A 72,089-nucleotide genomic window follows, 5' to 3' on the forward strand; every position below is an offset into this window, starting at 1 on the left:
GCAGCCAAATCCAATTTGCTTCCCCTTTCTCCTCAGTCACCTGAGAGTCACTTTCTTACCCCTAAATGGAGAGACCTTCTCCCACCTTCCTGCCCCACTGGCCCATGGAGTGAAGTGAAGCTGGCTCCTTCAATACATCTGATTAGGCCTCATATATTACGGGGAAACTGGGGCCAAGTAGCATTTTGTCACTGCTGTCTGGCTGGAAGGTCTGCAAGGGAAAGAGGAGACAGGAGGACCCTGCTTAGCAGAGGGGAAAGGGGAAGGCTTGAGCACCATCTGTCCCTGGTGAACTTCACTTTGACCTAAACTCAGCTCTGTATCTTTGACTCTCTCACTAAACATGTTTTCCCTGTGATAGGACATCTCCTTACCATCAGCTTTAAAGCACTCAATCACCTTGTCCCCTCCTACCTCACCTTGCTACTTTCTCCTACAATTCAGCCCGCACACTTTGCTTCTGCAATGCCAACTTTCTCACTGTACCCTTATCTTGTCTCTCTCCCTGCCAACCTCTTGCCCACATTCTGCCTCTGGTTTGGAATGCCCTCCCGGTTCATATCTGACAGAAAAAGACTCTCTCCACCTTCAATGTCATCGCAGGCATTTCTCCTCCAAGAGGCCTTCCCTGATGAAGCCTTCCTTACCTCTTCCCATTCATTTCTGTGCTGCCTTGACTTGCTCCCTTTATTTATCCCCCATCCAAGCCCCACTGCACTTATGTACATATCTGTAATTTTATTTTTTATATTAAAGTCTATTTCCCCCTCTAGACTTTAAGCTCCTTGTGGGCAGGGAATGTATCTGTTATATTGTTGTGTTGTACTCTATCAAGCACATAGTACAGTGCTCTGCACACACTAAGCACTCAAATAGGATTGACTGGCTGAATGACTAACTCTAAGTTGGCCATGGAGCAGAGACAGAAGAGAAAGAATTAGTGGGAGAGTGAGTCTGAAAGAGAGAGGGTGAGGGAGAGGAAGAGAGAGAGAAAGAGAGAAAGAGAGAGAGAAAGCCAATGAGCATGTGAATATAAGAATGAAATAAGGAAACTCTGGAGGTGATCTGCAGGAGCACAAGTCAATGCCTGCTCCTGCTTACCACCAATACAATCTGAAGACAAACATGTGCTCCCTGAAACTCTCCATGATGCCCTCCAGCAGATTTCACCCGGACCAGTTTAGGAGGGGAAGTAGAGTGGTTCACAACAACCATATCTGACCTGTTGGCTCTGGAAGGCATCCAGGCTCCTCTCACAGCATGCCCATCCTAACAGGTGGGCTGGCAGTGGCAGGAGAGTCAGAATCATTCCAGAACAAGATCGGATTGCCACATAGTACCTAGGCTCCAGGTATGGCCTCTCCCTACGCCCCCTCATCAGCCAACCTAGTCTTTCCAGACCAGAGAATTGCAGAAGAAACTAAAGATGTGGAAAGTAAAGATGGCTGCAGCAGGTAATGTTTGAGGGGATGTAGGTGTCCAAGGTGGGGAGGTGATGTCGGGCAATGAAGACTCCTGGTTAGCTTCATCTCCGCCTCATCCCCTCTAATGTCATGTATGTGTCAAAGTCATCTTGAGAAGGTCCTGTTTGGATGCCAACTTAGTAGTATCCTAAGTAGTAGCCATGTTGGTATGATTAAGATTACTACCGAAAGTGGGAATGGCTCAGGTTGCATATTTCTGGAAGATGATTTTGAGCTGTCTCCCTCTCCCTCCTTTATGCCACTTATTCCAGGACTGCAGCTCCTAAAGTACCTCCATTAATCTGCCCAGCTAGGGACCCTTGAGTTGGTAACTTTTGGCAGAAGGTGTAGGGAAGGGAGGGAGAATTCCTTTAATTTTCAGTATCTGGCTCGCTCTACCTTGATTGCTGCCACATCTCAGAAATTGTGCCTATGTTCAGAGGGATCAGGAAGATAAATGTGACAGCTCTGAAGAAAAGCAGAATGATCAGGGTCTCCCTAGAGAAACACTAGTTCCTAGCTAATTCCAGCCAAATACTCCGTACAATGTCATTGTATTACACTGGGTGAAAAGCCTAACACATTCAAAGCATTGCATCTGATTGTCCTGTCCTACTCCCAGTCTTTATGACTACATAAGTGTTTCTGTGCAGCTTCTGATGAGAGATGCAATCACCATCTCAAACTGGATACAGGCAACGGGACATCAGGATTTCTTTGTGCTCTTCCATTGTTCTGACCAGAAAAGGGGAAGGAAGATTCTCATTATGACTCCCCACAGACGGATCCCCTTTCACCATCAGAAGCATCATCTTTAAACCAAAGAACAACTGCATGGGAAAGAGACCCTTTTGGAAGGGTATGAGGTTTGTCCAGGCCCTAGGAGTGGCTAGGAGTGGCTGGCGCCATCTAGGGCTAGGGCCAGGTACAGCCTCCACGGCAGCCCTAAGTGTTTAACTCTGTCCTCGTCGACCTACCCTTTCCCTGGTCACCTTGATTACTGTATTAGCCTCCCTGTTGACGTCCCTACCTTCAGTCTCTCCCCACTTCAGTCCGTAATAGTTCACTCTGCTGCCTGGATGACTTTTCTACAACAGCGGTCAGTCCATGTGTCCTGATTCCTCCAGAACCTTCAGTGGATGCGACCCATCTTCGCATCAAACAGAAACGCCTCCCCATTGGCGTTTCCCCAAGCACTCAGTCACCTTGCCCCCTCTTACCTCAGCTTGCTACTCTCCTACTACAATTCAGCATGTACTCTTTGCTCCTCAACCTACTCACTGTACCTCGATTTCCTCTATGTTGTTGCAAACCTCTCGCCCACATCCTGCCTCTGGCCTGGAATGCCCTCCCTCTTCATATCCAAAGTTCATATTGAACTCTCTCCACATTCAAAGCCTTAATGAAGATACATCTCCTACAAGAGGCCTTCCTTGACCTTCTTTTTTTCTTCTCCTACTCTCTTCTGCATCACAACATCAGAACAGTGGCCACATTAATTTTCTTTCCACACTTGGTCCAAGCCTGGGAAGATTTATGCTGAAAGCCTGCTGTCCCCTTATCACAGGAGATAGATGCAAAATCAATAGCTGCCCACTCTCTGCAGCAGTACCTACGTCTGCTCAGAATTTCCCTCAGAAGCAGGTCATAGCCTCCCCAACTCTCCCGTCACCAGCCAGAGGCATCCTCTGAATGATTATTTGTAATTCAGTCATGCAAAGCAGCTCAATTCTGATGGTTGGGCTACAGCAGCAGCCAGGTTCAGGTTTAAAGAATATTTTCAGAGCCAGATTAATGGCTCATGGTTGCTTTATGAGGACCTAACTAGCCTTCAGCTGGTTTAGAGTACACAATTGACTAGCTGTGGCAGCAAATCAGGAGCCCAGAGCCCAGGAGTATACTGTAGTCTGGAAGGAACCATACTCTGCAAGCCCAAGGGAAAAGAACATTATTTTCTAGGTGAGGGGGGCGGAGGGGGAGTGTGCTAGCATGCAATGCAGGGAGGAAAACAGGACAAGGAGGACTTGCCTGAGGGCTGGCCAAGATTTGAAGAAAAAAAATGATCACAGGATATTTTTTCAAAGAGTTTACTGAAGCAGTAACAGTTTGGTCAGACACTGGCTTGAAAGAGGCAGTTTCATGATGCTGAAAAACACTTTACAAAAGTACTGCAGCACAAGATTCCCTCTGTAAACTAGGCTTTGCCGTAAACTTCCCTAGAGTTACGTGTTCATAAGATTTCAAACCTATTCTTTCTACCAATCCAGGATGGTCTTGCGCTCTTGAAAAACTGCAGAAGGCACTTGAAAGCTGTTTTAGGACTTGGTCAAATTCTTTTGCTTGCTGGTAAGATGTTGCTGCACTGGGCATCGGTGCAGGTTTTCACTATAAATCATGGTGTTGGGATGTTTGGTTGATGACCTGTGAACAACAAGTTGAGGAGAAGGACTACGTAATGTGTGAACAACTGTCTGATGGCAGAGGTACGAGATTTAGAAACCTAATCAGATAACTCATGCATGTTAAGCTGGTGCTACCTGCAGAACCTCATGTTCCTTTGGAGAAGCTTGGTTTCTCCATTCTGTCAGCTTTATTTCCCAGAACGATGGGTGCAGGGTTGAGGGACAGTCAGAGTCTTACATGCAGGCATGAGCTGCTGCCCCCAAGACATTGAAAATGACAGTGGTTCCAAGAAGCCCTTCAGGCAGTAGGATCTGACAAACGCTAATTCACATTTCAGAAGCATATTCAGTGCAGGAGAGGCCAAAAGGCATCTGGAATCCAGCCCGAAGCTAGAGGCTAACCAGGGGAGCCAACTCACTAACACCCAACAATGCTGTGGTCTTCCTACCTCCTAGGGTAGGTGTTTGGATGACTCCCAATTGCCTTTAGCTGTCTGGGCATAGATTAATTGGGACTTCATGCTCCAGGGACACTGAGGTGCAAAGGCTGGCTGCCCATATAGGGCACTGGCCCTGTAGAGTGGGGCTCAGTAGGGTATATCCTGGGGGCCCAGCAGTGAGGTGAAGGGAACTGTCTTTAGGGTCAGGCCAGGGTCAACTGGCTGAACTTACACAGTCAAAATGTTTGTATGTGTGTGGATACTGGGGACAGGGAGAAGAGATGGGCCAGGGTAAGGAAGATGCCCCTCTGAGCGCATATGCTCTTCCCAGCTAGCCCTGGGAACGGATCTCATGAGAGTCCTTTCCCATCACCCCTGGCTGGGTGTGGGGCATACTGACAGTGGCACATAGGTCTCTCATTTTTTTCTACAGACCCCTCCTCTTCCCCCCTACTCCAGCCCCTTGATTTAAGAAATTCACACACCTACCTGTCCATCCCTAGTTTCAACAGTCTTGAGAAGGAGTGTTCTCTTGGGCTGGGTGTCCACCAGAGGGTGGGAGTCAATGTTGGTTTCTGAAAGATGAGAATAACAATTTGTCAAAATGAGAGTTTAATGGTCCCTGCATATCACCCAAGAGTTCTCTACAAAGGATTAAGATTCTTGTGTTTATTCCTGTTGAGAATTTCTCTCTTTCACCAGGCACCAGGCAGTGCCTTCGGAGGTTTAAAGAGTTGCCAATATTGGTTTCGTGATCAGCAATCCATGTACACAGGCTGTGTGAACTATTGATTACAAAAGTGAATAGCTATTCATAAAATGGGGGTTTTGGGGCAGTAATAAAAAAGTTTAAAAAAAGTTTAATCAACTTTGTTGCCCATGAAAATGAACAGTTACGAGCCTAGGGGTAGTCAATGATCACGATCAAGTCAACGAGAACATTGGTATTAAGCAGTATAAACGATTCAGGAGTTGTGGGGTAGATTTAGTCAGGGTACATCTTGATTCTGACTAGTTCCTTTTGTCCTAATCAATCATGTGACCAGCTACTTAGGTGAAAAAAGTCTAAATTTCAGGGGGGCCACATTCAATTATTATCATGTTATTTGTTAAGTGCTTACTATGTGTCAGGCAATGTATTAAGAACTGGGAGGATAGAAGCAAGTCGAGTTGTCCCTTGTGAGGCCCACAGTCTCTATACCCATGTTACAGATGAGGTAATAAAGGCACAGGGAAGAGAAGTGACTTGTCCAAGGTCACACAGCCGATAAGTGGCAGAGCTGGGATTAGAACCCATGGCCTTCTGACTCTCAGGCCCATGGCCTATGCACTACACCATGTGGGCCACAGTCACCCTATGCATGGTGTGACCGCCACCCCTGCTTTAGTAGCAACTGTGTGAGTGATGAGATTTCTCTAGTTTGACCCAGTAGAGGCAAAATCACCTTGCCTGCCAGATTTGAGGGAGGGTTGGTTGCTTCAGCTTGGATGAAAGAGACGAACTCACCCTCTCTCTGCCACCCCTCCCCCCACTGCTGGGGCTTCCCCTAAATCCACTGCAGCTTCAACTAGAGACAACCCCCCATTATTACAAAGGAGTTCCAGCTTCCCCAAACACAGGTCTCGGCACTTAGGAGTGTCTAGGGCTTTTTCTGATCAGAAGGAAACTTCTGTGCTTCCCATAAGGAAGCTACCAAGCCCTGGAAATGAAATGGCAGTGCTCACCTCTCAGGTCCAAGGAAGAAAAGCTTGGAACCGGCAGGGTAATCCTGTAAAAAGACAGATCACATTAAGTGGTTACCAGGCAACCCTAAGGATAGATGGTCACCTCCCAGGTTCCCACTCCTCTCCCCTACTTACCTGCTCTCCTCCCCCTCCAGTAATTTGCGGTAGGTGGCTATCTCAATATCCAGTACCATCTTGACATTCAGCAGGTCCTGGTATTCACGCAGGTGGCGAGCCATCTCTTCCTCCATGTTCTGGATTTCATCCTGAAGGCGGCCAAAAGTGTCTTGGTAGTTAGCAGCTTCAACCGAAACGTTCTCCTCCATCTCATGCATCTGGAGCTCCAGAGAGTCATTCTGCAAGAGAAGAGTAGGAGCTTGGCTATGACCTCATCAAAGACCTGGTGCCCCGAGTGATGCAGCCCAACCCAGTTTGACCCCATTCTGTGGTCCATGGAGAGGCAGAGGTGTCTCAGCATGAACATGGTGCCAGATAATAAGAATAATGCCATTTATTAAGCACCTACTATGTGCAAAGCACTGTTCTAAGCACTGTGGAGGTTACAAGGTGATCAGGTTGTCCCATGGGGAGTTCATAGTCTTAATCCCCATTTTACAGATGAGGTAACTGAGGCACCAGAAGTTAAGTGACTTGGCCAAAGTTACACAGCTGACAGTTGGTGAAGCTGGGATTTGAACCCATGACCTTTGACTCCAAAGCCCACGCTCTTTCCACTGAGACAAGCTGCTTCTCTAAAGTGTATGTCCAAACACTTGCAGAAGCATTCTTAAGCCACCTGCCAATTGACTATTCCAAGTAATCGTGGACAGAAGAATGAATCATTGTGTTCCAAGCTGACAGTCAGTCAAGCAGAAATAATCAAAGACACGGGGCCCAGAGGTGTGGTTCAGGAATTACCTGGTCTTTCATGCTATCCTAACACTTGGTTAAAAACCTAAACTTCTTTTGTTTCAAACTTGGCTTTAATCACTAGCTTTGATTGCCAATTCCTTCTACATTGGTTAGGAACACATTTGGGATTATGGGAATATATGTTCATGGGTCAAATGGTTTAAACAGTCCTGTTTAAAATGTATGTTGGGTGTCCTCATATAGGAGGCGGAATGCCAATTTAGGAGGCTAGGATATTAGATCAAAGCCCATTGTTGGTGTTAAGTTAGCCATCACCAAGCAAAGGGGAGAATTTCCTGCAATGCCAACTTCAGCCAACACAGTGGACCTGTGGTATTTCATCCCCGATACCCACACCCTCCAGCGTGTACTCACGGTCCCTTTCAGTGCATCCACTTCACAAGTGAGAGACTGGACCTACCAGCGATACTCATTTGATTCCTGCTTGGCCTGGCGCAGGGCATCATTGTTCCTATTAGCAGCTTCAGAGAGGTCAGCAAACTGTTGAGAAAAAATTGACAGTGGACATCTCAACCCCAGGGTGGATTGCAGCCCCTTGGTCCCAAGAGGACAGAGGACCAGTCAGCTGTCAACTGGAAAGCTGGATCACCAATGAATTCCCTATTCCACTCTCCTCCGGTCACTAGTGTCACCTCCCGTAGCATACAGCGTGGTCCTGAGAAACCCATCTAGGGAAATAGGTGAGTCCTATGCATGCCACAGATACTTCCAGAGGGAGCCCCTACCCCCTGACTGCCAGTTTGATGAAGTGAGTGTATGCATGCATGCACCGTACCCCCAATCCCTGCACCCCCTCTCCAGATGGGTGACCTGTGCCAACTGCTTGGTTTAATCCCCAGAGAGCTGGTTTAGGGACTAGGTTTAGGGTACTGCCCTCAGGGAACACCTTCCCCTAGAGTCACACCTCAGATTTGTACCATTCTTCAGGTTCATGGATGTTCTGGCAGCCACATTTTGGTACCACTGGCGAACATTACGCAGGGCAGCAGTGTGATCTGGCTTAGCCACATCCACATCGATTTGGATGTGCTGTTCCTGAATCTGGGACTGCAGCTCCTGTATTTCCTGGTGAAGAATAAGTAGAAAAGATCAAGTTCCTGCGGGCTTCCCTGAGAAGATCGGCTTAATTTACATTCCCCGATTAAGAGGAAGCCCATTACCTCGTCGTGAAGTTTCTTCAAGAAGACTATCTCTTCTTTTAAGGATTTGACTTTCCGCTTGAGATCAAGGTGTGCCAGTGAAGCACTGTCAACATCCTAATTGAGATGAGAGCCAAATTACTTATTCTAACCAAATCAACCATTCATTGACTCACATTTGCTTTTTAGAAAACATTTGTTGAAAATAAGCAGAGTCAAATAAGCAGAGTCTACCATGCCAAAGCATCCAGAAAGAGTTGAACTGAGCTTTCCAGTTGGAGGTTTGGAATTTGGCCAAATCAATCTGGTTCTCAACTTGGAAATGCCGAGGTGAGAGGTGTTCATTCTTTGGTAATTAGTCATAAGGGTAGGCCCGGTATCATGAGAGTCCAATTGGGGACTTCTTTACTGAGACAGGTCCTGGGTGGATCTCGTAGGCCCTGGTCACCAACAAGCAGGCAGGTTAGAAAAGCAGCTCTGGCTCTGATTCTGGCTTCAGAAAGTGAAAAACAGATGTGTCAATCTATCAGTTCAACTTGCTTTTCCCCTTCTTCCAGAGGACGTCACAGCTTGGAGACAAGGGAGACAGTGTGGCCTATTGGAACAAGCACAGGGCTGGGAGACAGGAAACTTGGGTTCAGATCCTGGTTCTGCTACTTGTCTGCTGGGTGACCTTGACCAAGCCCCTTAACTTCTCTGGACCTGTTTCCTGTAAAAGGGGAATTCTTGTCCTGCCTCCTTCATTGACTATGAGTTCTGTGGGGAAAAGGTACTCTTTCCATTCTGATTATTTTGTCTCTGCCCCAGTGGCTAGCACATAGTGAGAACAACCAAAGTAACTGCATATAGTATAGTGCTCTGAATATAGCAGGCATTCAATGTATACTACTGGATGAATTAATTGCAATATAGTCCCTTCTTCCCGTAGATGTACTTTCTCTGACTCCTGCCCAAGCCTTCTCTCTGACTTCCCTGCCTTCAACCTTCAATCTTCTACCCAGATCATTTTCTTAAAAAAATTATTCTGGGCACATCTCCCCACTCCTTAAAAAACCCCCGTCTCAGTACAATACTCTGCACACAGTAAGCTCTCAATAAATACTATTGAATGAATGAATGAGTGCCCCCTGCTTTCTACCCCTCTGTTTTCTGCTCCTTTGCGTCTCAGACCCTCTGCCCCTCAGCTCTCTTCCCCCTACCCTTCGTCTCTCCTTTCTCTTCCCCTCTGCTTTCTGCTGTCTCCATCCTTCTTGACTGTGAGACTATTGTTGGGTACGGATTGTTGATGATGCTGTACTTTCCAAGCTCTTAGTACAGTGCTCTGCACACAGTAAGCGCTCAATAAATACTATTGAATGAATGAATGAATGCCCCCTGCTTTCTACCCAGCTGCTTTCCGCTCCTTTGCTTCTCAACCCTCTGCTCCTCTGCCCCTCTGCCCTGCTGACCCTCAGCTCTCTTCCACCTACCCTTCAGCTCTACTTTCTCTTCCCCTTTGTTTTCCACTGTCTATCTCCCACCTTCTAGACTGTGAGCCTGTTGTTGGGTATGGATTTTCTCTGTAGATGAATTGTACTTTCCGAGTGCTTAGTACAGTGCTCTGCACACGGTAAGCACTCAATAAATACGCTTGAATGAATGAATGAATGCTCCATTCACCTCAGCTCTCTACCTTCCTTCCACCCCGCGATCAGCTCTCTTCCCCATTCTGCTCTCAGCTCCCTGCCCCTATGCCCATCTGCACTCTTCCATTCTGCATTCTGCCCCACTCCTCTCTACCCGCTGGTATTTTCCCTCCTGGTCTCTTCCCCCCTCGTCTCTGTCCCCAGAGTTTCTGCCCCCCTAGACTCTAAAACCCAGCTCTCTGCCCCCCGGTTCTATGCTTTCTGCCCCGAGCTCTCTGGATCCCCAGATTTGCACCTCTCAGCTTTCTGCCACCGGCTATCAGCTCCCCTTGGTCCTTGCCCCTCAGTTCCCTGACCCCATTCTCTCTGTCCCCTGCTTTCCTGCCCTGCCTCTCAGTTCTCTGCTCCATGCCCCTTTAGTCTCTGCTTCCTATCCCGCCGCCCCCGCCCTTTCCCCCACCCCGCCCCACACACAGCTCTTGACTCTCAGCCCCTCAGCTCTCAGATCTCTGCCCTTAAGGTCTGTATCTTTCTGTTCTCTACCCCTCAAATTTTTCCCCTTGAATCTCTTCCCCTCTGATCTCTGGCCCTTGTTCTCTGACTCCCTGCTCTCTATCCACCTGCTCTCTGAATCTCTGTCCCTCTGCTTTCTGCCCCACAGCTCACCTCCCTGTGCTCCACCCCTCAGTTTTCTGTCCCTCAACTCTATTCCCTCTGACCCTCAGCTCTGTGTCTTCGCTTCAGCTCCCTGCCACTCAATTCTCTTCCCTCTGACCCTCTGACCCTCAACTATCATCTCCAATCGCTTCATTTCACTGGTCCTCAGTTCTCTGCCCTTTTGTTCTCTGCTTTTTGTTCTCTTCCCTTTTCTTCTCTGGCCTTCTGCTCACTGCCCTATGCCCCTCTGCCCCTAGACTTCCTGCCCTGTTTCTCTGCCTCCCTGCTCTCTTTGCCTTCCCTGATCTTTGCACCCGGGCTCTCTACCCATCAGATGCCTGCTCTCTTTCCACCCACTCTCTGCCACCCACTCTCTAACCCCAACTCTCTGCCACCAGCTCTCTGCCCCCAGCAATGTGTGCAATCTCCCAGCTCTTTGCCCTATCCCCAATTCTCTGCTTTTCGTCCCCCAGCTCTCTGCCCCCCAGCTCTCTCATCTCTTGCCCCCCAGCTCTTTGCTTTCTGACCCCAGCTCTCTGCTCTCTGACACACAGCTCTCTGCTCTCTGACACACAGCTTTCTGTTTGCCCAGCTTTCTATCCCTCCAACTTTCTATCTCCCTGGCTGTCTATCCACTAAGCTTTCTGCCTCTCGGCCCCTTTGCCCTCTACTCCTCGACTCTCTGTCCCTCTGCTATCTGCTACGCCACTGTCTGCCCCTCAGCTGTCTTCCCTCCTGACCTCTGTTCCCCTAATCACTGCCCCCCTTTCTGTTCCCCCTGTTGTCTGCCTCCTCCTCTCGGCCCCCCACTCTCTGCCCCGCTGATCTTTGGATCCCTAGCACTCTACTACTCATCTCCCTGCCCCTCAGCGCCCAGTCCCCAGTTTTAGGCACCCCCAACTTTCTGGCCCACCAGTTTCTGCCCTCCCACTTTCTGCTCCCCCTGCTTAAGACCGCCCCCCCCCCCCAGTTCTCTGTCCCACAACTCTTTGCTTCCTGCCACTATCTCTCTGTCCCTCAGCTCTAGGCTCTCTGCCCTTCAGCTCTCTGTCCCTCAATCCTCTGTCTCTCAGCTCTCTGCCCCTCAATTCTCAGCCCCCGAACTCTCGGCTTTCTTCCAATCTGCTCTCTTCTTGCCTGCTCTTTGCCCGTCTGCTCTCTGCTCCCTTGCCCTGCCTCACAGACTCCTGCCTCGTAGGTCTTTCTACCACAGGCTCTCTGCCCCCAGGCTTCTGCTATCTTCCATAAGCTCTCTGCCCTGACCCCCAGTTCTCAGCTCTCCATCCCCAAGCTCTCTGCTCTGCGTCCCCCAGTTCTCTGCAGTCTGTTCTTCAGCTATCTGCTGTCTTACCCCTATCTCTCTGCTCTTTGTCCCTCACTCCCTGCTCCCCCAAGCTCTCAACAAATCAGCTCAATTTCCTCCCCCAGCTCCCTGTCCAACTGGCTCTCTGCCCCCGTGCTTACTGCTCTTGGCCCCAGTGTTCTGCTTTTTCCCCCTCCCCCAGCTCTGTGCTTTCACCCCACTCCCTGCTCCCTATTCCCAGACTCTTTGTCCCCCATCTCTCTTTCCCCTGAGCTTTCTATTCCCCACCCCCCCCAGCTCTCTGTCCCACACAGCTCTCTCTCCCCGCAGTTCTCTGCCTGTCAGCTCTTTCCCCCCGTGATCTCTGACTTTTAGCTCTCTGCCCCCGCCTTACCCAGCTCTTGGCTTTCTGCCCCTTGCCACAGCTCTCTGCTCCCCCAAATTTCTGCTCTGCCGCCCCCGCACCCAGCTCTCTGATCTCTGCCCCCAACCTCTCTGACACTCAGCTCTCTGGATCCCTAGCACTCTACTCCTCAGATCTCTGTCACTAAGATCTCTAACCCCCCCGCCACTCCCAGCCCTCAAGCTCACTGCCCCACCAGCTCTCTATCCCCCAGCTCCCTGCCTTATTCCCCTCCAGCTCTCTGGCCCCATACCTCAGGTCTCTGCCCCCCAGCACTCTGATCTCTGCCCCCCCACCTTTCTACTCTCTGCCCCCGCTGCACTCTTTGCCCCCCCAGCACTCTGCCCCATGCCCCCAAGCAGTCTGCCCCCTGCCCTCTGCCCTCGGGCTCTTTCCTCGCTTCCTCAAGCTCCCTGCCCACTCTAGGTTCTCTGATCTCTGCCCACACCCAGCTCTTTTCTATCTTACCCCAAATTTCTGCTTTTTGTCCACCAGTTCTCTGCTCTTTACACCCCAGATTTCTGCTCTCTGCCTCTCGGCTCCCTGTCTCTCAGATCTCTAAATCACTGTTAGGATCTCTAGGATCCACTGGACTCTGGGGTTCTGACACTTGGTCCATGGCAGGGAGGTAAAAGAGAGGGTGGGGTTTTAAGGAGGGATGGAGGTTAGAATTTTGGGCCCAAATGGCAACAGGAGAGGAAGGAAAGGGTTCTTTCCCTCCCTTCTCTATGTGGGGAGACATGGGGAGCAGGGGCTGCCGAGAATAGAATAGAATAGATTCTATTTATCTAATTTGATGGTACTGGTGCCTGTCTACTTGTTTTGTTTTCTTGTCTGTCTCCCATTCTAGACTGTGATCCCGCTGTTGTGTAGGGATTGTCTCTATCTGTTGCAGAATTGCATCTTTCAAGTGCTTAGTACAGTGCTCTGCACACAGTAAGTGCTCAATAAATATGATTGAATGAATGAATGAGGGAACTGGGCAGCGTTTTTTTGGGAGAGGAGGAATCACCCTTCTAGATAATGGCAAGGGACCCCACCCTTGAGTGGTTTGGCATGGTGCTTTCTCCCACATTAGAGAGGCTTATCCCTTGCCTCCATCTCTCCCTTGGGAAGCATCATGGCCTCATGTTTAAAGCATGGGCCTGGGAGACAGAGGATGTGGGTTCTGATGCCAGCTCTCCCATTTGTCTACTGAGTGACCTTGGCCAAATGATTTCACTTCTCTGGACCCCAGTTCCCACATCTGTAAAATTGAAATTAACATTGTGAGCCCCAGGTGGGACATGGGCTATGTCCAATCTAATTAACTTGTATCTCTCCCACCGCTTAGTACAGTGCCTGACACCTAGTAATTGTTTTACAAATAATCAATAAATAAAGCCCGCCTTGTCAGACTGAGTTCTCTGCTACTCTCCCATCCTTCCCAGCGGTATCCTCAGAGGAACTCTCCTCCCTCCTCTCAAGTGCTACTCCGGCCACCTGTGCTTCTGACCCCATTCCCTCTCATCTTATGAAATCTCTCGCTCCATCCCTTCTCCCCTCCTTAACTTCCATCTTCAACCGCTCACTCTCCACTGGTTCCTTCCCCTCTGCCTTCAAACATGCCCATGTCTCTCCCATCCTAAAAAAACCCTCTCTTGACCCCACCTCACCTTCTAGTTATCGTCCCATATCCCTCCTACCATTCCTTTCCAAACTCCTTGAACGAGTTGTCTACACGCGCTGCCTAGAATTCCTCAACAACAACTCTCTCCTCGACCCCCTCCAGTCTGGCTTCCGTCCCCTTCATTCCACGGAAACTGCGCTCTCAAAGGTCACCAATGACCTCCTGCTTGCCAAATCCAACGGCTCATACTCTGTCCTAATCCTCCTCGACCTCTCAGCTGCCTTTGACACTGTGGACCACCCCCTTCTCCTCCACACGTTATCTGACCTTGGCTTCACAGACTCCGTCCTCTCCTGGTTCTCCTCTTATCTCTCCGATCGTTCTTTCTCAGTCTCTTTTGCAGGCTCCTCCTCCCCCTCCCATCCTCTTACGGTGGGGGTTCCCCAAGGTTCAGTGCTTGGTCCCCTTCTGTTCTCAATATACACTCACTCCCTTGGTGACCTCATTCGCTCCCATGGCTTCAACTATCATCTCTACGCTGATGACACCCAGATCTACATCTCTGCCCCTGCTCTCTCCCCCTCCCTCCAGGCTCGCATCTCCTCCTGCCTTCAGGACATCTCCATTTGGATGTCCGCCCGCCACCTAAAGCTCAACATGTCGAAGACTGAGCTCCTTGTCTTCCCTCCCAAACCTTGTCCTCTCCCTGACTTTCCCATCTGTGTTGACGGCACTACCATCCTTCCCGTCTCACAAGCCCGCAACCTTGGTGTCATCCTCGACTCCGCTCTCTCATTCACCCCTCACATCCAAGCCGTCACCAAAACCTGCCGGTCTCAGCTCCGCCACATTGCCAAGATCCGCCCTTTCCTCTCCATCCAAACTGCTACCCTGCTCATTCAAGCTCTCATCCTATCCCGTCTGGACTACTGCACTAGCCTTCTCTCTGATCTCCCATCCTCGTGTCTCTCTCCACTTCAATCCATACTTCATGCTGCTGCCCGGATTATCTTTGTCCAGAAACGCTCTGGACATATTACTCCCCTCCTCAAAAACCTCCAATGGCTACCGATCAATCTGCGCATCAGGCAGAAACTCCTCACCCTGGGCTTCAAGGCTCTCCATCACCTCGCCCCCTCCTACCTCACCTCCCTTCTCTCCTTCTACTGCCCAGCCCGCACCCTCCGCTCCTCCACCACTAATCTCCTCACTGTACCTCGCTCTCGCCTGTCCCGCCATCGACCCCCGGCCCACGTCATCCCCCGGGCCTGGAATGCCCTCCCTCTGCCCATCCGCCAAGCTAGCTCTCTTCCTCCCTTCAAGGCCCTGCTGAGAGCTCACCTCCTCCAGGAGGCCTTCCCAGACTGAGCCCCTTCTTTCCTCTCCCCCTCGTCCCCCTCTCCATCCCCCCGTCTTACCTCCTTCCCTTCCCCACAGCACCTGTATATATGTATATATGGTTGTACATATTTATTACTCTATTTATTTATTTATTTATTTATTTATTTTACTTGTACATTTCTATCCTACTTATTTTATTTTGTTGGTATGTTTGGTTCTGTTCTCTGTCTCCCCCTTTTAGACTGTGAGCCCACTGTTGGGTAGGGACTGTCTCTATGTGATGCCAATTTGTACTTCCCAAGCGCTTAGTACAGTGCTCTGCACATAGTAAGCGCTCAATAAATACGATTGACTGATTAGAAGGGATCAGTGAGGAGGTGGCAGGAGCCAAGCCCCTGGGATCTTGAGGAGTGAGGGAGGATGGAACAGACCACAGAATACTAGCTAAGAATCCTTTGAGGAAGACAGCGTGCCCCCTTTCCAGTCCCTTACCACTGCCCAAGGATTAGGCCAGAAAGTAGGGTGGCCCTGGGCCCCAGCCAAACTCGAAGCAACGTGGAGAATCGGAAGGGCCCCAAGGCCCTCGGTTCCACCTGAAAAGGTGGACAGTGGGACATCCGGGCCCCTGCCTCTTCAGGTGTGACAACACATTGACAGGCGGGACAGTGGGTGGGTGGCTGGATGTTGGATACCGTTCCTCTAGGGCGAATGCTGATTTGTTTCTCTTTGTGCAGGTCTTTTGGAGGGGCAGTCTTGTTCAGAAGCAGATCTGATAGATCAGATGACAGATGAGCAGTGTGGCTCAATGGAAAGAGCACGGGCTATGGAGTCAGAGGTCATGGGTTCAAATCCTGACTCTGCCATTTGTCAGCTGTGTGACTTTGTGCAAGTCACTTAACTTCTCTGTGCTTCAGTTCCTTCTTCTGTAAAATCGGAATTAAGACTGTGAGCCCCACGTGGGACAACCTGATCACCTTGTAACCTGCACATAGTAAGCGCTTAATCAATGCCATTATTATTAATATTACTATTATTATTAATACTATTTTTATTACTAATATTATATTTGTACCCTTTCTAGACTGTGAGCCCACTGTTGGGTAGGGACCGTCTCTATATGTTGCCAGCTTGTACTTCCCAAGCGCTTAGTACAGTGCTCTGCACACAGTAAGCGCTCAGTAAATACAACTGAATGAGTGAATGAATGAATGAATGAATTTGTGGGGTTCCTTGTCCATTCTAGAATGACATGGTTGCTGAATTTAGCATCCTTTCCTGCCTGCTCCCGAGGACCCCATGCCTGCTTCTGATTGGCTTTAGGGTGTCCAGCTCAGGAGATTGAGTGAGGGTGATGAACCAGTTTCCATGCTCATCTTGGCGGTTCCTGGAGCTGAAGTGGTGCAATTGGTTATCACACGGTTCTTACAGTGTACTACGGATGTAGGTCGTTCTATCTCCTCGAAGAGGCCTTCCCTGACTAAGCCCTCCTTTCCTCTTCTCCCACTCCCTTCTGCTTCACCCTGACTTGCTCCCTTTATTCATTCCCCCCCAGCCCCTCAGCACTTATGTCTGTATCTGTAATTTATTTATTTCTACTAATGTCTGTCTCCCCTTCTAGACTGTAAGCTTGTTGTGGACAGGGAATGTGTCTTTTTATTGTTACATTGTACTATCCCAAGCACTTAGTACAGTGCTCTGCACACCGGAAGCAATCAATCAATCAATCAATAAATGAATGAATGAATAAATGTGCCCCTCAGGTCTATGCTCTCTGCAGCACTACCCCTCAGCTCTCTGCTCTCCACCACTCAGCTCTCTTTCCCCCCACTCAGTTAGTCAGTAGTAGTTATTGAGCACTTACCCTGTGTAAAGCACCGTACTAGGTGCATGGGGAATTGATTTTCTTAATGATGTGCATCTAGCTTTATTTCTATTTCTTCTGATGACTTGACACCTGTCCACATGTTTTGTTTTGTCGTCCGCCCCCCCACCCCTTCTAGACTGTGAGCCCGCTGTCGGGTAGGGACCGTCTCTCTATGTTGTCAAGTTGGACTTCCCAAGCGCTTAGTACAGTGCTCTGCACACAGGTAGCGCTCAATAACTAATAATAATAATCATGATAGCATTTGTTAAGCGCTTACTATGTGCCAAGCACTGCTCTAAGCGCTGGGGAGGTTACAAGGTGATCAGGTCGTCCCACGGTGGGGCTCCCGGTCTTCATTCCCATTTGACAGATGAGGGAACTGAGGCACAGAGAAGTGAAGTGACTTGCCCAAAGTCACACAGCCGGCAATTAACAACGGCATTTGTTGAGCGCTTCCTATGTGCAAAGCACTGTTATAAGCACCGCGGGGCTGGGATTTGAACCCATGACCTCTGACTCCAAAGCCCGAGCTCTTTCCACTGAGCCACGGAATACGATTGTATGACTGACTGAATGAATGAATTAAACACACAGTAAGCGCTCAATCAATACGATCGAATGAATGAATGAATGAAACACAGTAAGCGCTCAATAAATGCGATCGAATGAATGAATGGATTGCTATTACGACTACGATTGGTATTTTGACTACGATTAGTTCGTCTATTCTCAACCCCACCTCTGGCCTTGGTCACCTACGCGACATCTGGATGCTTGCCCATGTACAGCGTTCAGTCGACACGGGGAGATACGTATAAATAAATTACAGATAAGGGAAATAGTAGATTATAAAAATAAAAATAATAATAATAATAATAGTAGCATTTATTAAGCGCTTACTACATGCAAAGCACTGTTCTAAGCGCCGGGGAGGTTACAAGGTGAAGGTTGGACAGAGTCCCTGTCCCACATGGGGCTCCCAGTCTAATTAGGTTCCCTCATTTGACAGTTGAGGGAACCGAAGCACAGATAAGTAAAGCGGCCTGCCCAAGGTCACACAGCAAGCAATTAAAAACAATAATAATAAACAATAATGGCATTTGTTAAGCGCTTACTATGTGCCAAGCACTGTTCTAAGCGCCAGGGAGGATACAAGGTGATCAGGTCGTCCCACGGGGGGCTCACAGTCTTCATCCCCATTTTACAGATGAGGTAATAATAATAATAATAATGATGGCATTTGTTAAGCGCTTACTATGGGCCAAGCACTGTTCTAAGCATTGGGCAGGTTACAAGGCGATCAGGTTGTCCCCCGGGGGGCTGACAGTCTTCATCCCCATTTTACAGATGAGGTAATAATAATAAAAATGATGGCATTTGATAAGCGCTTACTATGTGCCAAGCACTGTTCAAAGCGCTGGGGAGGTTCCAGGGTGATCAGGATGTCCCCTGGGGGGCTCACAGTCTTCATCCCCAGATTTACAGATGAGGTAATAATAATAATAATAATAATTATTATTATTATTATTATGGCATTAGTTAAGCGCTTACTACACGCCAAGCACTGTTCTAAACGCTGGGGAGATTACAGGGTGATCGATCAGGTGGTCCCACTTACTATGTGTTAAGCGCTAATCAGGTTGTCCCACATGGGTAAGCACTTACTACATGTTAAGCACTGAACTAAGAGCAAGGATGGATACAAGCTTACCAGGTTGGACGCAATCCTTGTCCCACGGTCTAAACCGGAGGGAGGAGAACTGAATCCCCAATTTACAGATGAGATAACCGAGGCACGGAGAATCCTCGTCCCACGGTCTAAACCGGAGGGGGGAGAACTGAATCCCCAATTTACAGATGACAAAACTGAGAAATGGAGAATCCTCGTCCCACGGTCTAAACCAGAGGGGGGAGAACTGAATCCCCAATTTACAGATGAGATAACCGAGGCACGGACAATCCTCATCCCATGGTCTAAACCAGAGGGAGGAGAACTGAATCCCCAATTTACAGATGAGATAACCGAGGCACGGAGAATCCTCGTCCCATGGTCTAAACTGGAGGGGGGAGAACTGAATCCCCAATTTACAGATGAGAGAACTGAGGCACGGAGAATCCTCGTCCTACGGTCTAAACCGGGGGGAGGAGAACTGAATCCCCAATTTACAGATGAGATAACTGAGGCACGGAGAAAGAAGTAACCTGCCCAAGGTCTCCCCCTCCTAGACTGTGAGCCCGCTGTTGGGTAGGGACAGTCTCTGTATGTTGCCAACTTGGACTTGCCAACCGCTTAGTACAGTGCTCTGCACACAGGAAGCGCTCAATAAATACGATTGAATCAATGAATGAACACAGCGGACTAGAGAAGCAGTGAGCGTGGCTCAGTGGAAAAAGCCCGGGCTTGGGAGTCGGAGGTCGTGGGTTCAAATCCCGGCTCTGCCAATTGTCAGCTGGGTGACTTTGGGCAAGTCACTTCACTCCTCTGGGCCTCAGTTCCCTCATCTGGAAAATGGCGATGAAGACTGGGAGCCCCCCGTGGGACAACCGGATCACCTTGTAACCTCCCGATCGCTTAGAGCAGTGCTTTGCACATAGTAAGCGCTTAATAAATGCCATTATTATTATTATTATTATTATTCTCTGGGCCTCAGTTCCCTCATCTGTCAAATGGGATGAAGACTGTGAGCCCCACGTGGGACAACCGGATCACCTTGTAACCTCCCCAGCGCTTAGAGCAGTGCTTTGCACATAGTAAGCGCTTAATAAATGCCATTATTATTATTATTATTATTATTATTATTATTATTATTTTGGGGGCCTCAGTGCCCTCATCTGTCAAATGGGATGAAGACTGTGAGCCCCACCTGGGACAACCGGATCACCCTGTAACCTCCCCAGCACTTAGCGCAGTGCTTTGCACATAGTAAGCGCTTAATAAATGCCATTATTATTATTCTTATTCTCTGGGCCTCAGTTACCTCATCTGGAAAATGGGGATGAAGACTATGAGTGCCCCCGTGGGCCGATCGGATCACCTAGTAACCTCCAGATCGCTGCTTTGCACACAGTAAGCGCTTAATAAATGCCATCATCATTATCATTATTATTATTATTAGAAGGGGGAGACAGACAACAAAACATATATTAACAAAATAAAATAAAATGCAAATATGTACGAGAGAGAACTTGTACTTTTCAAGCGCTCAGTACAGTGCTCTGCACCCAGGGAGCGCTCAATAAATACGGCTGAATGAGAAACAGGACCTCAAGAAGGGCAGAGGTAACCGCATCTCACCCGAGCACTGGTTTTCCGAGGCGCGGGGGCCGTTGCTTGATTTCCCGGGCTCCTCTCTGGGAGATGAGGACCTGTGGAAAAAGGAAAACCACTGTCCGTGAATCCAGTGCCACTTCTCAATTTCCCAGATAACCCAACCAGAGATTGCCCCGAGGAGCAGGGAGACCTGAGGGAGAAAGAAGGAAAACCACTGTCCGTGAATCCAGTGCCACTTCCCAATTTCCCAGATAATATCACCAGAGATTGCCCTGAGGAGCTGGGAGGCCTGAGGGAGAAAGAAGGAAAACCACTGTCCGTGAATCCAGTTCCAATTCCCGATTTCCCAGATAACCCAACCAGAGATTGCCCCAAGGAGCAGGGAGACCTGGGGGAGAAAGAAGGAAAACCACTGTCCGTGAATCCAGTGCCACTTCCCGATTTCCCAGATAACCCAACAAGAGATTCCCCACCCATTCAAAAAGTTATAGATCCAGAAAAGAAGAGGGAGCAGGAAAAATGAGGTCTTTGGGACGGCTTCTTGGAGGAGACAGGATTTTAATAAAACTCTGAAGGTGGGGAGTGTAGTGGCCTCCTAGATGTGAAGAGCGACGTTGTCCCGGGCCATGGGGAATGAGAGGAAGGAGAAGGGAAGGATATTGACATGTTTTTCAAAAGCCACAGCATGGCTCAGTGGAAGGAGCCCGGGCTTTGGAGTCCGAGGTCACGGGTTCAAATCCCAGCTCCGCCAATTGTCAGCTGGGTGACTTTGGGCAAGTCACTCAACTTCTCTGGGCCTCAGTTCCCTCACCTGTAAAATGGGGGTGAAGACTGTGAGCCCCCTGTGGGACAACCTGATCACCTTGTTACTTCCCTAGCTTTGCACATAGTAAGCGCTTAGTAAATGCCATTATTATTATTATTATTGTTAATAATAATTCTACACGGATGAAGGAAAAGCAGGTGAAGATAACTTAGAGAAGGACCGACAGACGTTTCTAGGAATAATCAGCTGTCTAGACTGCGAGCCCGTCGTTGGTTCGGGACCGTCTCTGTATGTTGCCAATTTGGAATTCCCAAGCGCTTAGTACAGTGCTCTGCACACAGAAAGTGCTCAATAAATACGATTGAACGAATGAATGAATCTGTACAGATTTATTGCTCTATTTTACTTGTACATGTTTACTATTCCATTTATTTTGACTAATGATGTGCTTATAGCTATAATTCAATTTATTCTGATGGTATTGACACCTGTCTATTTGTTTGGTTTTGGTGTCCGTCTCCCCCTTCTAGACCGTGAGCCAGTCGTCGGGTTGGGACCGTCTCTATTTGTTGCCAATTTGGACTTCCCAAGCGCTTAGTACAGTGCTCTGCACTCAGGAAGCACTCAATAAATACGACTGAATAAATGAATGAATCTGTACAGATTTATTGCTCTATTTATTTTACTTGTACACATTTACTATTCCATTTATTTTGACTAATGATGTGTTTATAGCTATAATTCGATTTATTCTGATGGTATTGACACCTGTCTACTTGTTTGGTTTGGGTGTCCGTCTCCCCCTTCTAGACCGCGAGCCTGTTGTCAGCGAGGGACCGTCTCTATATTTTACTTGCGCTTTTAGTAAGCGCTCAATAAATATGATTGAATGAATGAATGAATATATGTTGCCAACTTGTACGTCCCAGCGCTTAGTACAGTGCTCTTCACACGGGAAGCACTCAATAAATATGATTGAATGGATGAATGAATATGTGTTGCCAACTTGTACGTCCCAAGCGCTTCATCCAGTGCTCTGCACACGGGAAGCGCTCAATAAATACAATTGATGATGATGATGATGAATAAATATGATTGAATGAATGAATGAATATATGTTGCCAACTTGTATGTCCCAAGCGCTTCGTCCAGTGCTCTGCACACGGGAAGCGCTCAATAAATATGATTGAATGAATGAATGAATATATGTTGCCGACTTGTACGTCCCAAGTGCTTCGTCCAGTGCTCTGCACATGGGAAGCGCTCAATAAATACAATGGAAGGAATGAATAAAGAGGGAGGACTGGGTTGTAGTAAGAAAGTCGGGAGGAGAGCTAGGAGGGGGAGAAATACCTCCGCCACTAACCTTCTCGCCAGGCCGCGTCCTCGCCTGTCCCGCAGTCGATCCCCGGCCCACATCCTCCCCCTGGCCCGGAATTCCCTCCCGCCACACAACCCGCCAAACTAGCTCTCTTCCTCCCTTCAAAGCCCTACTGAGCGCTCACTCCCTCCGGGAGGTCTTCCCGAATGGAGCCCCCTTTTCCCTCTGCACCTCCTCCCCTCTCCATCACCTCGACTCCCTGTGCTCTGCTCAAGCGCTTAGTACAGTGCTCTGCACACGGTAAGCGCTCAATAAATACAATTGATTGATTACCCCGGCCTCCCAGCACTTGTGTGCATATGCATGTATTTATTATTCGATTTATTTGATTAATGATGTGCATCTATCTATAATTAATAATAATAATAATAATGGCATAATGTTAAATCCCCATTTGACAGATGAGGGAACTGAGGCCCACAAAATAACAATAACAATGATGGCATTTATTAAGCGCTTACTATGTGCAAAGCCCTGTTTTAAGCGCTGGGGAGGTTACAAGGTGATCAGGTTGGCCCACAGGGGACTCACAGTCTTAATCCTCATTTGATAGATGAGGGAACTGAGAGCCAGAGAATAACAATAATAATGATGGCATTTATTAAGCTCTTATTATGTGCAAAGCACTGTTCTAAGCATTGGGGAGGTTACAAGGTGATCAGGTGGTCCCACAGGGGGCTCACAGTCTTAATCCTCATTTGACAGGTGAGGGAACTGAGGCCCAGAGAATAATAATAATAATAATAATTTTATGGCATTTATTAAGCGCTTACTATGTGCAAAGCACTGTTCTAAGCGCTGGGGAGGTTACAAGGTGACCAGGTGGTCCCACAGGGGGTTCACAGTCTTAATCCTCATTTGACAGATGAGGGAACTGAGGCCCAGAGAATAATAAAAATAATAATGATGGCATTTATTAAGCGCTTACTATGTACAAAGCACTGTTCTAAGCGCTGGGGAGGTTACAAGGTGATCAGGTTGTCCCACAGGGGGCTCACAGTCTTCATCCCCATTTGTGAGATGAGGGAACTGAGGCACAGAGAAGTGAAGTGACTTGCCCACAGTCACAAAGCCGACAATTGGCGGAGCGGGGATGTTAGCTGAAGTCACGGGAGCAAATGAGTTCTCCAAAGGACCACTCAGAACTGAGCCATGAGGGATGTCAGAGGGTGGAAGGGAGAGGAGGAGCCAGAAAAAGAAACTGAGAAGGGGCAGGAGAGACAGGAGTGTCAGTGACACCGGAGCTGGAGGAAGTTTCAAGGAAAAGAAGGTGGTATACCTTGTCAAAAGCAGTCGCAAGGTCTAGGAAGATTAGGACGGAGTACAGACCATCAGATTTGGCAAGAAGAGAGTCATCAGTTACCTTTGAAAGGGCCGTTTCTGTGGAAAACAGATTGGAGGGGATCGAGGACAGAACTGGCGGAGACAGAGGCAAAAGAAACTGAGGAGCAGAGAGACAGGAGTGTCACGGAAGCCAGGGTTGGAGGAAGTTTCAAAGAAAAGGAGGTGTACATTGCTAAAAGCAGTTGAGAGGTCTAGGAAGATTAGGATGGAGTGCAGACCATCAGATGTGGCAAGAAGAGAGTCGTCGGTTACCTTCGAGAGGGCCGATTCTGTGGCATAAAAGTGGTGGAAAACAGACTGGAGGGGATCGAGGAGAGAACTGGAGGAGAGGAGACAGTGGAAAAAGAAACCGAGAAGGAGCAGAGAGACAGGAGTGTCAGTGAAGCCAGGGCTGGAGGACATTTCAAGGAAAAGGAGGTGGTATACATTGTTAAAAGTAGTGGAGAGGTCTAGGAAGATTAGGATGGAGTACAAACCATCAGATGTGGCAGGAAGAAAGTCATCGGTTACCTTCGAGGGGGCTGTTTCTGTGGAAAACAGATTGGAGGGGATCGAGGAGAGAACTGGAGGAGACAGAGGAAAAGAAACTGAGAAGGAGCAGAGAGACAGGAGTGTCGGTGAAGCCAGGGCTGGAGGACGTTTCAAGGAAAAGGAGGTGGTATACGTTGTTAAAAGCAGCTGAGAGGTCTAGGAAGACTAGGATAGAGTACAGACCATCAGATTTGGCAAGAAGAGAGTCATCGGTTACCTTCGAGAGGGCCGATTCTGTGGCGTAAAAGCAGCGGAAAGCAGATTGGAGGGGATCGAGGAGAGAACTGGAGATGGTGGGTGTCACCAACTCACGCTTGGAGTAAGGGAGAAACACAGTAGGAGGGAGATGGAATGATAACTGGAGGGATCCTTGGGGGTCTAGGATAAGATAGTAACGATCCTAGTGATTGAATATTAATAAATTGAATGTTTACATTCTTGCGCTGGTAATCACATTTTTCTCTCCAGTATCTGAAAACTCCAGTGGTTGTATTTCAAAACTACGCCGTGGGGCTGGAGAAACCCCAGGGCAGAATAATAGATCTTCCTCATTGCTAAGGTGTGGCATTTTCAGGAAATGACAAGGAAAGGAAATCCTATCTAAACAGGACTACAACCGGGAAGTACTGCCTTGAGTCCTGGCAGGAAAACTTCAGGGAGTGCAATTTTGGTCATCTAAGCCTCCTTCTGGAGTGAATCCTAACCCTCGTCAACCTCTCCGCTGCCTTCCACACTGTGGATCATCCTCTTCTCCTCAACAGTCTGCTAGACTGTGAGCCCACTGTCGGGTAGGGACCGTCTCTCTATGTTGCCGACTTGGACTTCCCAAGCGCTTAGTACAGAGCTCTGCACACAGTAAGTGCTCAAGAAATACAACTGAATGAAAGATAGGGAGACACAAGCAAGCGCTTAGTACAGTGCTCTGCACACAATAAGTGCTCAATAAATACGATTGAATGAAAGATAGGGAGACACAAGCAAGTACTTAGTACAGTGCTCTGCACACAGTAAGTGCTCAATAAATACAATTGAATGAATGAATGAATGAATACAAGGATCCCCCTCCTCCCCCTCCCCATCCCCCACCTTACCTCCTTCCTTCATTCATTCAATCTTATTTATTGAGCGCTTACTGTGTACAGAGCACTGTACTTCCCCTCCCCACAGCTCCTGTATATATTTATATGTTTGTACATATTTATTACTCTATTCATTTATTTATTTTACTTGTACACATTTATTCTATTTATTTTATTTTGTTAATATGTTTTGTTTTGTTCTCTGTCTCCCCCTTCTAGCCTGTGAGCCCGCTGTCTGGTAGGGACCGTCTTTATATGTTGCCAACCTCTTCTTCCCAAGCGCTTAGTACAGTGCTCTGCACACAGTAAGCGTTCAATACAATTGAATGAATGAATGAATTCATTACTCTACTTATTTTACTTGTACATATTTATTCTATCTCTGCCCCTGCTCTCTCCCCCTCTCTCCAGGCTCGCATCTCCTTCTGCCTTCAGGACATCCCCATCTGGATGTCTGCCCGCCACCTAAAACTCAGCATGTCCGCGACTGAACTCCTTGTCTTCCCTCCCAAACCCTGCCCTCTCCCTGACTTTCCCATCTCTGTTGACGGCACTACCATCCTTCCCGTCTCACAAGCCCGCAACCTTGGTGTCATCCTCGACTCCGCTCTCTTGTTCACCCCTCACATCCAAGCCGTCACCAAAACCTGCTGGTCTCAGCTCCGCAACATTGCCAAGATCCGCCCTTTCCTCTCCATCCACACCGCTATTCTTGTCGTTCAAGCTCTCATCCTACCCCGTCTGGACTACTGCATCAGACTTCTCTCATCTCCCATCCTCGTGTCTCTCCCCATTTCAATCCCTACTTCATGCTGCTGCCCGGATTGTCTTTGTCCAGAAACGCTCTGGGCATGTTACTCCCCTCCTCAAAAATCTCCAGTGGCTAACAATCAATCTGCGCATCGGGCAGAAACTCCTCACCCTGGGCTTCAAGGCTGTCCATCACCTCGCCCTCTCCTACCTCACCTCCCTTCTCTCCTTCTCCAGCCCAGCCCGCCCCCTCCGCTCCTCTGCCGCTAATCTCCTCACCGTGCCTCGTTCTCGCCTGTCCCGCCATCGACCCCCGGCCCCCGTCCTCCCCCAGGACTGGAATGCCCTCCCTCTGCCCATCCACCAAGCTAGCTCTCTTCCTCCCTTCAAGGCCCTACTGAGAGCTCACCTCCTCCAGCAGGCCTTCCCAGACTGAGCCCCTTCCTTCCTCTCCCCCTCGTCGCCCTCTCCACCCCCCATCTTACCTCCTTCCCTTCCCCACAGCACCTGTATATAGGTATATGTTTGTACATATTTGTTACTCTATTTATTTTACTTGTACATATCTATTCTATTTATTTTATTTTATTAGTCTGTTTGGTTTTGTTCTCTGTCTCCCCCTTTTAGACTGTGAGCCCACTGTTGGGTAGGGACTGTCTCTATATGTTGCCAACTTGTACTTCCCAAGCGCTTAGTACAGTGCTCTGCACACAGTAAGCGCTCAATACAATTGATGATGATGATTTTATTTTGTTAATATGTTTTGTTGTCTGTCTCCCCCTACTAGCCTGTGAGCCTGCTGTTGGGTAGGGACCGTCTTTATATGTTGCCAACTTGTTCTTCCCAAGCGCTTAGACCAGTGCTCTGCACACGGTAAGTGCTCAATGAATATGACTGAATGAATGAATGAATTCATTACTCTATTTATTTTACTTGCACATATTTATTCTATTGATTTTATTTTGTTAATATGTTTTGTTTTGTTGTCTGTCTCCCCCTTCTAGACTGTGAGCCCATTGTCGGGTAGGGACCGTCTCTATATGTTGCCAACTTGGACTTCCCAAGCACTTAGTACAGTGTTCTGCACACAGTAAGCGCACAATAAACACGATTGAATGAATGAATGAATTTATTACTCTATTTATTTTACTTGTTCTATTTAAATATAAATATAAACATTTATTCTATTGATTTTATTTTGTTAATATGTTTTGTTTTGTTGTCTGTCTCCCTCTTCTAGCCTGTGAGCCCGCTGTTGGGTACAGACCGTCTCTATATGTTGCCGACTTGTACTTCTCAAGAGCTTAGTCCAGTTCTCTGCACACAGTAAGCGCTCAATAAATACGATTGAATGAATTTATTACTCTATTTTACTTGTACATATTTATTCTATTTATTTTATTTTGTTAATATGTTTTGTTTTGTTGTCTTTCTCCCCCTTCTAGCCTGTGAGCACGCTGGTTGGGTAGGGGCCGTCTCTCTATGTTGCCAACTTGTACTTCCCAAGCGCTTGGTACAGTGCTCTGCACACAGTAAGCGCTCAATAAAGATGATTGAATGAATGAATGAACAAGCAAGTTGGAAAGCAGTGGGGAAGAAGCTGTTGGAAAGGGAACGGTTGAGGGAACTGAGAAGGAACGTCACGGAGCAGGTAACTGGGGGAGCTGGGATCGGAATCCGGGGACGGCGATGGGGTGATAACAATAATAATAATAATAATAACGGCATTTATTAAGCGCTTCCTATGTGCAAAGCGCTGGCTGGACAGCGGGCTCTGAGGGGAGAGGCGGAGGTCACGTTCCAGCCGCGGCAGGGGAGGGGAGGGAGTTGAGCTCTTTACCTTTCTGTGAGAAGCCGACGCCGGGCGACGGGAACGACTCCTCCGCGGCTCCCGGGAACGCCGCGTCCTCGGCCAGCAGTTCGTGCCCCTGGGCCTCCGCCTGGGGAAATTCAAAACATTCGCAAAGACAGGGCCGGGACGGGGAGAGAAGTTTTCGGGGGGTTCAAATTTAAGGCTTCTGAGTTGCCACCGAGCCTGATTCGCGAACGTCAGATATTCATCCATTCAATCGTATTTATTGAATTATAAGTTTATTAATTCACTCAATAAGTTCATTCATTCATTCATTCAATAATATATTTATTGTCACAGGCAGTTGAGAGGTCTAGGAAGATTAGGATGAATGAATGGATGAAAATTCATTCATTCATTCATTCATTCAATAAATAATATATTTATTGTCAAAGGCAGTTGAGAGGTCTAGGAAGATTAGGATGAATGAATGAATGAAAATTCACTCATTCATTCAATTCATTCAATAAATAATATATTTATTGTCAAAAGCAATTGAGAGGTCTAGGAAGATTAGGATGAACGATTGAATGAAAATTCATTCATTCATTCATTCAATTCATTCAATAAATAATATATTTATCGTCAAAAGCAGTTGAGAGGTCTATGTATATAATGTTTGCACATATTTATTACTCTACTTATTTATTTATTTATTTTACTTGTACATATCTATTCTATTTATTCTATTTTGTTAGGATGTTTGGTTTTGTTCTCTGTCTCCCCCTTCTAGACTGTGAGCCCACTGTTGGGTAGGGACTGTCTCTATATGTTGCCAACTTGTACTTCCCAAGCGCTTAGTACATTGCTCTGCACACAGTAAGCGCTCAATAAATACAATTGACTGATTGACTGATTGATAGGAAGATTAAGATGAATGAATGAATGAATTTTCATTCATTCATTCATCCAATTCATTCAATAAATAATATCTTTACTGTCAAAGGCAGTTGAGAGGTCTAGGAAGATTAGTATGGATAAATGAATGAAAGTTCATTCATTCAATTAATTCAACAAATAATATATTTATTGTCAAAGGCAGTTCAGAGGTCTAAGGAGATTAGGATGAATGAATAAATGAAAGTTCATTCACTCATTCAATTCATTCAACAAATAATATATTTATTGTCAAAGGCAGTTGAGAGGTCTAGGAAGATTAGGATGAATGAATGAATGAATTGATTGAATTCAATGAAAGAATGAATTCATTCAATGATGAATGAATGAACTGAATGAATAAATACGATTGAATGAATGAATGCATGAATTGAGCACTTCTGGTGTGCAGAGCAACGTACTAAGCACTTGGGAAGTCCAAGTCGGCAACATCTAGAGACTGTCCCTACCCGACGGCGGGCTCACAGTCGAGAAGGGGGAGACGGCAACAAAACAAAACGTATTAACCAAATAAAATAAATAGAATAAATATGTGCAAATAAAATGAATAAATAGAGTAATAAATACATACCAAGATCAGCACTTAGAACAGTGCTTTGCATATAGTAAGCGCTTAACAAATACCATCATTATTATTATTCATATATATATATATACTCAAATACCATCATTATTATTATTATATATACATATATATACTTAACCACCGTTAAAATCCGCTTTCGTGATCCGGAGTCGGCCCCACGGAGGTGGAGAGAGTTGAATTTTCTACCCCGCACACCTGAGGGGAGCCAGCAAACCGGGTTTTCACTGCGGGTAGGGACCGTCCCTCTATGTTGCCAACTTGGACTTCCCAAGCGCTTAGTACAGTGCTCTGCGCACAGTAAGCGCTCAAAAAATATGACATTGATTTTAGTACATTGTTTTCATCTTTATTGTACAGATTATTGCTTCTGTATGGATTTATTACTCTGTACATATTTACTATTCTATTGATTTTATTTTGTTAATATGCTTTGTTTTGTGGTCCGTCTCCCCCTTCTAAAAATAATAATGGCATTTATTAAAGCGCTTACTATGTGCCAAGCACTGTTCTAAGCACTGGGGAGGTTACAAGGTGATCCGGTTGTCCCACAGGGGGTTCACAGTCTTAATCCCCATTTTCCAGATGAGGGAACTGAGACCCAGAGAAGTGAAGTGACTCACCCAAAGCCACACAGCTTAGAAGTGGCGTAGCCGGGATTTGAACCCATAATAATAATAACAATGGCATTTATTAAGCACTTACTATGTGCCAAGCCCTGTTCTAAACGCTGGGGAGGTTACAAGGTGATCCGGTTGTCCCCCGGGGGGCTCACATTAATCCCCATTTTGCAGATGAGGGAACTGAAGGCCCAGAGAAGTTAAGTGACTTGCCCAAAGTCACACAGCTGAGAAGTGGCAGAGCTGGGATTTGAACCCACAAGAATAATAATAATGGCATTTATTAAGCGCGTACTATGTGCCAAGTGCTGTTCTAAGCGCTGGGGAGGTTACAAGGTGATCAGGTCGTCCCACGGGGGGCTCACAGTCTTCATCCCCATTTTCCAGATGAGGTCACTGAGGCCCAGAGAAGTTAAGTGACTTGCCCAAAGTCACACAGCTGAGAAGTGGCGGAGCCAGGATTTGAACCCATAATAATAATAATAATAATAACAATAATAATAATGGCATTTATTAAGCGCTTACTATGTGCCAAGTGCTGTTCTAAGCGCCGGGGAGGTTACAAGGTGATCAGGTTGTCCAACGGGGGGCTCATATTAATCCCCATTTTGCAGATGAGGGAACTGAGGCCCAGAGAAGCGAAGTGACTCGCCCAAAGACACACAGCTGAGAAGTGGCGGAGCTGGGGTTGGAACCCATGAACTCAGACTCCAAAGCCCAGGTTCTTTCCACTGAGCCACGCTGCTTCTGGACTGTGAGCCCGCTGTTGGGTAGGGACCGTCTCTATATGCGGCCAACTTGTACTTCCCAAGCGCTCAGCACAGCGCCCTGCACAAAGTAAGCGCTCAATATATACGACTGAATGAATGAATGAATGAATGAATGAATGAATGAATGAATGAATGAATGAATGAACTGCTTAGTTTAGCACTCTGCGCAGAGCTGGGGCTCAATAAATGGGACGAACTGATCTCCTCGTAACCTCCCAAGCGCTTAGAACAGTGCCTGGCACATAGTAAGCGCTTAATAAATGCCATCATCATTATTATTATTATATTTGTATCAAATAACTATCACCTGTCCGCAAGTTTTGTTTTGTCGTCCATCTCCCCCTTCTAGACTGTGAGCCCGCTGTTGGGTAGGGACCGTCTCTCTATGTGGCCAACTTGGACTTCCCAAGTGCTTAGTGCAGTGCTCCGCATACAGGAAGCACTCAATAAATACGACTGAATCAATGAATGAACAAATAATATGACCTTGTCCAACTGCCCCCCTGATTGGCACAATTTTTATGCGAGGCAATTACCTCGATCACATGAGACCGAAGTCTATATGTTGCCAACCTGGACTTCCGGAGCGCTCAGTACAGTGCTCTGCACGCAGTAAGTGCTCAATAAATACAATTGAATGAATGAATGAATAAATATGAATGAATGAATGAATGAACTCTGGAGTTTGCAAATATTTACAGGTGTTTTGTCTGAACACGTGTTTGGAGTCAGAGGTCATGGGTTCAAATCCCGGCTCCGCCAATTGCCAGCTCGGTGACTTGGGGCACCTTGTAATCTCCCCTGATCACCTTGTAATCTCCCCAGCGCTTAGAACAGTGCTTGGCACATAGTAAGCGCTTAATAAATGCCATTATTATTAAATCCCGGCTCCGCCAATTGTCAGCCAGGTGACTTTGGGCAAGTCACTTCACTTCTCTGGGCCTCAGTTCCCTCATCTGTAAAATGGCGATGAAGACTGGGAGTCCCCCGTGGGACAACCTGATCACCTTGTAACATCCCCGGCGCTTAGAACAGTGCTTTGCACATAGTAAGCGCTTAATAAATGCCATTATTATTAAATCCCAGCTCCGCCAATTGTCAGCCGTGTGACTTGGGGCAAGTCACTTCACTTCTCTGTGCCTCAGTGACCTCATCTGTCATATGTGGATGAAGACTGTGAGCCCCCCATGGGACGACCTGATCACCTTGTAACCTCCCCAGCGCTTAGAGCGGTGCTTGGCACATAGTAAGCGCTTAGTGCCATTATTATTAAAACCCGGCTCTGTCAATTGTCAGCCAGGTGACTTTGGGCAAGTCACTTCACTTCACTGGGCCTCAGTTCCCTCATCTGGAAAATGGGGATGAAGACTGTGAGCCCCCCGTGGGATGACCTGATCACCTTGTAACCTTCCCAGTGCTTAGAACAGTGCCTGGCATATAGTAAGTGCTTAACTAATGCCATCATTATTATTCAGTGCTTAGAACAGTGCTTGGCACATAGTAAGCGCTTAATAAATGCCATTATTATTATTTGGGCACATCACTTCACTTCTCTGTGCCTCAGTTCCCTCATTGGGAAAATGGGGATAAGACTCTGAGCCCCCTGTGGGACGACCTGATCACCTTGTAACCCCCCCGGTGCTTAGAACAGTGCTTGGCACATAGTAAGCGCTTAATAAATGCCATTATTATTATTTGGGCAAGTCACTTCACTTCTCTGTGCCTCAGTTCCCTCATTAGGAAAATGGGGATAAGACTGTGAGCCCCCCGTGGGATGACCTGATCACCTTGTAATCTCCCCAGTGTCTAGAACAGTGCTTGGCACAGAGTAAACGCTTAATAAATGTCATTATTAATAAATCCCAGCTCCGCCAATTGTCAGCTGTGTGACTTGGGGCAAGTAACTTCACTCCTCTGTGCCTCAGTGACCTCATCTGTCATACGTGGATGAAGACTGTGAGCCCCCCGTGGGACGACCCGATCACCTTGTATCCTCCCCGGTGCTTGGCACCTAGTAAGCGCTTAATAAATGCCATTATTATTAAATCCCGGCTCTGCCAACTGTCAGCTGTGTGACTTGGGGCAAGTCACTTCACTTCTCTGGGCCTCAGTTCCCTCATCTGGAAAATGGGGATGAAGACGGTGAGCCCCGCATGGGACGACCTGATCACCTTGTATCCTCCCCAGTGCTTGGCATATAGTAAGCGCTTAATGCATGCCATCATTATTATTAAGTGCTTACTACGTGCCAGGCACCGTACTAAGCGCCCGGGGAGGCATAAGTTAGAAAGGTCGGCCACGGTCCACGGCCCAAATCGGGCTCACCGTTCTGACCCCCTTTTCCTGATGAGGAAACCGAGGCACAGAGAAGGGAGGCGTCTTTCCCAAGGCCACACGGCAGCTAAGAGCCAAGATCAGAACCAGTCATATTTATTGAGCGCTTACTGTGCGCAGAGCACTGTACTAACCGCTTGAACCAGATTCCTTCCGACGTCCCGTGCTCTAACCATTAGGCCGAGCTGCTTCTCCTGACTTACTTGTATTTCCCAAGCGCGTGGTACAGTGCTCTGCACACAGTAAGCACTTAATAAATATGACTGAATGAATCCCTGTTCCGCAAACTGTCAGCTGGGTGACTCTGGGCAAGTCGCTTCACGTCTCTGGGCCTCAGTTCCCTCATCTGGAAAATGGGGTTTAGGATTGTGAGCCCCCCGTGGGACCACGTGATCACCTCGTAACCTCCCCAGTGCTTCGAACAGTGCTTGGCACATAGTAAGCGCTTAACAAATACTATTATTATTATTATTATTATTATTATTATTATTATTATTATTATTATTTCTGCATTTTGGTTTCCCCCCGAGCTGCATCACGTTGCCGGCGCTGTGTTGCACGCAGACAACGCAGTCCAATCAGCACATTTTTAAGGCGTCTTATGGTTTCGGAAAACGCGGAGGTGCCAACTTGGACTTCCCAAGCGCACACAGTAAGCGCTCAAGAAATTCTATTATTATTATTATTATTATTATTATTATTTCTGCGTTTTGGTTCCCCCCGAGCTGCACCATGTTGCCAGCGCTGTGTCGCCCGCGGACAACGGAGTCTGATCGGCACATTTTTATGGCATCTTATGGTTTCAGAAAACGCGGAGGTGCCAACTTGGACTTGGACTTCCCAAGCGCACACAGTAAGTGCTCAATAAATACTATTATTATTATTATTATTATTTCTGCGTTTTTGTTTCCCCCCGATCTGCATCACGTTGCCGGCGCTGTGTCGCCCGCGGACAACGGAGCTCAATAGGCACATTTTTATAGCGTCTTATAGTTTCAGAAAACGCGGAGGTGCCAACTTGGACTCCCCAAGCGCACGCAGTAAGCGCTCGATAAATACAATTGAACGCATTAAGGAATGAATGAGAATAAATATGACTGAAATAAATACCATCATTATTATTATTATTATTTCTGCATTTTGGTTTCCACCGAGCTGCATCACGTTGCCGGCGCTGTGTCGCCCGCGGACAACAGGGTCCGATCGGCACACTTTTATAGCATCTTATGGTTTCGAAAACAAGGAGGTGCCAACTTGGACTTCCCAAGCGCACACAGTAAGCGCTCGATAAATACAATTGAATGAATTAAGGAATGAATGAGAATAAATAAGACTGAAATAAATACCACCATTATTATTATTATTATTTCTGCGTTTTGGTTCCCCCCGCGCTGCATCACGATGCTGGCACTGTGTCGTCTGAGGACAACGGAGTGCGATCGGCCCATTTTTATGGTGTCTTAAGGTTTCAGAAAATGTGGAGGTGTCAACCTGGACTTCCCAAGCGCACACAGTAAGCGCTCAATAAATACCATCATTATTATTATTATTTCTGCGTTTTGGTTTCACCCCGCGCTGCATCATGTTGCCGGTGCTGTTTCGCCTGCGGACAATGGAGTCCGATCAGCCCATTTTTATGGCGTCTTATGGTTTCAGAAGACGCGGAGGTGCCAACTTGGACTTCCCAAGCGCACACAGTAAGTGCTCAATAAATATTATTATTATTATTATCATTATTATTATTATTTATGCATTTTGGTTCCCCCCGCACTGCATCACGTTGCCGGCGCTGCGTTGCCCACGGATGACGGAGTCCAATCGGCCAATTTTTATGGCGTCTTACGGTTTCGGAAAACGCGGAGGTGCCAACTTGGACTCCCCAAGCGCACGCAGTAAGCGCTCGATAAATACGACCAAACGCACGAATGAGAAACGCACCTTTAAACACGATCGAACGACTTAAGGAACAAACGGGAAACGTACCTTCTCCGTCTTCCGAACGAATTAAGGAATGAATGAGAATAAATACTAACGAACGAACCTTCTCCGTCTTCCGATCGGCCGCGTCCCCCATCCATGATGGGAAGTAATCCCGTTCTAGGCGTCGCCTCCTTAGGGATTTCTGAAACTCCAACACCTCGCGAGGAAAACCCTCCGGCAGCGCCGCGCGTCTCCGGAGGCGCAGGTTGTTCCGCCGCATGAAGCAGCTCATCCAGCCTCGACTGGCTTTAAACTCCGTTTCGGCGACGTTTTGTTCCCTGGCGACTTCCCGGGCCTCGGATTTGAGCATCTCGGGCGACAGGGCGTGCCCGCTGTCCCTCAACTCGGTCACGTTATTCCAAGATCCTGCTGTCGATCTCGGGGTATTTCCCACCCTTTGGGCCCCGGAAGGCCCGGCACGTCGCTTTAGCGCTCATCAGCTGCTCCTTCTGTTTCCACTGGTATCACAACTGCTTGCGATCTGCCGAAAATTCCCGCACCGCCGCCCGGACGCCATTTGTTTCAGAAAAGGATACAACGCACAGCTTAAAGTGGGCCATGTAATTGTTGTATTTACCCATGTCGGGGGCAGACGTTCGCTCCGTTACGGATCCTTCGGCTTTGAATTCTGCAACTCGCTTGATGGGCTCAGATTTGTCTGCGTCGGGTCGGCCGAAATAAGCGGACCACTTGGGCCCCGGCCACCGTCTAGACACGCGACGGCTACTTCAGCCCATTTGGGGGTTCATTTCTCAGCCGGCCGAGACGCCGAGGGAGCGCTGAACACCAAAAAAACACAAATTTAATAATGATAATGGCATTTATTAAGCGCTTACCTTTAGAAGAAGAATAATAATGGCATTTATCAAGCGCTTACCTTTAGAATAATAATAATAATAATAATGGCATTTATTAAGCGCTTATCTTTAGAATAATAATAATAATAATGATGGCATTTATCAAGCACTTACCTTTAGAATAATAATAATACTAATAATAATGATGGCATTTATTAAGCGCTTTCCTTTATAATAATAATAATAATAATAATAATAATAATGCTGGCATTTATTAAGCGCTTACCTTTAGAATAATAATAATAATAATGATGATGATGATGGCATTTATTAAGCGCTTACTATGTGCCAAGCACTGCTCTAAGCGCTGGGGGCGGTTACAAAGTGATCATGTTGGCCCACAGGGAGGCTCATGGTCTTCATCCCCACTTTACAGACGAGGGAACTGAGGCACGGAGCAATTAATATCAGTTCTCCGACGGCCATGCTATTTTTGTGTCCCACTCATTCCATTGATCATTATTTATTGAGCACTTTACCGCGTGCAGAGCTCTGTACTAAGCGCTTGGGAAGGACAAGTCGGCAACAGATAGAGACGGTCCCTACCCAACAACGGGCTCACGGTCTAGAAGGGGGGTAGACAGACAACAAAACAAAACATTCAGTCATTCAATCGTATTTATTGAGCGCTTACCGTGTTGTGCAGAGCACTGTATGAAGCACCTGGGAAGTATTCATTCATTCATTCCTTCAGTCATATTTATTAAGAGCACCGGGCTTTGGAGTCCGAGGTCATGGTTTCAAATTCTGGCTCCACCAATTGTCGGGTGGGTGACTTTGGGCAAGTCACTTCGCTTCTCTGGGCCTCAGTTCCCTCATCTGGAAAATGGGGATGAAGACTGGGAGCCTCCCGGGGGATGACCGGATCACCTTGGAACCTCCCCAGCACTTAGAACAGTGCTTTGCACATAGTGAGCGCTTAATAAATGCCAACATCATTATCATTTGTAAAATGGGGATTAAGACTGTGAGCCCCACGTGGGACAACTTGATCACCTTGTATCTTAGAGAAGCAGCGTGGCTCAGTGGAAAGAGCCCGGGCTTGGGAGTCGGACATCATGGGTTCAAATCTCGGCTCCACCAATTGTCAGCTGGGTGACTTTGGGCAAGTCACTTATCTTCTCTGGGCCTCAGTTCTCTCATCTGGAAAATGGGGATGAAGACTGGGAGCCCCATGTGGGACGATTTGATCACCTTGTATTTTAGAGAAACAGCGTGGCTCAGTGGAAAGAGCCCAGGCTTGGGAGTCGGAGGTCATGGGTTCGAATCCCGACTCCACTGCTTGTCAGCTGGGTGACTTTGGACAAGTCACTTCACTTTTTTTATATATAATGGCATTTATAAACTGCTTACTCTGTGCCAAGCACTGTTCTAAGCGCTGGGGTGGTTACAAGGTGATCAGGTTGTCCCATGGGGCACTCACAGTTTTAATCCCCATTTTCCAGATGAGGGAACTGAGGCCCAGAGAAGTGAAGTGACTTGCCCAAAGTCACACAGCTGACAAGTGGCGGAGTCGGGATTTGAACCCATGACCTCCGACTCCAAAGCCCGGGCTCTTTCCACTGAGCCACGCTGCTTCTGCTTCTCTCTTTCTAAACTGTGAGCCCACTGTTGGGTAGGGACCGTCTTTATATGTTGCCAAATTGTACTTCCCAAGCCCTTAGTACAGTGCTCTGCACACAGTAAGCGCTCAATAAATACGATCGAATGAATGAATGCCTCAGTTCCCTCATCTGTAAAATGGGGATGAAGACTGTGAGCCCCCCGCCCCCCGCAGGCCAAGCTGATCACCTTGTAACCCCCCCAGCGCTTACAACAGGGCTTGGCACATAGTAAGTGCTTAATAAATGCCACTGTTGTTATTATTATTAATAATAATAACAATGAGAAGCAGCGTGGCTCAGTGGAAAGAGCCCGGGCTTTGGAGTCGGAGGTCATGGCTTCAAATCCCGGCTCTGCCACTTGTCAGCTGTGTGACTTTGGGCAAGTCACTTCACTTCTCTGGGCCTCAGTGACCTCATCTGGAAAATGGGGATGAAGACTGGGAGCCCCCCCGTGGGACAACATGATCACCTTGTTAACCTCCCCAGCACTTAGAAAAGTGCTTCGCACCGAGTAAGTGCTTAATTAATGCTATCATTATTATTTTTATTACCCCAGCGCTTAGAACAGTGCTTGGCACATAGGAAGCGCTTAACAAATACCATCATTATTCTTTTCTTTTCTTTTCTTTTGTTAAAATGTTTTGTTCTCTGTCTCCCCCTTCTAGACCGTGAGCCCGCTGTTGGGTAGGGACCGTCTCTATATGTTGTCAATTTGGACTTCCCAAGCGCTTAGTACAGTGCTCTGCACACAGTAAGTGCTCAATAAATACGATTGATTGATTATCATTATTATTCGACTGTGAATACCATATGGGACAAAGACCCATGTCCAACCCCAGTGCTTGCCTCATAGTAGGTGCTCAACAAATACCATCATTATTATTATTTACAGATTTGAACGGCGTGGCTCAGTGGACAGAGCCTGGGCTTGGGAGTCGGAGGTCGTGGGTTCAAATCCCGGCTCCACCAATTGTCAGGTGTGTGACTTTGGGCAAGTCACTTCACTTCTCTGCGTCTCAGTGACCTCATCTGGACAATGGGGATGAAGACTGTGAGTCTCCCGCGGGCCAACCTCATCACCTTGCAACCTCTCCAGCACTTAGAACAGTGCTTTGCACATAGTAAGCGCTTAATAAATGCCATTATTTAGTCTTCTAGATTGTGAGCCTGCTGTTGGGTAGGGACCGTCTCTATATGTTGCCAACTTGTACTTCCCAAGCGCTTAGTACAGTGCTCTGCACACAGTAAGTACTCAATAAATATGATTGAATGAATTATTATTATTATTATTATTACTGTTCTCTGGGCCTCAGCTCCCTCATCTGTAAAATGGGGATGAAGACTGTGAGCCCCATGTGGGACAACCTGATCACCTCGTAACCTCCCCAGCGTTTAGAACAGCGCTTTGCACATAGTAAGCACTTAAAAACTGCTATTATTATTATTATTATTATTATTATTATTATTATTCTCTGGGCCTGTGACCTCATCTGTAAAATGTGGATGAAGACTGTGAGCCCCCCGTGGGTCACCCTGATCACCTGGTAACATCCCCAGCGCTTAGAACACTGCTTTGCACATAGTAAGCACTTAATAAATGCCATCGTTATTATTATTCTCTGTACCTCAGTTCCCTCATCTGGAAGATAAGGAGGAAGACTGTGAGCCCCCCGTGGGACAACCTGATTACCTCCCCAGCGCTTAGAACAGTGCTTGACACATTGTAAGTACTTAAAAAATACCAACATTATTATTATTATTATTCTATGTGCCTCAGTGACCTCATCTCTAAAACGGGAATGAACACGTGGGCCAACCTCATCACCTGGTAACCTGCCCAGCGCTTAGAACAGTGCTTTGCACATAGTAAGCGCTTAATAAGTGCCACTATTATTAATATTATTCCCTGGGCCTCATTTCCCTCATCTGTAAAATGGGGATGAAGGCTGTGAGCCCCCCCGGGGGACAACCTGATCACCTGGTAACCTCCCCAGCGCTTAGAACAGTGCTTTGCACATAGTAAGCGCTTAATAAATGCCACTAATTATTATTATTACTTTCATTATTATTATTATCTGTGCCTCAGTTCCCTCATCTGTAAAATGAGGATGAAGACTGTGAGCCCCCCGGGGGACAACCTGATCACCTGGTAACCTCCCCAGCGCTTAGAACAGTGCTTTGCGCATAGTAAGCGCTTAATAAATGCCAATATTATTATTATTATTATTATTATTATTCTCTGGGCCTCAGTTCCCTCATCTGTAAAATGGGGATGAAGACTGTGAGCGCCCCGGGAGACAACCTGATCACCTGGCAGCCTCCTTAGCGCTCAGGACAGTGCTTTGCACTTAGTAAGCGCTTAATAAATGCCACTAATTATTATTATTATTTTTATTATTATTATCCGTGCCTCAGTTCCCTCATCTGTAAAATGAGGATGAAGACTGTGTGCCCCCCGTGGGACAACCTGTTCACCTGGTAACATCCCCAGCGCTTAGAACAGTGCTTTGCACATAGTAAGCGCTTAATAAACACCAACATTATTGTTGTTATTATGATGATTATGACTATGATTGTTACTATTATCTGTGTGCCTCAATTCCCTCAGTCCCCCCGAAAACCAGACCGGCCCCCCCCCCACAAGAAAGATTCCGCGCCCGACTCACCGGCCTCCCGGCGGCGGAAAGCGCGGCCCAGCGCGACCGGAAGCGCCGCCTTGTGGGGCCCTTCTAGGCCGCCGGAGGCCTCGCCGACTCTGTGGTAGTCCGCCTCCGCCGAGGGGGCGGGTCTTAGATTCTCCAGCGTCCAATCACGTCGCTCCAGGGCCGCGCCGGGGACAGCTGATTGGTCGGGGGCGAGTTACTCTGCACGCAGGCGGCTCGGTCGCCGGAGCACGAGGCCTAACGGGAGAGGGCAGAGCGGAGGGGGCCGGAGATGGTGCTCGGTCATTCGTTCGTTCATTCGTTCATTCATTCATTCGGTCGATCATTCATTCATTCAGTCAGTCAGTCATTCAGTCAGCCAGTCATTCATTCAGTCAGTCAGTCAGTCATTCAGACAGTCATTCATTCAGTCATTCAATCAATCAATAGTATTTATTGAGCTCTTACTGTGTGCAGAGCACTGTACTAAGCGCTTGGGAAGTACAAGTTGGCGACATATAGAGACAGTCCCTTCCCGACAGTGGGCTCACAGTTTAAAAGGGGGAGACAGAGAACAAAACCAAACATACTAACAAAATAAAATAAACAGAATAGGTATGTACAAGTAAAATAAATAAATAGAGTAATAAATATGTACAAACATATATAAATATATGCAGATGCTGTGGGGAAGGGATGGAGGTTTCAGCCATTCATTCATTCATTCAGTCAGTCATTCAGTCAGTCAGTCATTCAGTCAGCCAGTCATTCATTCATTCAGTCAGTCATTCAGACAGTCATTCATTCAGTCAGTCAGTCATTCAGACAGTCATTCATTCATTCATACTGTCAGTCAGTCATTCAGTCGGTCAGCCAGTCATTCATTCATTCAGTAATTGTCAGTCAGTTATTCAGTCAGCCAGTCATTCAGTCAGCCAGTCATTCATTCATTCATTCAGTCAGTCAGTCATTGTCAGTCAGTCAGTCATTCAGTCAGTCATTCAGTCATTCAGTCAGTCATTCAGACAGTCATTCATTCATTCATTCAGTCAGTCAGTCAGTCATTTAATTGCATTTACTGAGCAGTTACTGTGTGCAAAGCACTGTACTAAGCGCTTGGGACGTGCAAGTTGGCCATGGTCCCTACCCAACAAAGGGCTCACAGTCTCGAACAGCGCTTTGAACTGTGCTTTGCACATAGTAAGCACTTAAAAAATGCCATCATTAGTCATTCATTCAATCGTAGTTATTGAGCGCTTACTGTGGGCAGAGCACTGTACTAAGCGCTTGGGAAGCACAAGTTGGCAAACTATAGAGAAGGTCCCTACCCAACAATCATTATTATTATTATTAGAAGGGGGAGACAGACAACAAAACAAAACATGTGGACAGCTGTCAAGTCGACAGAATAGATAGATAGATGCACATTGTTAACAAAATCACTAGAATAGTAAATGTGGACAAGGAAAATTAGTAGAAAAATATGGAACGCTTCACGAATTTGCATGTCATCCTTGCACAGTCATTCATTCAGTCGTATTTATTGAGTGCTTACCATGGGCAGAGCACTGTACTAAGCACTTGGGAAGTACAAGTTGGCAACATAGAGAGACGGTCCCTACCCGACAACGGGCTCACCGGCTAGAAGGGAGAGACACACAACAAAACAAAACATTTACTCATTCAATCATTTACTGAGCGCTTACCATGGGCAGAGCACTGTACTAAGCGCTTGGGAAGTACAAGTTGGCAACATAGAGAGATGGTCCCTACCCGACAATGGGCTCACAGTCTAGAATGGGGGGACGGACAACAAAACAAAACGCGTGGGCAGGTGTCAAGTCGTCAGAACAAATAGAATTAAAGCTAGATGCAGATCGTTAAAATTCATTCATTCAATGGTATTTCTTGAGCGCTTACTGTGTGCAGAACAACTGTAGTAAGCGCTTGGGAAGTCCAAGTTGGCAACATATAGAGACGTACGTACCCAACAATGGCTAGAAGGGGGAGACAAGGCAACAAAACAAAACACACGGACAGGTGTCAAGTCGTCAGAACAAATAGAATTAAAGCTAGATGCAGATCGTTAACAAAATTCATTCATTCAGTCGTATTTATTGAGTGCTTACCGGGTGTAGAGCACTGTACTAAGCGCTTGGGAAGGACAAGTTGGCTCCCCTTCCCTTCCACATCACCTCGACTTACTCCCCTTGCTCTCCCCCGCCTCTCCCTGCCCCACAGCATATATATATAGATATATAGATATATAGATATATCTATATATATATATGTATATATATAGCATATATATATATATATAGTATAGTATATGGCTCAGTGGAAAGAGCACGGGCTTTGGAGTCAGAGGTCATGGGTTCAAATCCCGGCTCCGCCAACTGTCAGCTGTGTGACTTTGGGCAAGTCACTTCACTTCTCTGGGCCTCAGTTACCTCATCTGGAAAATGGGGATTGAGACTGTGAGCCCCCCGTGGGACAACCTGATCACCTTGTAACCTCCCCAGCGCTTAAGAACAGTGCTATGCACATAGTAAGCACTTAATAAATGTCATTATTATTCCAGTGCTTAGAACAGTGCTTTGCACATAGTAAGCGCTTAATAAATCCGATTATTATATATATATAGTATAGTATGTATACTATAGTATATATGTATCTATCTATAATTCTATTTTTATATATTGATGCCTGTTTACTTGTTTTCATGTGTCTATATCTATAATTCTATAACTGATGCGTGTTTCCTTGTTTTGACTGTAAGCCCAGTGTGGGCAGGGATTGCCTCTTTTTATCACTGAATTGTACTTTCCAAGCACTTAATACAATGCTCTGCACACAGTAAGCGCTCAACTGTCTCTCTCTCCCTTCTAGACTGTTAGCCCGTTGTCGGGTAGGGACTGTCTCTATATGTCGCCAACTTGTACTTCCCAAGTGCTTAGTCCAGTGCTCGGCACACAGTAAGCACTGAATAAGTACGATCAAACGAACAAATGAATGAACATATAGAGACCTACCTACGCAATGGCGGGCTCACCGGCTAGAAGGGGGAGATGGACAACAAAACCAAACACGCGGACAGGTGTCAAATAGTCAGAATAAATAGAAGTAAAGCTAAATGCACATCATTAACAAAATAAATAGAATAGTACGATATGGACAAGTAAAATAAATAGAGTAAAAAATCTGTACAAACATATACGGGGCTGTGGGGAGGGGAAGGAGGGGAGGGAAAAGGGTGTTCAGTTTGGGAAGGCCTCTTGGAGGAGGTGAGCTCTCACTAGGAAATATTAGAAAAAGTCAACACTTGTTATTTGGTCAGTCAGTCATACTTATTGAGTGCTTACGGAGCACAGAGCACTGTACTAAGCATGTGGGAAGTCCAAATCGGCAACATATAGAGACGGTCCCTGCCCAACAATGGGCTGAGCGCTTCCAGGGACGTTATGTGACTGTCATTCAATCGTAGTTATTGAGCGCTCAACTGTGTGCAGAGCACTGTACTGAGCGCTTAGCCCAAGGTCACACTGTAGCCAAGCGGCGGGGCCAGGATTAGGATTCTCAGGCCCAGGCCCTTTATGCTTGTCAACAGACTGACTGACTGAGGCTGGAGGAAAGAACTTGGGTCTTAATTCCAGCTCTGCCACCGCCGGTCGCGTGACCTTGCGAGAGTCATTTTGCTTCTCTGTGACTCAGTTCCCTTCTCTGTAAAATGAGGATTAATACTTAATGAATGAATAATTAGTGAATCAGAGAAGCCGCGGGGCTCAGTGGAAAGAGCCCGGGCTCGGGAGTCAGAGGTCGTGGGCTTGAATCCCGGCTCTGCCACATGTCTGCTGTGTGACCTTGGGCAAGTCACTTCGCTTCCCTGAGCCTCAGGGAAATGGGGATGAAGCCCATGAGAGCCACGTGGGACAACCGGATTACCTACTTATAATAATGATAATAATAATAATGGCATTTATTAAACGCTTACTATGTGCAAAGCACTGTTCGAAGCGCTGGGGAGTTTGCAAGGTGATCAGGTTGTGCCCCGTGGGGCTCACAGTCCTCCTCCCCATTTTCCCGGTGAGGGAACTGAAGCCCAGAGAAGTGAAGTGACTTGCCCAAGGTCACACAGCTGATAAATGGCAGAGCTGGGATTTGAACCCATGACCTCTGACTCCAAAGCCCGGGCTCTTTCCACTGAGCCATGCTGCTTCTCTACTTATATCCCCCCCAGTGCTTAGAACAGTGCTTGGCACATCGGAAGTGCTTACCAAATGCTATTTATTATTATTATTATTATTATTATTATTATTATTGTTATTATTATTACTGTGGGCCCCATGTGGGATGTAGATTGTGTCCAACCTGACTATCTTGTAAGTAGACTAGTGCTCAGTTCAGTGCCCTAACATCTAATAAATACCCCCGCAAAAAGTTAATAATGGGCCCCAGAATTTGAGATAAAATACCTGATCTTACTTCCACATAGTAGGCGCTTAACAAATATCATCATTATTATACGTATATATGTATATGTTTGTACATATTTATTACTCTATTTATGTATTTATTTTGCTGGTACATATTCATTCGATTTTTTTATTCATGCATTCATTCATTCAATCGTACTTTTTGAGCGCTTACTGTGTGCAGAGCACTGTACTAAGCGCTTGGGAAGTACAATCTTTGTACATATTTATTACTCTATGTATTTATTTTACTTGTACATGTGTATTCGATTTTTTTATTCATTCATTCATCTATTCAATCGTATTTAGTGAGCACTTACTGTGTGCAGAGCACTGTACTAAGCGCTTGGGACGTACACTCTTTGTACATATTTATTACTCTATTTATTTTACTTGTATGTATTTATTCGATTTTTTTATTCATTCATTCATTCAATCATATTTATTGAGCGCTTACTGTGTGCAGAGCACTGTACTAAGCGCTTGGGAAGTACAATCTTTGTACATATTTATTACTCTATGTATTTATTTTACTTGTACATGTTTATTCTATTTTTTTTATTTATTCATTCAACCGTATTTATTGCTTCCCATGAAGTGGACAGGCTAAGTGGTAATAATCATCATTCATTCATTCAATCGTATTTATTGAGCGCTTACTGTGTGCAGAGGACTGTACTAAGCACTTGGGAAGTGCAATCTTGTTAATATGCTTTGTTTTGTCATCTGTCTCCCCCTTCTAGACTGTGAGCCCGCTGTTGGGTAGGGACCGGCTCTAGATGTTGCCGACTTGGACTTCCCAATAAATGAATGATTATTATTACTGCTTAGTCTGCCCACTTCATGTGAATCAAGGACGCCGTCGAGTCCGATTATCTCGCATCTCCCCATTGAGTACACAGTGACCGTGGTGTCTCATGTTGAAAATGGCGGAACAGTCAATCAATCACTGGTGTTTATTCATTCAATCGTATTTATTGAGTGCTTCCTGTGGGCAGAGCACTGTACTAAACACTTGGGAAAGTAGAGTACAGCAGATTTCCCACAACGAGCAAGAGGATTGGGCCTCAGTCCTGTAACTTCTGGTGTGAAGTATGAAGTCATATGAAGTATGAAGTCACGCTGTGTGAGGTAAAAGGATCAAGAATAATAATAATAATGCTGATGGCATTTATTAAGTGCCTACTATGTGCAAAGCACTGTTCTAACGGATCATATGAGGATCAATCATCTAGAATGATCATCAATCAATCTTCTAGACTGTGAGCTGAGCCCACTGTTGGGTAGGGACCGTCTCTATATGTTGCCGACTTGTACTTCCCAAGCACTTAGTACAGTGCTCTGCCCACAGTAATCGCTCAATAAATACGATTCAATGAATGAAGGAATGAATCAGTGAATTAATCGGTGACTTCTACTGAGCACTTACTGTGTGCAGAGCACTGTACTAGGAACTCGGGTGAGAAGCAGCGTGGCTCAGTGGAAAGAGCCCGGGCTTGGGTGTCCGAGGTCATGGGTTCAAATCGCGGCTCTGCCAGTTGTCAGCTGGGTGACCTTGGCCATGTCACGTCACTTCTCTGGGTCTCAGTGACCTCATCTGGAAAATGGGGATGAAGACTGGGAGCCCCCTGTGGGACAACCGGCTCACCTTGTATCACCCCCAGCGTTTAGAACAGTGCTTGGCACATAGTAAGCGCTTGGCTCAGGGGAAAGAGCCTGGGCTTTGGAGTCAGAGGTCATGAGTTCAAATCCCACCTCCACTGCTTGTCAGCTGTGTGACTTTGGGCAAGTCACTTCACTTCTCTGGGCCTCAGTTACCTCATCTGCAAAATGGGGATTAAGATTGTGAGCCCCACATGGGACAACCTGATCACTTTGTATCCTCCCCAGCGCTTAGAACAGTGCTTTGCACATAGTAAGCGCTTCACAAATACAAAAATTATAATTATTAACAAATGCCATTATTATTATTATTATTATTAAATAAGCGTTCATTGCAGTACCTTGAATAAAATACCTCACCTGCAGAGTGCTGTGCCGCCAATCCGAGCCCACCACTGCATTTCTTGTACATATTTACTCTTGTACATATTGACTATTCTATTTATTTCCTTAATGATGCGCATCTAGCTTTATTTCTATTTATTCTTGTAATAATGATGGCATTTATTAAGCACTTACTATGTGCAAAGCACTGTTCTAAGCGCTGGAGAGGTTACAAGGTGATGAGGTTTGTCCCACGGGGGGCTCACAGTCTCAATCCCCATTTTCCAGATGAGGTAACTGAGACCCAGAGAAGTGAAGTGACTTGCCCAAAGTCTCACAGCTGACAAGTGGCGGAGCCGGGATTCGAATCCATGGCCTTTGACTTCAAAGCCCAGGCTCTTTCCACTGAGCCACGATGCTTCTCATGACTCGACACCTGTCCACCTGTTTTGTATTGTTTTCTGTCTCCCCCTTCTAGACCGTGAGCCCGTTGTTGGGTAGGGACCGTCTCTCTATGTTGCCAACTTCTACTTCCCAAGCACTTAGTACAGTGCTCTGCACACTGTAAGCACTCAGTAAATGCGATTGAATGAATGAATGTTTTGTTTTGTTGTCTGTCTCCCCCTCCTAGCCGGTGAGCCCGTTGCTGGGTACGGACCATCTCTATATGTTGTCAACTTCCACATCCTGAGCGCTCAGTACAGTGCTCTGCACACAGTAAGTGCTCAATAAATACGATTGAATGAATGAATTAATACTTCCCAGGCGCTTAGTACAGTGCTCTGCACACAGTAAGCGCTCAATAAATACAATTGAATGAATGAATGTTTTGTTTTGTCATCTGTCTCCCCCTTTTGGACTGTGAGCCCGCTGTTGGGTAGGGACCATCTCTGCATGTTGCCAACTTCTACTTCCCAAGCGCTCAGTACCGTGCCCCACACACAGTAAGCGCTCAATAAATACGATTGAATGAATTTTGTTCCTAGCATCAGCGCTTTATTTACCACTGCATTTTTTTGACTCGTCATTGATTTATTTGGCTGTTTTCTTCCAGATGCATCTGTACAATTTCCGGTCGTATCCTCGCTCTTCCTCCTCGTTCCCAATATCTGTCAATAATCTTTATCCCCTTCTAGACTGTGAGTCCGCTGTCGGGTAGGGACCGTCTCTCTATATTGCCAACTTGGACTTCCAAAGCACTTAGTACAGTGCTCTACACACAGGTCATCCCCGAGGCCCAGCAGGTAGATGTTTGACGTGGCCGTGGAGCCGGGATGGCGGGCTTCACCTGGGAGGGGTGTATCCAAAGCTATATGAACTGGCAGAAAAGGAAGACAAGAGAACCCGGCAGGGTCCCTCCCAGGACGGCTTAAGTGAAATGTGGCCGACCACACGCTCAACCCAAACCCAATCTCTGTCGATGAACGGATGCGGGTGATCGGTGACAGGGGCGCGCTGATGGAGGACTTCGGCAGCCCACAACTTAACGAGAGTCGCCTGGAGAGACAAAATATAGGCTCGCAGGGCGTCATCGCGCGCTTGCAAGGTCGGAGGAGGTCGGGGATCCGAGAGGCTTCCCCAGAACGGGGGATGACCAAGCAGCCGCTCGGAAAGTGATGCATTCCAAGGAGCCCGGGGGCGACATCATAGACGATAAAGGGTAGGAGGCAGGACCTCCGGCCATTTGATATGAGCTTCCGTACAACGTATCTCCAGAGGTGTTCTAAACTCATGATTGGCACAGTCCACCTTTCCTGAAATCCGGGGATGGTACGGTGCGCGGAAGGAACATTCAATCTCGAGAGATCGATACATTTCGGATTGAACAGACCCAGTAAAGTGTGATCCCCTATCGGAATCGATAACAGCGTGGGGCCCAGAGTGGGGAACGACTTCCGACAAGAAGCATTTCACCACCGTAAGAGCAGCTGCTCAAGAGGAAGGGAAGGCCTCCATCCACCCAGTCGGGCCATCGACAATAACCGGCAGATATCGAAATCTACCGGCCCTCGGAAGTGGCACAAAATCAACCTGCAATCTCTCAAAGGGGGGAGAGACCCAGGGGCGTCCCCTCAAGGGAACCCGACGACCAGGATGGGCATTAAAGCTGTGGCGGGGAGCTCAACTGGCTGTAACACGTTTGGCAATGGGATGCATACCTGAAGCAAACCTGATTCAGAGTACTGCGGCTGCCAAGGCATCTGCCCCAAAGCGGCTCTCCTGGCAAAATCTCGGGCAAATGGGTCACAGCGCAGCAGCGGGCAGTACAGGGCGTCCATCGGGGACCCAAAAGGGTCCATCCCATTCCAGCGCCTCACATCGCTGAGGCCACTCAGCTCTTTCCTCATCGGTAATCGGGGAGGGCACCAGACTGCCAGGCGTAGACGTAGGGCCCATGGCCACAGCAGGAGCTACCCGAGCAGTGAGGGTATGCCGGGCTGCCCGACGAGAGGCCTGGTCGGCTCGGAGATCGCCCAGACTCGGGGAATCACTTCCTCGGGTGTGAGCCACGCACACGCACAACTGTCACCTCTACCAGGAGCACAATATGCTCTCCATCAGCAACCTAAAGGCCAGCTGAGGTGAGGCACCCACGACTTTTCCACAGGGCCCCTGTAGCGTGATGGACCCCAAAGGCACACCCGGAGTCCGTATAGATGGTCACATGCCTCCCCTAACCGAGGAACACTGCCCGTGTAAGGGCTTCAGGCCCAGCTGCCTGCGCGCCGCAAGAAGTCGGTCCACAGCACAGATGTTAGGGTGACCACAGCCGCACCCAGGACGCTTCCTAGAATCAAGGCGATTCCTTCCTGATCATCACAAACCAAAGTCACGTTCGAATAGCGTAACAGATGTCGTCCCACTAAGAGAGATGGAGTGGAAGGAACGACAAGGAACGGGTGGTGGACGTAAACCTCCCGTGGCCAGCACTGAAGGGGCTACATTCTAGGAACAGTTTGAACCTTTTCACCTATCACCGCTGCACTTACCCTACCCTTCTCTCAAGCACCAGGGGGAAATGACGGGGGCACCTTATAGGTCGCACCCATATCAACCAACAACTTACAAGACTTTACATTAATGATTAATTCAAAGAACGCCTCGGGGTCACGGGTCACCACGGGAATCATACCATATGGCTCTACCCGTGGTTCATCAACGGGGCTTGGATGAGGGAGGTCAATCCCCAGGGAGTATCCTGCCAGTAAGGCACACATGTTGGAGATACTCGTATCCAGGTGATTGCCCGTTCAGGGGAGACGGTAGTCACTGGGGTCCCTGCAGACCCCAGGGCCCAGTGGGGCAAAATCGGGAACTGCATTTTGAGCCCGGGGCCTATGGGGCCTATTCCACAGGACCAGACCCGCATTGGGTCTAACGTAGCTCGCATGGCCCGGGACTGCAAACCGTGGGTGTCCGCCCCATTTGACGTTGCGCCACAATAGGGGACATTCTCGCTTAAAGTGACCCTCCTGATGACAATAAAAGCAACATCCCGCAGGTAGGGTGGTGCCCACAGTCAGGACTTCGGCGGCGTTGGCGGACTTCATATTCTGAACATGACACACGATCTCCCTCAGTTCGGGCAGAGGTTTTGCCGCCCATGAGGGAATATACTTCTCAAAATAGTCAGCCAACCTTCCCTGTTTCACAAAGCAGTGGCCAGGGCCTTGGCATCTCTTTCGTTCTCCAGGTTTAACTGCACTAACGACTCGGCTCCCTTGCTAAGCCCAGTGAAAAATTTCTCGGAAGTTTCCCCTTCCTCCTGGATCAACCTATGAAAGGAGGCCCAATCAGGTGGTTTACGGCCCGGTTCTTTGATGGCAGCCTAGAGGGTCTGCCGCGCCTGGCCCAGGAGGGTCCAATCTGCGTCCACACAGAAGTGCCAATCGGGTTCGGCCGTTGGCCACGCCACATGAAGCGGACCATCATTTTCCCACTTGACAGTCAGGGCCCTAAGATGGGAGCGCTCCTTGGCAGTGAAAAAGAGGTCGGGCAACTCCTCTACATCTGCCCACAATGGAAGATGGGTCCGGAAAATTCCCGAGACCCTCCGGTACACTTCCTGCAGATTTTTCTGGAAGGGCGGAGTATTCTCCTGCCAGGTTATAAGGGTTTGGGGGTCAAGAGGGACATGGGCCCTTACCCCGGCCATTCGAATGATCCCATCCTGAGCTGGGAACTGCTGCCAAGTTGGGTCTATTGGAGGTAAAAGTGGCACCAGAGGATAAACATGTTGGGGGGGAGCTGAAGCCCCCATCAGGTCCCCCGAGTGGGGCTGCAGACTCGAGACCGAAGGCAACAAGGCCTTTCCTCCTACAAACGACGACGTTCCTACTTTGGACGGAGAGGACCGAGTCTCGCTCATTTTATCCCAACAATACCAATAGAACATTTCGTCGAACCGGGAACAGGATAGAATATCCCGGAGTTTACAGAGATGTTGGGGATCAAAAGATCCTCCCTCGGGCCAGAAATAATTACCCTGCAGGAATCGGAACTGAGTCCAGACCTTGTGACACCTGACAAGTTGTTTCTTAGACATTCCTTTGGTTACGGGCAGGTGACCCTCGTCCCATGACTGGAGAATTTTAGACAGACACGAGCCTAACTTAGAGTGGCTCGAGCCCATGGTTCCGAAAACCTGGACTGTCTTTCCGTTTATCCAGGAAAGAACCCCTAAGACGTCTCCTAGTTCCCTCAGAAGTTGTCTTCTGAGGCCTACAACCCGCTTACCTCTTAATGCAAGGGGTTCCCCTCCAATTAGGGAAGGGAAATCCGCTCACCCGGACCCTCCAAATTAACAACCCACCAAAAGAGAAGGGGAGACTCGGACCCTAAGAGCGGACCCTTACTTACAAGGCCGTCGACGAGGAGAGTCAACCGTTCTCACCTGCGGAGGTCGTTCCTCTCCAGATCACGGCACTCCAGTCGCTCAAATTAGCCACTGTTATCGCCAAGGAGGGGGAAAACTAAGTCAACCGGGGTAAATCGGCTGAAGGGTTCGATAACCCAAGGAGACCTGAGTTCAGAGGCCTGAACTCCGAGTTCAGATGGATTGCTAGAGGCCGGAAGGCCGACTGCTCACCCGGTCACCTCCTGAGAGGTACCAAGGATGAACAGCCCCTATTCCAGTAGATTTTTCCCATTTTTTTTTGGTTCCCTAAACGAGCTCCACAAAGTATTCCCTAGCGTGTGAAAACTTTAGCACCCTGTTAGCAGGAGATGTTAGCAGGAGAGCTCGCCCACACAGAATTGGATCTTTTCAGGCAGGGCGTAGCCACCTTGATCAGTGTCAGCCCTCCTCATTCATTCATTCATTCATTCAATCGTATTTATTGACGCACTTTGATACGCATGCCAGCCCCACGTGACATGTTCATATTCTTTTTCTGCTACTCCCATTTGTACTTTATTTTAATGTCTGTCTCCCCCATAAGCAGTTTGATACTCATACTAGTCCTGCATAACATATGTACATATCATAATAATGATAACGATGGCATTTATTAAGCGCTTACTACGTGCAAAGCACTGTTCTAAACGCTGGGGAGGTTACAAGGTGATCAGGTTGTCCCACGGGGGGCTCACAGTCTTCATCCCCATTTTCCAGATGAGGTCACTGAGGCCCAGAGAAGTGAAGTGAGTTGCCCAAAGTCACTCATCTGACAATTGGCGGAGCTGGGATTTGAACCCACGACCTCTTACTCCAAAGCCCGTGCTCTTTCCACTGAGCCACACTGCTTCTCTATATAATAATAATAATACTAATAATAATAATAATAGAATTTATTAAGCACTTACTATGTGCAAAGCACTGTTCTAAATGCTGGGGATGTTACAAGGTAATCAAATTGTCCCACGGAGAGCTCACAGACTTCATCCCCATTTTACTGATGAGGGAACTGAGGCTCAGGGAAGTGAAGTGACTTGCCCAAAGTCACACAGCTGACAATTGGCAGAGCTGGGATTTGAACCCGTGACCTCTGACTCCAAAGCCTTCAGCGCTTAGAACAGTGCTTTGCACATAGTAAGCACTTAATAAATGCCATTATTATTATTATTGTTATTATAATTATTCTACTACTCCTATCTGTACTTTATTTTAATGTCCGTCTCCCCCTGTAGACTGTAAGCTTTTTGTGGGCAGGGATCACTTTCACCCGCTCTGTTGCATTGTACTTTCACAAGCCCTTAGTACAGTGTTTTGTACACAGTAAGTGCCCAATAATACTCATTGATTGATTAAGTTGGGCATAAGGTAGACGCAGAAGAGAAGCAGCGTGGCTCAGTGGAAAGAACCCGGGCTTTGGAGTCAGAGGTCACGGGTTCACATGCCGGCTCCGCCAATTGTCAGCTGTGTGACTTTAAGCAAGTCACTTTACTTCCCTGTCCCTCAGTTCCCTCCTCTGTAAAATGGGGATGAAGCCTGTGAGCCCCCCGTGGGACAACCTGGTCACCTCGTAACACCCCCAGCGCTTAGAACAGTGCTTTGCATGTAGTAAGCACTTAACAAATGCCATCATTATTACTATTATTATTGTTATCTCATCTGTCAAATGTGGATGAAGACTGTGAGTCCCCCGTGGGACAACCAGATCGACTTGTAACCTCCCCAGCGCTTAGAACAGTGCTTTGCACATAGTAAGTGCTTAATAAATGCCATCATTGTTATTATTATCTGCACATAGTAGGGACTTAATAAATATGAGTGATTAAAACTCTCCCAGAATGTTAGATTAAGCTATTGGATTCACAGCCGCCATGTCGCCCCAGTTACACATTCGACCAATGGTATTTCATTCAATACGGTTAAATTTCGAATTGCTTAATGAACATAAACTTTCCGACAATTTATCCAAAGAGTAGTCAATAATATATGAATTGTTGACCTCTAGAAATCTAATTACTTTTCTACTTTTCCCCAGTGTTAGCAAGGTTAAGACTCTGGGTAGGTGGTTCATTTATTAACTGTCCTATATTTTCAAAGTTGCCAGCACTCGTTAGTCCCTACTGGATACAGAGCATTAAAGTGCACACTTGAAAGATATACTGAAGCAAAATTCAACATCCCAGTCCTTGAAGAACCTTCAACCAAATCAGGAAGACAGGAGACATAAATTGATAAATGGATCATAGTCAAATGTGTGAACAGAGACAAAGTAACCGACACAACCGAAACCGACACGGATGAATACATATGTTGCCAACTTGTACTTCCCAACCGCTTAGTACAGTGCTCTGCACACAGTAAGCACTTAATAAATACGATTGAATGAATGAATTCAATGCTCTGCACCCCGAAAGCGCTCAATAAATCCGATTCATTCAGTCGTACTTATTGAACGCTACCTGCGGGCAGAGCACTGTACTAAACGCTTATTGAGCACTAACTGTGTGCAGAGCACTGTACTAAGCGCTTATTGGGCACCTTACCGTGTGCAGAGAATGGCCCAGATATCCCTGGCCCAGATATCCCTGGCCCAGATATCCCTGGCCACAGTGAATTTACGGGATTAGAGAGGGAGACAGGCATTAACGTAGATTACATTCATTCATTCATTCAATCGTATTAATTGAGCGCTTACTGTGTGCAGGGCACTGTACTAAGCGCTTGGAAAGTCCAACTTGGCAACATCTAGAGACGGTCCCTACGCAACATTGGGCTCCCAGTCAAGAAGGGGGAGACAGAGAACAAAACAGAACACATTAACAAAATAAAATTAATGGAATAAATACGTACAAATAAAATAAATAGAGTGGTAAAGACGTACAAACATATATACATAGATACAGGTCTATACATGAGCGCCATGGGGCTGGAAGGGGTGGCTATCACAGTGCTTAAGAGGAACATACCCAAGTGCCTAGAGGACACCAAAGGCAGGCCTCAGACAGGAAAGTGGGGCTATGTCAGGGAAGGTCCTTTGGAGGAGGTGTGATTTTAAAGTGCTTGGTACAGTGCTCTGCATTCAATAAGCGCTCAATAAATACGACTGACTGAAGGAGTTTCTGTTTGATGCAGCGATGCATGCGCAATCATCGGAGGCCCAGAATCCATGAAGGAGAGCCCGCCTTTCCTCTACACCATCCTGAGGGCCCATTCAACCAGTCAATCAATCGATGACATTTATTGAGCGCCTACTCTGCTCTTAGAATAGTGCTTAGCACATAGTAAGTGCTTAATAAATGGCATTATTATTATTGTTACTCTGTGCAGAGAACTGTACTAAGCACTTGGGAGCAGACTGAATTCTTGATCACGCCATCAAAGAGTTTATAATCTACTGAGGGAGACAGATACTAAAATAAACTACAAATCGGATACGCTATTCTTCCCTAGGGCGCGTATTTTTTGTTAAAATACGAAGAATGCGGAATAGAGGCTCATAGAAACACACATATTAAAAGCTGCAATGAGTATATTCTCTCACGTTACCATCAGTATCAATAGTTGCCACTCTATGAAACATTCTGCAGGACGAAACTATAATCTATCTCTTTTAGAGACTTTGATTTTGTATTTTGAACGTTTCGCTGTGCTGGAGACCTACAGACAGGGCAGCAGAACTGCCTGCTCTCTGATAAAGTCATTTTAGGGGGTGAATTAAGCGCTTAGTACAGTGCTCTGCACCACAGTAAGCGCTCAATAAATACGATTGAATGAACGAATGAATTGGGGTTGTTGGCTTTTTTTTTGTTCACTAGGTATAACTATTCTCCACTTTCCTTTGAAGGAAATGAAAGGGAAGAGGGAAGTATTGGGAAATCAGAGAGAGAACATAGGGGAGATGATTTGGGGTAGAAAAAGAATGTTTCCTGGGAAAATAGTTTCATAATGCATGAGTTTTACAATGTTGCATGCATAACTGCTCAAGAGATGCAACGTGGCCTAGCAGATGGACCACAAGCCTAGAAGTGAGAAGGATCTGGGTTCTAATCCCGGCTCCGTTACTTATCCGCTGTGTGACCTTGGGCAGGTCACTTCACTGGGCCTCAGTTATTATTTTCATCATCAAGTACTGTCGAGTCGTTTCTGATTCATAGCGACTCTAGGGATATATTTTCTCCAGAACGTCCCGTCTTCTGCCATAATCTTTAACCTTGCTAACTGTTCCTCTGTCTCTTCCACGTTTTCCCTGGACTTTTCTTAGCATTAGTGTCTTCTAAGGGAATTAGTCCTCCTTATGATGTGTCCAAAATATGCTAATCTAAGTCGAGTCATTTGGCCTGCCAAAGACCACTTTGGTTTCATTTGCTTCAATATCCACTGGTTTGCTTTTCTGGCGGTCCATGGTACTTGCAGAAACCTTCTCCAACACCCCATTCAAAAAGAATCGTTGTCATTTCTATCCTGTTTTTTCACTGTCTGGCTTTCAGATCCAGACATCACCACCGGAAAGACCGTGGAATTGACAGATTGTATTTCTGTGGCAAATGTTACATCGGCGCATTCCATGACTTTTTCCAGGCTCTTCATAGTTGGGCCTCAGTGGCCTCATCTGGAAAATGGGGATGATCACCTTGTAGCCTCCCCAGCGCTTAGAACAGTGCTTTGCACATAGCAAGCGCTTAATAAATGCCATTCTTATTAAAGCATTTAACAAAGACCCTTCGTCTCCCAAAGCTGTCGAGCGAGAATGAGCGATGTGGGGAAGACTGTAGTGGGGATTGCTGGCATCCTGGCTCCGAGGGGAATATGCAGGAGCAGCAATCGGGAAAGTTCGATTAATGGGGAAGTTTGAATCTGATCTACCAATCCCCTGCCCGTCCCCCTGAAGTGTTTTGTTTTTTTACACTGGTATGTACAATTCATAGGGTATTTGTTACTCACTGACTAGGTAGAGGTTATCTGTCTACAAGACTTTCTCCAAACAATGAAATTCTCCAATACACTGCTATGGGACAAAGAAGGTTCAGATGGTGGTGGTATCAAATATTTCTTTTTGCATCAGATATTTAAGAGACAGCTGTGTTGAAAATACGATTGAGGTTTTTCCTCTTGGCTGGGTCATCACAACACTAGGTTAGGAAATATTTGGACAGTGTTAACAGCCATTGGAAACCGTTTAGTACATATTTACTATTCACTTTATTTTGTTAATGATGTGCATATAGCTTTAATACTATTTGTTCTGACGATTTTGACACCTGTCTCCATGTTTTGTTTTGTTGTCTGTCTCCCCCTTCTAGACTGTGAGCCCTTTGTTGGGTAGGGACCGTCTCCACAGTCTGCCGATTTGTACTTCCCAAGTGCTTAGTACAGTGCTCTGTATGGCTCTATATCCCATATCTAGGATTAATCAGTTTTTCTTAATGGCATTTATTAAGCGCTTACTGTGTGTATAGCACCGTTCTAAGCGCTGGAGAGGTTACAAGGTGATCAGATTGTCCCACGTGGGGCTCACGGTCTTAATCCCCATTTTACAGATGAGATAACTGAGGCTAAGAGAATAATAATAATGATGGCATTTATTAAGCGTCTACTATGTGCAAAGCACCGTTCTAAGCACCGGGGAGGTTACAAGGTGATCAGATTGCCCCATGGGGGGCTCACAGTCTTTATCCCCATTTTCCAGATGAGGTGACTGAGGCTCAGAGAACTGAAGCGACTGGCCCCAAAGTCACACAGCTGACACGTAGCGGAGTCAGGATTCGAACCCATGACCTCTGACTCCAAAGCCCCAATTCTCTAGTACAGCTGCACATAACTTTCTAGTAGTAACAGTATTTAAGCGCTCACTTTGGTCAGAATACCATCTTAAGCACTGGGAAAGCATATACAGGTAAGAATTAAGTGCTTAGTACAGTGGTCTGCACACAGTCAGCGCTCAATAAATATGACTGAATGAATTAGCCACAGATTTGGGAATTAGACCCAAACTCTGAATTTTTTTTATGGATTTGTTAGGCGCTTACTATATGTCAAACAACACTTTGCTGGGAGAGATACAAGCCCGCTGTTGGGCAGGGAACGGCTCCATATGTTGCCGACTTGTAATAATAATAGTAATAATAATGATGGTATTTATTAAGCACTTACTATGTGGAAAGCACTGTTCTAAGCGCTGGGGAGGTTACAAGGTGATCAGGTATATGTTGCCAACTTGGACTTCCCAAGCGCTTAGTACAGTGCTCTGCACACAGTCAGCGCTCAATAAATACGATTGAATCAATGAATGAATACAAGGTTGGACACAGTTCCTGTCCCAAATAGGGCTCACAGTTTATGGAGGAGGGAGAGCAGGTATTTAATCCCCATTTTATAGTTATAGTTTATAGTTATTATTATAGTAATAACAACAATAATAATAATAATAATAATGGCATTTGTTAAGTGCTTACTATGTGCAAAGCACTGTTCTAACATTATTATAGTAATAATAATAATAATAATGATAATGGTATTTATTAAGCGCTTACTATGTGCAAAGCACATGTTCTAACATGTTTATACTCATAGTAATAATAGTAATAATAATAATAATAATGGCATTTGTTAAGCGCTTACTATGTGCAAAGCACTGTTCTAACATTATTATAGTAATAGTAATAATAATGATGGCATTTGTTAAGCGCTCACTATGTGCAAAGCACTGTTCTAACATTATTATAGTAATAATAATAATAATGATGACATTTGTTAAGCGCTCACTATGTGCAAAGCACTGTTCTAACATTATTATAGTAATAATAATAATAATGATGACATTTGTTAAGTGCTTACTATGTGCAAAACACTGTTCTAACATTATTGTAGTAATAATAATAATAACAATGATGGCATTTGTTAAGTACTTACAATGTGCAAAGTACTGTTCTAAATGCTGGGGTGGTTACAAGGTGATCAGGTTGTCCCACGGGGAGCTCACAGTAAATCCCCATTTTCCAGATGAGGTCACTGAGGCCCAGAGAAGTGAAGTGACTTGCCCAAAGTCACACAGCTAACAAGTGGTAGAGGCAGGATTTGAACCCATGACCTCGGACTCCAAACCCCGGGCTCTTTCCACTGAGCCACGCTGTTAATAATGTTGATATTTTTTAAGCGCTTACTATGTGCTGAGCACTGTTCTAAGCGCTGGGTTAGACACAAGGTGATCAGGTTGTCCCACGAGGGGCTCACACACTTAAGCCCCATTTTCCAGATGAGGTAACTGAGGCCCAGAGAAGTCAAGTGCCTTGCCCGAGGTCGCACAGCAGACAGGTGGCAGAATTGGGATTAGAGAAGCAGCGTGGCTCAGTGGAAAGAGCCCGGGCTTGGGAGTCCGAGGTCGTGGGTTCAAATCCCGGTTCCACTCTTTGTCAGCAAGTCACTTCACTTCTCTGGGCCTCAGTTCCCTCATCTGGAAAATGGGGATTAAGACTGTGAGCCCCACGGGGGACAACCGGATCACCTTGTATCCTCCCCAGCATTTAGAACAGTGCTTTGCACATAGTAAGCGCTTAACAAATATCAAAATTGTTATTAGAACCTATGACCTCTTGGCTCCCAGGCCCAAGCTGTAACCACTAGGCCTATGAGTGAGAAGTAACTTTCAGGACGCCCGTAAGGGGATGGGAGGGCGAAGCCGGGCTGGAAAAAGGGGGAAAAAGATCGGGGGCAAGAGAAAACCAGGAATGGGGGAACACCACTGGCCAATATCACATTCCACCTGGAGCGAGGAGCGAGCCGGACTCAGTTGCTCTGATTATACAGAAGCAGTGTGGTTTAGTGGCGAGAGCACGGGCTTGGGAGTCATAGGTCTTGGGTTCTAATCCTGCCCCCGCCGCTTGTCAGCTGCGTAACCTAGGGCCAGTCACTTCACTGTGCCTCAATTTCCTCATCTGAAAATGGGGATGAAGACTGTGAGCCCCACGTGGGACAAACTGATGACCTGGTATCTGCCTGGTATCAGAGAAGCAGGGTGGCGCAGTGGAAAGAGCTCGGGCTTTGGAGTCAGAACTCATGGGTTCAAATCCCGGCTCCACCAATTGGCAGCTGGGTGACTTTGGGCAAGTCACTTCACTTCTCTGGGCCTCAGTTCCTGCATCTGTAAAATGGGGATTAAGAGTGTGAGCTCCCCATGGGACAACCTGATCACCTTGTAACCTCCCCAGCACTTAGTACAGTGCTTTGCACATAGTAAGCGCTTAATAAATGCCATTTATAATAAATAAATAAATATGAATTATAAATTATATATATATAAATTATAAATAAATATATATAAATAAATAAATGCCATTAATAAACCCCAGTGCTTGGAATAGTGCTTGGCACACAGTAAGCGCTTAACAAATTCCAACATAATTCATTCAATCGTATTTATTGAGCGCTTACTGTGTGCAGAGCACTGTACTAAGCGCTTGGGAAGTACAAGTTGTCAACATATAGAGACAGTCCCTACCCAACAGTGGGCTCAGAGTCTAGAAGTCTAGAATAATAATAATAATTATTATTATTATTGCAGGGCCGGGCACGGGCTCACCTGAGGATTAGCCCGCTGTTGGGTAGGGACCGTCTCTATATGTTGCCGACTTGTACTTCCCAAGCGCTCAGTAAGGTGCTCTGCACACAGTAAGCACTCAATAAATACGATGGAATGAATGAATTGGATGGATGAAATGAGAAGCAGCGTGGCTCAGTGGAAAGAGCACAGGCTTTGGAGTCAGAGTTCATGGGTTCAAATCCTGGCCCCACCGATTGTCAGCTAGATGACTTTGGGCAAGTCACCTCACTTCTCTCGGCCTCAGTTACCTCATCTGGAAAATGGGGATTAAGACTGTGAGCCCCCCATGGGACAACCTGATCACCTTGTAACCTCCCCAGCGCTTAGAACAGTGCTTTGCACATAGTAAGTGCTTAATAAATGCCATCATTATTATTATTACCCCAGCACTTGGAATAGTGCTTGGCACATAGTACGCGCTTAACAAATCCCAATGTAATTCATTCAGTCGTATTTATTGAGTGCTTACTGTGTGCAGAGCACTGTACTAAGTGCTTGGGAAGTCCATGTTGGCAACATATAGAGACGGTCCCTACCCAACAGCGGGCTCAGAGTCTAGAAGTCTTGAATAATAATAATTATTATTATTATTATTGCAGGGCCGGGCACTGGCTCACCTGAGGATTAGCCCGTTGTTGGGTAGGGACCGTCTCTATATATTCCCGACTTGTACTTCCCAAGTGCTCAGTACGGTGCTCTGCACACAGTAAGCGCTCAATAAATACGATGGAATGAATGAATTGGATGGATGGAATGAGAAACAGCGTGGCTCAGTGGAAAGAGCACAGGCTTTGGAGTCGGAGGTCATGTGCTCAAGTCCTGGCTCCACCAATTGCCAGCTGGATGACTTTGGGCAAGTAACTTCACTTCTCTGGGCCTCAGTGACCTCATTTGTAAAAAGGGGATTAAGACTGTGAGCCCCTCGTGGGACGACCGGATGACCTGGGAACCTCCCCAGTGCTTAAGACAGTGCTTTGCACATAGTAAGTGCTTACTAAAGGCCATCATAATTATTATCATTGTTATTATTATTATTATTGTTATCAGAAGTCACTTCACTTCTCTGGGCCTCAGTGACCTCATCTGTAAAATGGGGATTAAGACTGTGAGCCACGCGAGGGACAACCTGATCACCTTGTATCCTTCCCAGCGCTTACAATAGTGCTTTTCACATAGTAAGCGCTTAATAAATGCCATTAAATAAAAGGGAGGTCTCACCTTAAACACAATTTAAAATAGCTTTGTGGGATGCTGTTCCTGAATTGCAGGCCCACAGGTGGCCGCCTGCCTACGGTGGCAACCGTTTACAGGTGTCCAAGATGCCATCTCCCAAACGCATTCCCAACTTGTACTTCCCAAGCGCTTAGTCCAGTGCTCTGCACACAGTAAGTGCTCAGCAGTGTGACTTTGGGCAAGTCACTTAACTTCTCTGTGCCTCAGTTACCTCATCTGTAAAATGCGGATTACTGTGAGCCTCACGTGGGACACCCTGATCACCTTGTATCCTCCCCAGCGCCGTAGAACAGTGCTTTGCACATAGTAAGCACTTAACAAACGCCATCACTATCATCATCATCATCAATGAATACGATTGAATGAATGAATGAATTCCAGAGCTTCTCAAGTCAATAAATACGCTTGAATGAATGAATGAATTTTCGAGCTTCTCACACTTGGGGATTTGGGTGGGGCTGATGGTTTAATGCTGACATGATGATGGCATTTATTAAGCGCTTACTATGTGCAAAGCACTGTTCTAGGCTCTGGGGAGGTCATAAGGTGATCGGGCTGGCCCACGGAGGGGTCACAGCCCATTTTCCAGATGAGGTCACCGAGGCCCAGAGAAGTGAAGCGACTTCATCATCATCAATCGTATTTATTGAGCACTTACTATGTGCAGAGCACTGTACTAAGCGCTTAGGAAGTACAAATTGGCAACACATAGAGACAGTCCCTACCCGACAGTGGGCTCGCAGACTTGCCGAAAGTCTCCCAGCTGACAGGTGGTGGAGTCGGCATTTGAACCCATGACCTCTGGCTCCAAAGCAGGGCTCTTTTCCATTCATCCGATCATATTTATTAAGTGCTTACTGTGTACAGAGCACTGTACTAAGCGCTTACAAAGTACAAGTCATAAAGAACATTTTACTTGTACATATCTATTCTATTTATTTTATTTTGTTAATGTGCTTTGTTTTGTTCTCTGTCTCCTCCTTCTAGACAGTGAGCCCGCTGCTGGGTAGGGACCGTCTCTACATGTTGCCAACTTTTACTTCCCAAGCGCTTAGTACAGTGCTCTGCACACAGTAAATGCTCAATTAATACGATTGATTGATGATTATCAAGTCGGCAACATATAGAGACGATCCCTACCCAACAATGGGCTCACAGTCTAGAACGGGAAGACAGACAACAAAACAAAACGTATAGAAAGGTGTCCAAAACGTCAGAATAAATAGAATTATAGCTATAGGCACGTTATTAATAAAATAGAGTAGTAAATATGTACGAGTATATACGGGTGCCGTGGGGAGGGGAAGGGGTTGATATTAGAGATGCGAAGTGACTTGGCCAAGGTCACACAGCAGACATATTTACTATTCGATTTATTTTATTTTGCTAATCTGTTTTGTTTTGTTGGCTGTCTCCCCCTTCTAGACTGCGAGCCCGTTGTTGGGTAGGGACCGTCTCTGTATGTTGCCAACTTGGACTTCCCAAGCGCTTAATACAGTGCTCTGCACACAGTAAGCACTCAATAAATAGGACTGAATGAATGAATGAAAGCAGATGTCAGCAGGGTGAGGCCTACCCAGTGGGTGCCCCTGTCTGCTGGCCCCCAGGCTGCTCCCAAGAGAAGCAAAGTGACATAGTGAGTAGAGTCAGAAGGACCTGGGTTCTAATCCCAGCTCCGCCAATTGTCAGCTGTGTGGCCTTGGGCAAGTCACTTCACATCTCCGGGCCTCAGTTACCTCCTCTGTAAAATGGGGACTAAGACTGTTAGCCCACGCGGGACAACCTGATCACCTTGTATCCTCCCCAGCGCTTAGAACAGTGCTTTACACATAGTAAGTGCTTCAGAATGCCATTATTATTATTATTATTATTATTATTATTATTATTATCTGGAAAATGGGGATTAACACTGAGCCTCATGTGGGAGACTGTGAGCCCACTGTTGGGTAGGGACCGTCTCTATCTGTTGATGATTTGTAATAATAATAATAATAATAATAATAATAATAATGGCATTTATTAAGCGGTTACTAGGTGCAAAGCACTGTTCTAAGCCCTGGGGGGATACAGGGTGATCACGTTGTCCCACGTGGGGCTCACAGTCTTAATCCCCATTTTACAGATGAGGTAATGATAATAATAATAATAATAATAATAATAATAATGGCATTTGTTAATTGCTTACTATGTGCAAAGCACTGTTCTAGGTGCCGGGGTGGAATACAAGGTGATCAAGTTGTCCCACGTGGGGCTCCCAATCTTATTCCCCATTTTCCAGATGAGGTCACTGAGGCCCAGAGAAGTGAAGTGACTCGCCCAAAGTCACACAGCTGACAAGTGGCGGAGTCGGGAATTGAACCCATAACCTCGGACTCCAAAGCCCACGCTGTTTCCACTGAGCCACGCAGCTTCTCTATACTTCTTGTACTTCCCAAGCGCTCAGTCCAGTGCTCTGCACACAGTAAGTGCTCAATAAATACGATTGAATGAATGAATGAATGAGGAGGGAGGAGGGAGGTGAGGGGGAGGAGGAGCGAGGGGAGGAGGGAGGTGAGGAGGGGAGGAGGGGGAAGGAGCCCGCTGTTGGGTAGGGACCGTCTCTATATGTGGCCAACTTGTACTTCCCAAGTGCTTAGTACAGTGCTCTGCACACAGTAAGTGCTCAATAAATACGATTGAATGAATGAATAAATGAAAGGAGAGGAGTGAAGGAGGAGGAAGAAGGGGAGGAGGGGGAAGAGGAGGAGGGAGGTGAGGGGGGAGGAGGGGGAAAGGGAGCGAGGAGGGAGGGTGAGGAGGGGAGGAGGGGGGAAAGAGAGGAGAAGGAGGAGGGAGGGGGAGGAGGAGGAGGAAGTGGTGAGGAGGGGGAGGAGCGGGAAGGAGAGAAGGAGGAAGAGGGAAGGAGAGGTGGAGGAGGGAGGTAGGAGGGGAAGGAGTGAAGGAGGAGGAAGAAGGGGAGGAGGGGGAAGAGGAGGAGGGAGGTAGGGGGGAGGGGGAGGAGGAGGAGGGAGGGGAGCAGGGGAAGAGGAGGAGGGAGGGGAGGAAGGGGGAAGGGGAGGAGGAGGGAGGAGGGAGGAGGGGAAGGGGAGGAGTGGAGGGAGCAGAGGGGGGAAGGAGAGCAGGAGGAGGAGGAGCGAGGTGAGCGCATAGTTGGGTAGGGGACCGTCTCTATATGTTGCCCAACTTGGACTTCCCAGGCGCTTAGTACAGTGCTTTGCACACACTAAGTGCTCAATATATACGATTGAAGAAGAATGGGAGGAGGGGGAAGGGGAGGAGGGAGGTGAGGGGGAGGAGGGGAAGGAGGGCAGGAGGAGGGCAGGAGAAGAGGAGGAGGAGGAGGGAGGGGAGGGGAGAGGAGCGGAATGGGAGAAGGGAGGAGGAGGAGCGAGGTGAGCGCATAGTTGGGTAGGGACCGTCTCTATATGTTGCCAACTTGGACTTCCCAGGCGCTTAGTACAGTGCTTTGCACACACTAAGTGCTCAATATATACGATTGAAGAAGGAATGGGAGGAGGGGGAAGGGGAGGAGGGAGGTGAGGGGGAGGAGGGGGAAGGAGGGCAGGAGGAGGGAGGAGAAGAGGAGGAGGAGGAGGGAGGGGAGGGGGAGGAGGAGCGATGGGAGAAGGGAGGAGGGGGAAGAGGGAGAAGGGGAGAAGGGAAGAGAGAGGAGGGAGGGGAGGGGGAGAACGGCCAAGGACCACAGCAGTTACGAGTGTGTCTTCACCCACTCCTTTCTGTATTGCCCCTGCAGTTGGATTTACTCCCTTCATATTAATCCCCGCCACCTTAAACTCCACAGCACGTATGTATGTAGCATTAAATCATTTATTTATATTTAATGCCTGTTTTCCCCTCTAAAATGTAAGCTTGTTGTGAGCAAGAAACTTACCTACCAACTCTGTTTTGTTGTTTTATTGTTCTCTCCTAAATGCTTAATACAGTGCTCTGCACAACAGTAAGCACTCAACAAATGACTGATAGATTAGGTTTTTGCAAAACAATGGTTCATAAAATTCAACGTTCAGTTATCCCATCACAGAAAACACATGGTTCCAATTCAAATTACCTTCTTTTCATCCCATCCCACTCCTGGTCTCCCTGACCAAAGTTCTTTTGGACCTTATCAGCTCTGACAGTCTTCTGCTTCAGAAAGTTCTGTTCTCAGGAGGTGGACATAGACCATGAGACTGACAGCACTTCTGAGGCCGGGGGCGGTGGGGCGGCACACAGCGGGACAGTTTGTGGAGCTGCAGGAGTGGCTCCATTGTCCTGAAGCCCCTTGTGACTGGACCACACCGGGATGGAGAACTACAGACAGCTAGACCCATGGTGCCAAACTTTAGGCAGAGACCTTTCAGATGGGAAGGGTAAGAGAGCTCGGAATAACCTGCCAAATTTGAGAAAAATATGGTTGGACCCTTGGGGGGATTTTTTATGGTATTTGCTAAGCCTTTGCTATGTGCCAAAACATTGTACTAAAACGCTGGGTTAGATACACCAGATTGGACACACTCCAATACTCAGATTGGACACGCTCCTTGTCCCAATGGGGGATTCACCATCTAAGAAGGAAAGAGTAGGATTTAATCCCCATTTTATAAATGAGGAAACTAAGGCATCAGAGAAATTAAGTGACTTGCCTAAGGCCACACGGCAGACAAATGATGGAGCTGATAATAGAAGCCAGGTCATCTGATTCCCAGGTCCAGGCTTTTTCCCACTAGGCCATGATGATTCTCTGATATGCCTAAGTGGATACTGAATGAGGAACTACAGTTGATCTCTCTCTCTCTCTCTCCTCTGTTTTTTTATCTCTCTCTCTCTCTTACCAGCCATACCAAAACTGAAGTCTGTAAACCGAGTCTCTCAGAGTGGTGGAAAGGGAAACTGAAATGGGGTGGTGGGGGAGGGAGCTAAGGAGCTGAAAGTTGTCCCCAAGCACCTCAGATATGTCTAACTAGGACTCCAGCCAGACAGGCAGGGTAGCTTCTGGACCACATCATGGAGAAGGCTAAGTGCCCTTTTCCTGCCCCAAGGCAGTGGTGTTTGTGGGAGACCTGGAGGGGGCCCTGCCCAATGGCAGAGTCGGGATTCGAACCCACGACCTCTGACTCCAAAGCCCGGGCTCTTTAGCCTGAGCCACGCTACTTCTCAATATCTTTCCAACTTCAATCTGTTTGTTACCAAAGACCCAGAGCCAGATGTTCAGGCAAGGTCTGATGCCACCCACAGAAACAGCTGAGGAATTAAACAAATGAACATGAATGACAGCAGTACACTAAGCCCAGGAATGGAGATTCCAGATTTTGTGAGATAAACTGACTGTTGGTCGGAGTTAACTTGGCCCAAGTCGGGATCAACCTAACAGGCTGGAATTGTGTCCCAGATTCTTCAAGGAAAACTCCCCAAACTGGTCCCCTACTCAGGCAGTTACTCTCTTGGAGAGAAGAAAATTCAATCAGCTTCACTGTTGCCTGACCAGTTAATGGCCTTACATTCTTCCCTCAACAACTGGGGCTGGCAAAGATCTACCTGAATCTTCATTCATTCAGTCATTCAATTGTATTTTTTGAGCGCTTACTGTGTAGCAGAGCACTGTGCTAAGTTGCTTGGAAAGTACAAGTCGCGGCAAACATATAAAGACCGGTCCCAACCCAAGAAAGGGCTCCACAGTCCTAGAGGGGGGAGACAGACAACAAAATAAAACATGTAAACAGTGTTAAAAATCGTCAGAACAAATAGAATTATAACTATAGGCGCCATCATTAACAAATAAATACATAGTAAATATGTACAAGAAAATAAATAGAGTAATAAATCTGTACAAATATACTACAAGTTCTTGTGGGGAGGGGAAAGAGGTAGGGTTGCGGGGGGATGGGGAGGGAAGGGAAATCAGAGAACAATGCAGCTTAGTACTGGGAGCCTTAGTCCCCGAAACGTTCTCACAAACATCAGAGGAAAACAGCTCTCTTCTCTAAACCACAGGAAAGTGGGGGTATCATTTCCCATAGTAGTGAATCTCCCCAAACAATGAGCAATGGAGGTTGGTTCATGTTCCCCCAAAATGCATTGTGTTGCCCCTCAATGACAGTAATGCATACCTGTCACTTTTCTGGCCATTCACTCAGCTAAATAAGGTTTCCCTGCAGGTTCTCCCACCATCCCAGCAGGCTAAAAGCAGCAGTATTCACTGCCAGCACCAGAGAGGACTCTTCCAGTCCACGCCCAGTAGGACTGAGACCCAACAATTGGTCTATCTTTGCAGACTCTTGCTGTGGAACTGGGGGATTCTGACTCTTGGAGGACTACCAGATGAACCAAGGTCAGGCCTTATAGAGAACTGCTCCCTCCAGACCAGAGCTGACCTCAGGTTGCTGCTTCTGGAACCATGAGCTGAGCTTGCCCGCTGCTCCCCAGGACGTGAGGTTCCACAGACCCTCAGAAGCCACCTAGATACGAGATTCCAGAGAATGAAATCCTCCTCTAGACTGTGAGCTCATTCTGTGCAGAGATTTAATCTAGCAACTATATTGGAGTGCCCTCTTCCAAGTGCTTAGTGTAGTGGTCAGAAAATGTGATTCGTTGACTGTATGGACCCATTCTGGCAGTTGACAATCTGGGGATTGAATGAATGAATCCTCAGTAGGATGTGATTGTCCTGGAGTTTCCAGGAGAAGCCAATGTCCAAACAGAAAACTCCCATCCTTCCCACGCACCCCTACAGCCCCAAGAGCATTTAGGAGGGATTCAAGGGAAGAAGAGCTAGGGTGGAACATGGATCGTGGGCCTGTGGCCCTCAGAGCCAGAACTTATACTGAGTGTGGCAGAGAGGAAGAAGGGACTCACACACAGGATTTGAGTGATATTTACTATCTCTGTGCCTGTACAAATCCTTGTCAGAAGATGGAATGCTGATCTCTGGATGTATTCTGGACTGTTGGGATGGCTCTGGCATTTGCCACGCCCAGGGTCCTTTGCTCTGGGTAGTGGGGGTAGGTGTGTGTAATGGCCTATGACCTACTTTTTCAAGATCATTTTCTGTCCTTGTCACACTTCAGCCTCCTGCCTGATTCAAGGGCTGCCAACCCTGGATTTGCTGTGGGGACTGGTCACATTGTGGGGCTCAGGGGCAGGGAGGTCAGAGCTATGGGAGGCTCCCCAATTCTAGAATCATCCCCTGATTCCCCCCAAACCTCTCTATGCTTTCAACCTCCCTGGGACCCATGAGGGAGGGCAATTTCTAACTGTTTTTTTCCTCAGGTGTTTGTGAGAAAGGTTTCAGGGTTGCAGGTGCAGAGCTCCTAGGCAATTATAATCCCAAGAGCCCCTGCATCGGCTGATTTCTCTTGTCCCAGACTGGGCACAGAGAAGGACCCAGTGTTCCGCCCATTCCCAACTACAAGAAAACTAGTGGCATGAAAACAGAGCCATCATTCTAACTACAAGTCCAGGCTAAACTCTCATAACCCTCCCTCCCAATTTTCCCTAGATCTCAGTTTGTCATGGATGTGGGCTGCCGAACAACTTATGACAGTTTCCCCTCTGAGAGGAGTGGATGACTGGAGCCCCCAGTCCCTTTGCCCGTGGAGAAGAGTCAGTCTCCTGATTCTGGTGATCCTCACTGCTTATCCTAGACTCGCCTAATCCTGATGCTCTCTCAGCTTAACTTGTTGCTGTTCCTCCCAGCTTCCCAATTCCACCAGGGGGGAAGAGAAGCCTCCCTGCTGCCTCGACAGACAGTATCCTGGCACCTACTGTCGGGATGAGGACCTGGTAATTGCAGGGACGTTATCTCTGCAGACCATGATGTTCTTTCAGAGTGAAAAGTTACACTCTGTAGTTACAGAAAGGACTATACTGTTAGGTAAATTTTTTATGTGCTAGTGGTCATATTCAATACATTTAATTAAATTACGGTACTTGCTAAGCATTTGCTATAGCAAAGCACTGTCCTAAACACTGTTGGATAGCAGTTCCTGTCACCCATGGGGCTCACACTCTGACTAGGTTTTAATCCAGCATTTTACAGATGAGGTAACTGAGGCAAAGAGAAGTTAAGTGACCTGGCCCAAGGTCACACAGCAGAAATGTGGCAGACGCTGGTATTAGAAGCCCAAGTTCATGACTCCCAAGCTTGGGCCTCGCTACTTCTTCTGTTTTTTCTCTTTTGATGGCACTTGATAATTGAGGCAGGGACTGTATTCAAACACTGAGTTTCTGACATACTTTCCTGAGAAAGGTCCAGCCTGTACTCTGAGCCCCCAGCATCACTTCCTATTCTGGATTCTCTGCCCTTCCTTCTTTTCCTTCAGGTTCTGTCCCTCAGATCGTTCTTCTGTACTTGAAGGGAAAATATTTCCCTCTACTCCCTCCCTGTCCTTGTAGCCATTGGAGCTGCTGACTCAGAGCCTAGGGAGGACCTGGGGCTGGGTGGTGCCGGGAGACGATGCAGGGTGGCCAGTGCAGGAGGTGATGTGATTCAGGACTCTGGGCTGGGTGATGCTGCCACTGGACTTTGTACCCCTATCTGTTCTCTTGGTAGGACATGTCCCCTGGAAGTGCAGTGGGGCGCAGGGTAGATCTTGGGGGCTTACACCTGTCTTTCCCCATTTCAATGGGTTCACAAAGACTTCCCAGCACTTCCTAGCCCTGCTGTATGCCATGGATGACATCAACAAGGATCCCAGCCTTTTCCCCCAATATATCACTGGGCTTCTATGTCCATGAAATCTACCACAATGCCGAAAGAGCCATGGACGGTGCCTTGATGGGGATGTCAGAAGGAGGACAGACCATCCCTAACTACAGCTGTGGGAAGCAGGAAAAGACTGTGGCTTTCATTGGAGGAGCCACTTTCTGCCCTGTCCATCACCATGGCGAACATCCTGGGACTCTACCAGTTCCCGCAGGTAGGAGACCATTCAAACAGTCTGGTTCCTTCCCTTGTGTAGTTAAGGAATGACCAGATTGGAGATTTGTTCCTCAGGTAAAGCAGTTTTTGTTTACTTCTTTCAAACCCACACTGCCCATTGAGAAGAAATGTTCGTGGGTAAGAGCATATTTTCCGACAAAACCTAGAGCTGTGTGTCCTTTAAGGACAAGCCACATCCTGTGCATTCACTAATCGAGAAGATGAAACTGTCCAAGTGAATTCCTATCAGAGACAGTTCCTTTGTTACTGTTTTGCTGGCTCCAAGAGCACACCCTGTGCATTCTGCAACTTTCCCTTTACAGAGGGCTAAAAAGAAAATGGTAAAAGGAAAGTTATAAATGTGGGGCATAGAGTCAGGCTGTGTGAAGGAGCTAGGGACAGGGAACACAAGGTCACTTTCACTCTCTATATTTCTGGCGGGTTTCTACTTCTTAATAGGGTTACAGGGGTGCTTGTCACCCAGGATTCCAGGGGGATTTCAAAACCCCTCCTGAAGCCCCCATTTCCCTCCTCCCTTGACCTCTTTAGGAACCACTGCTATGATCCACCTTCTATCTCCCTACCTGCCAGCTTCAACTGTTCCCTCTCTGAGGGCTCTTTTTTCTCTACCTTCTATCATGTGCAAATTTCCTTGAGTCTCAGAACACTTTCCCTGGATCTATTATGCACAGCACATATTACTCCATCTTGTCCTTGCTCCCTTTCTTGTCAAGTCTCCTCGATTAGATATTTTGCCCTTCTGCCTCCATTATCTCTTCTTCCAGCTCCTCTCTAGACCCACTCCAATCTGCTTTCTGCCCACTTTCCTCCACTGAGGAAGCACTCTATAAGAAACCTAGTTTTATCCTAATGTTCCTCTACCGCTCAATCACCTTGGATTCCATGGACCACAACCTCCTTTGGAAATACTACCTGAAACTATTTTCTCTGTCCACAGTCTCTTTTGGTATTATTCCTGCCTCTCTGGCTGATCCTTCTCACTCCCTTCCCCTGTCTCTTCTGTTTCTCACCGCCCAACCTTGGGTGTCACTCAACACTCCATTCTTGTTCCCCCATGTCATCTCACTTTGCACTTGCTACTTTGGAGAACTCATCCACTACTATGGCTTCATTTACCTTCATTTACCTAGTCCATGTGGTAACTCTCAAGGCTGTCTCAATAACACCGAATTCCCACTTCCTGTGTCATCTCACATTCCCACATCACTCCTGAGATCTCTGCAAAGATGGGCTCCCTTGAGCATCAATTTCAATAAGAATAAAAGTGAAGTCTTAATTTTCCCCTCCCAAATAAATTTCTCCTTTTTAAGTTTCCAATCGAATTTGAAAGCACCACCCATCCTCTCTGTCAACAAGACCCTCAGTAGTGGCATGAAATTTGATTCTTTGTTCTCTTTCATCTCTCACTATCCAGCCTGCTTGATTGATGCTGCTGGTTTTTCCTCCGCAAACATTTCCCCAAACCGGTTACTCCTGTTCCACCAGATAGGCCATCAGCTGGACTGGCCACCCATGGTTTACTAGCTAGGATCTTGTATTGGCCTCCTTACTGATTTCCCTAGACTGTAAGTTAGTTCTGGGCAGGGAATCTTTTAATCTGCACCAATTTTGTCAAGTCACCATGCCCCATTTGGTCTCTATAATAATAATATTAATGGTATGTATTAAGTGCTTACTATGTGCCAAGCACTGTTCTAAGCTCTGGGATAGATACAAAGTTACCAGGTTGTCCTGCATGGCGCTCACAATCTTAATCCCCATTTTACAGATGAGGTTAACTGAGGCACAGAGAAGTTAAGTTAAAT

General features: G+C 47.0%; 1 pseudogene; it reads right to left on the bottom strand.

Annotated features, from left to right (window-relative positions):
* Positions 1-3,564: 3,564 nt before the first annotated feature.
* Positions 3,565-35,826, bottom strand: LOC119924065 (annotated as a pseudogene).
* Between the last annotated feature and the right edge of the window lie 36,263 nt (positions 35,827-72,089).

This window comes from Tachyglossus aculeatus, unplaced genomic scaffold (genome assembly GCF_015852505.1).
Source record: "Tachyglossus aculeatus isolate mTacAcu1 unplaced genomic scaffold, mTacAcu1.pri scaffold_78_arrow_ctg1, whole genome shotgun sequence".
NCBI lineage: Eukaryota > Metazoa > Chordata > Mammalia > Monotremata > Tachyglossidae > Tachyglossus > Tachyglossus aculeatus.